The 60,948-nt window shown below is 46.8% G+C and overlaps 1 protein-coding gene across 1 annotated transcript; it reads left to right on the plus strand.

Annotated features, from left to right (window-relative positions):
* Positions 1–48,357: 48,357 nt before the first annotated feature.
* Positions 48,358–49,578, plus strand: LOC148144705 (uncharacterized). The gene is made up of 3 exons (XM_087975048.1): positions 48,358–48,476; positions 48,561–49,344; positions 49,429–49,578. Exons 1-3 carry the CDS (start codon positions 48,358–48,360, stop codon positions 49,576–49,578), a joined length of 1,053 nt encoding a protein of 350 aa, XP_087831174.1.
* The last annotated feature ends 11,370 nt before the right edge of the window (positions 49,579–60,948 follow it).

Consider the following 60,948-nt stretch of genomic DNA (forward strand, 5'->3'; position numbering starts at 1 on the left):
GAAAAGATTTAAAGGGACCTCAGGGTCAGAAAAAAAGTTTGAAAGTTAATTCCCCTCAACAAATGCCCCATCTTATGCCCTGAATAAGATAGATTGTTCACAGCCTATTAATCATGAGTAGCAATGATGTTGTGAAACTTAGAAGGGTTCAAAAACGATTTACAAATATGTTGCAAAGGTTGGAGGGGTTCAGCTGCAGGGAGAGGCTGAATAGGCTGGGGCTGTTTTTCATACAGCGTTGGATGCTGAGGGTTTATAAAACCTTATAGAGATTTATAAAATCATGAGGGGCTTTGATAGGTTAAATAAACAAGATCTTTTCGCTGGGGTGGGGGAGTCCAGAACTAGAGGGCATTCATTTTGGGTGAGAGGGGAAAGATATAAAAAGGACCTGAGGGGCAAATTTTTCACGCAAAGGGTGGTGCATGTATTGAATTAGCTGCCAGAAGAAGTGGTGGAGGCTGGTACAATTACAAAATTTAAAAGACATTTGGATGGGTATATGGGCCAAGATTAATTTAGGATACCTGGTCAGCATGGACCGACGGGTTTGTACAACTCTATGGTTCTATTTCTGCATAGTCAGAATCAATTTCACAAGACTAGGAATGGGCCATCCACAAATTACACCCTGTCCTCAACTGTGGACTAACTGGACATATTTGAATGCAAGTTTCAGAAAGATGTCTGCAGCTTTTCTATAAAGTTGAACATGCTTTCATGATATTTCTGAATATATCATTTTAGCTATTCTCAATTTTAAAGATCAGTAATTTTTCGTGCAGCCGTGTCTACCAGGTAGAGTCATCAACATCCATTCTCTTTCTCTCTTCCTAGAAGGGTTTGACACAGCGATCGAAGAGGGTTTGAGGCATCCACAATGACAGGGAGTGGGTGGAAGAGAAGGAGAGAGAATGGACGGAGGGGCAGAGTGTCAGGGGGTGAGAGAGATAATTGATAGGGGGACAGAGGGTGGGAGGATGAGAACACTGGGGGGAACAGAGGGTGATGGGAATGGAGAAGATTGTGGGGACCGATGGTGAGGGAAAGAGAAAGACTGGTGGGCAGAGGTGGGGAGGAAGAGAATGCAGGGCAGAGGGTGGGGTTTGCGAGAGAAAGGACGGGGACAGTGGGTGGGGAGAGATTGGACAGGGGGGCAGAGGGTGGGGTGGAGAGACTGCCCAAATCCCACCTTCCACAGGACCGGTGTTGATATCTCACGAACTGGAACCCACTCCTCCCACAGCAGACTTGTGTCAATCATTTCTCAATATATACGTGGCGAAAACAGTAGAATCATAATTCTGACAGGCCATTCGGCCCATCGAATTCACACTGACATTCCAAATAGCATCCCACCCAGACCCATTCACTGACCCTATAGCCCTACAGTTCCTCATGGCTAACCCACTCTAATCTGCACACTTCAGCATGGCCAATCCACCCTAAACTGCAGATCTTTGGACTGTGGAAGGAAACCAGAGCACTTGCAGGTAACCTACACAGACACAAGGAGGAGGACGTGCCAAAGTCCACACAGACAGTTGCCCAAGGATGGAATCAAACATGATCCCCGGCACTGTGAGGCAGTGGTACTAACCACTGAGCCACTGTGCCGTCCAGAGTTAGCTTCTAACTTTTCACGCCCCCTCAGCAGAGGCTCTCTCCTGACATTTGTTGACCACACCTGCTGTAACCTCCATTTCCCACATCTTCAGCCCTGAGCACATTGGTTCCCGAATCCTGGTACCAGATAGACACCGATGTCATCTGGCCTCCTGCTACCAACTGCGGAGACCGGAGACAATCCCTGTCACTATTCTGTTCCTTACCAACACCTCCCCAATGTTGTTCGTACTCCCAGCACCCAGCCAGTTCGCTCCTCCACTCCCTTGCAGCCTTCTCTCAGATCCCCTTTACCTGCCTGATCCACGCTCACACCTCCTGACCCTGTCCACTGACTCAATCAGAAGGGTCTGTCCGGAGAGGAATGACCAACTCCTGGAATAAAATGTCTGGTTATCTTTTTCATCAAAGGTCTGCAGCCTGGCTTTCAGCTCCATCTCTCTGAGCCGAATTTCCACCAGCATGTGTTTGCCCTGGATCACAGCATCCAGAGCCTCCCACCTTCTGCAAATCAAAAGACAAGTCCCACCTTACACTCTCCAATGTGTGTTGTGTAACTGCTTAATCATTTCTGGTGGCCGAGCAGAGGCTAAGTTCAACTTGGATTCCAAACTTGGGTATCAATAGCCATGAGGATGGCTTCAAATGGACCTTGGGTTGATGTCACACTATATGTGACTCCACTACACGATACAGTCTCTCTCTCTCTCTCTCACACACACACACACACACTCATATACACACACATGCATGTAAGTCAATAGGGTGAATTTGCGGAATTATGTTTGCAAATACATTGTATTTTGCTCAAAAAGTGCACAATCTGCAGGCAGTCAATGCATGTAATAATTTTATAAATTCCTACTTTGGAAATAGAACCAGTCTGACTCAAGATTGGGATACTGACAGACTTGAACCTCACACCTTCCATGCATTGTCTGAGCTGTCACTTCTTTTTATAAAATAGAGTCATGGAGTCTTAGAGATGTTCAGCATGGAAACAGACCCTTCGGTCCAATCCGTCTACGCCGACCAGACATCCCAACCCAATCTAATTCCACCTGCCAGCACCCAGCCCATATCCCTCCAAACCCTTCCTATTCATATACCCATCCAAATGCCTCTTAAATGTTACAATTGTACCAGCCTCCACGACATCCTCTGGCAGCTCATTCCATACACGTACCACCCTCTGCGTGAAAAAGTTGCCCCTTAGGTCTCTTTTATATCTTTCCCCTCTCACCCAAAAGGAATGCCTTCTAGTTCTGGACTCCCCGATCTCAGGGAAAAGACTTTGTCTATTTATCGTATCCATGCCCCTCATAATTTTGTAAACCTCTATAAGGTCACCCCTCAGCCTCCGACGCTCCAGGGAAAACAGCCCCAGCCTATTCAGCCTCTCCCTATAACTCAAATCCTCCAACCATGGCAACAACCTTGTAAATCTTTTCTGAACCCTTTCAAGTTTCACAACATCTTATGGGCGGCACGGTGGCACAGTGGTTAGCACTGCTGCCTCACAGCGCCAGAGACCCGGGTTCAATTCCCGTCTCAGGCGACTGACTGTGTGGAGTTTGCACATTCTCCCCGTGTCTGCGTGGGTTTCCTCCGGGTGCTCCGGTTTCCTCCCACAGTCCAAAGATGTGCAGGTTAGGTGAATTGGCTATGCTAAATTGCCCGTAGTGTTAGGTAAGGGGTAAATGTAGGGGTGGGTTGTGCTTCGGCGGGTCGGTTTGGATTTGTTGGGCCGAAGGGCCTGTTTCCACACTGTAATATAATCTGTAATCTTTCCAATAGGAAGGAGACCATGCAATATTCCAACAGTGGCCTAACCAATGTCCTGAACAGCTGCAGCATGATCTCCCAATTCCTGTACTCAATACTCTGACCAATAAAGGAAAGCATACCAAACGCCTTCTTCACTATCCTATCTACCTTAAGTTATCTCGAGGATATGACTTAAAAGAAGTTCTAGGATTTGCATATTAATGAACTGAAACCTGCAACCCATTCTAAAAGATGAAAGACTTAACAGCAATCTTGGTCTGTTCAATATATCATTTCAGTTGCATGACACTGATCTTTTGCTATAAATTCTGTGTCTTATGATCCTGCTCCACAGCTACTTGATGAAGGAGCAGCGCTCCGAAAGCTAGTGCTCCCAAATAAACCTGTTGGACTATATCCTGGTGTTATGTGATTTTTAACGTTGTTTCTCATGAACACAGCCACAACACTTCCTGCTGCTGCCAGTAAACATTACAATGCTGATGAAACGATGCAGTACCTGCAGAGATGAAAATCTTAACAGTTTCGAACGATACTCGCTACTGATTCACTGCTCCTTCTGATACACGACTTTGGTAACGTAGTGCTGGAAGCTGAGTGAGCAGCTTTAAAACAGAAACTGTTGGATTTTAAATCTTTCAATGTCTGAGTCCGAATTTAGGTAACCATTATTGCGACCCAACTTTGTTACAGCTTCATGATCTCCCCAGCAAAAATATTACAAAAAGTAGCTTTCCTTTTCTTCAACAGCTGAAGCTCAAAGCACACACACACACCCCTGACCTCCCCTGACACCCCAGTTGCTTTATTATTGGTAAGCACTGAGGTGTCCCTTTGTAACTGAATCCTTGATACAGTCTTAACCCGGAGGAAGTAATGCCTCACTCAACAATTTCAACCCATATACTGTATCCAAGTAAGTTTCTCCCCACTCATTTTCCGGGGGCAGGGGTGGGGACAGGGGTTTAAAGTCGACCATATTGCTGAGAGTCTGGAGTCATGTGTAGGCCAGACCGGGTAAAGGATGCATCTGGGACGACTGAGTGAATCCTTTCCCACAACAGCAGTTTCCTTCCCTAAGAAAATCATGAGTGAATCAGATGAGGATGTTTTCCCCCGGAAAATGGTTTCACCATTAGATTCTGAACTCCAGATGTCTGACCAAATTCCAATCTGCCATGGCGGGATTCAAAACCGGGAATTCCCAGAGTTGAGGTAGTAATCCAGTTGATAATACCACTTGGCCATTGCTCCTTCGATCCCAGTGATGGCACATGAACTCACTAATGCCTCTGGAAGTTGTCCACCCAACCAAATCCCTTCCTGCACTCAGGGCAGGAGAACAGCCTCTCCCAGTGTGGACCCACTGGTATGTCTGCAGGGTAGATGAACTCATGAACCTCTTCCTGCAGTGACAGTAGGTGAACGGCCTCTCCCCAGTGCGGACCCAAGGATGTTTCAGCAGGCCAGGAGAATTGACGAATGTATTCCTGTACTTGGAGCAAGTGAATGGCTTCTCCCCAGTGTGAACATGCCAGTGCATCAGCTGGTTGCACAGCCAACTGAATCCCTTCCCACACACAGAGCAGGAGAATGGCCTCTCCCCTTTGTGAATGCTTCTATGAGTCTCCAGCACTTGACGGGGAAGGGAACCCTTTCCCACAGTCCCCACATTTCCACAGTTTCCCCATGGGGAGAGCTTTCCTTGTGTCGCTCTGGGTTTGAAATTACCAACAGAATGGGTACACAGTCTCTCTCCACCGTGAGGGGTGAAACTTTGATTCCCCAAACTGAGTAACAGGTTTCAAGCACTTTTCACAGTCAGTGCACTGAATCTCCCTCACTTGGGTGTCTCCGTATTCTTCCTGCCAAAGTGTCCAAAATCTCTCAAGCAGACAAAAGCAAACATTTCTTCTCAATTGGAATGGTTGCTGATATTCAAGTCCCAATGAATCAAGTGGCTCTGTCAGAAGTTGATGTATCATTTGCTTTCAGATTTCTTTCTACATGTCTTCCTGCAAAAATAAATTCACAAAATACGTGATCACAGTCAATACTGTTAAATGAACATAACATAGGTGACAATTCCTGTAGTTTGCCAGATGCCTGATCACATATTATCCAGGACACAGAAACCTGAAAACCCTCATGCAGGCAGATAGCCTTAAGTGTGTATGGAGGAAATCTTCATTTCGGTGACAATAACCTGGAACAAGCTGCCGACAAAGGCACTGGAAATGGAGCTGAATCAAGGACAATGAAAATGAAATGTCAAGGCTACTTGAGAAAAACAAACCAGTAAAGTTGCTGAATGACTTTCTGCTGTCCTATTCAATAAAAAAGATGACAAGAAATACAGAATATAACTTCAGTGCTAGATTAGAATGTGAAAAATAATAGCCACAAGGCTTTTATAACAGCGAATAATATCAGATATACACCATATGAAGCAACATATGTCTACATTTTATATCAACGTGCCAATCCCTTAGATTCTGCTCCATCCCATGAGTAACTACCCTTTTAATTCTGAACATGAGGAAAGAAGCGATCTTTTTCCACAATGCAAATTGTATATAAATAAACGTATCAAACTGAGGGGAAAAAAATTAATATACCGTTAAGAAGGACAGAGAGCATCTGACACCTGTGCAGAGTCTGCTCCCTCCCTGGATTCACTTCAGTTGCTACAAGTGATTAGTGTTTCCTCCCTCTCTCTCTCCCTCCCAGGATGAGGAATAGAAAGGGCGAAGATATTGCTTTGCTCCCACAATTTCTCCATGATGTGGAAATCCTTGTCTCTCTCCAGCTTTGACAATCGGTTGAAAGACCACTCATGTATGGAACGTGTTCCATCTATTGCTGCTGCGAATGGGGTGTTGCTATTTCAGGCTGTGTACCCGCTTAAAGCTCTTCCCACGGTCAGTTCATTGGAACACTCTCACTCAGGTATGCATACCTCAGTCTCACTGATGTTTGAAACCTTGTGAAGCAGACAGGACAGGAGAGAAATAAAAAAATTCTACTAGATTCAAAGGCCGATGATATTCCCGTGCCAATGAATTGATTGTCTCTATCAGATCTTGTTTTGAGATTTCTGGCTGTAAATCCTCCCTTTCTCGTATCCTGTAAAAGGAGATTACAGAAGACATTGCTGTCTACACAGTATAGAAATTCAAAACAGACAATTCTGGTTTCTGTGGAACATTCTTTCTTTTCTCCTTCCCTCAAAAATGTGAATCGTAACGCTACAGTCTCCCTCCATTCTTATTCTACTGTGGCTATTATCACCCTCATTCCCGTTCTCCTAAAAATGCTGAAAAATGTTGACTGACAGATCCTGTGGAACCCTAGGTCTGAATATCATACATAAGTTGAAGCATTTTATCCATATCTCCCCTGTCAAGGTCCCACAGGATGTTTATAAGCCCTTTGGCCAAAATAATCCATTCACCCCATCGAATCTGCTCCACCATTTATTACCATAATGATTAATATTATAATCCAAAAATCCACATTCATGCCTTATTATTGATTCCCCTATTGATTAAAATTCTGCCCAACATCTGCCTTGACTATACTTAGTGATAGAACTTCAATAGCCCTGTGATTCATTACCCTCGGAGAGAAGATATCCACCTCATCTCCATCATAAATATGCAAACATTTAAGATTAGAAGCTATTCCTTCTGGTCTGAGACTCTCCCACAAATGAGCACTACCTTTTTGGCAACTAACCTTTCAGGCCCACTAAAATTCTGATATTTATTCATTCAGATCTCCTCTCATTCTTCCAAACTCGAACGAATGCTCAGCTAAGCTACGCAACATTGCAAAATTAGCAAACACGTCAATTCCCGGGATTAATTTTGTGAACGCTCTCTCACCAGCTTCCAATGTTTCTGTCATCTCCTCTACTTCGAGGGACCAGAGTGCAAAACACGCAAGTTACAGCATAATAAAAGAATGATAAATAATAGACATTTTTCTAGCAGAAATTCGAAAATGTGCAAAAATAGTCAGACGGAAAAGAGTCTAATCATGTAGTGGTAAGGAGCCTGATGGCTTGGGGGAAGAAACTGTTGCCTAGTCTGGTCGTGATAGATTGAATTGGGAGGTGGGTGTGAGGATCTAAAGTTGGAATTTAGGCAACAAAATATGTACATTTTTATTTCAACAAAATGGCTTCTCGATTTAAAAGAATACTACAAAATGGCCTGTGAACCATACTGCTGAACATACTGCTGATTCGCAGAATTAACTTGCAGTTCAAAGATAAGAGGACAATAGAATTTTCATAAGATGAATACTGACACATTATTTGACCATTTGAACTAACGTGAACTAATACATGGCATGACAATTTATGTAAATTAGATATCCTTCTTAAAGAAAATATCATTGGATTAACTTGCTGTAAATCATGTCACCTTATTATATGTGATTGGTCTTTCTCGTAATTAAGACTACTATTTCTTAAAAAAACATATAAATCATGTGCAATTTTCAAATGTAATTGCGCAACTTCATCACGGAACACAGAAGGTTCAATCTCTGTGTTGCTGGATAGAATTGCGTTAAGATACCTTAATTCAATAAACTAATGAACCTTGCTTTTCGAATACACCGCATTTGTCGATTCCTTTAACCGATCTCGAACCAAGAGGCCCCTCTTGAGGAGACGCAGATCTTCATTTTGGTGCCCTGGCACGTTTCGGCTCGGACAGATTGTGAACAGCAGTGTACGAGTTAAATGTCCTTCACTATTGAGTGTTGAGGAATTCGGCCTGCCAGACGTGATTATTTTTCGAACGTTTGGTTTTCCTGTCAGTCAAGTGGTGTCTGACGTGACCAGTCCAGCCCGAAAGGATCGGTCTTAGCAATGGATGAGTCTGGGCGACTTGTTAAATGTTTAAAAAGGGGGGAGAGATTAATTGAAGTTGAGGGTGCTTTGGTACTTACGGTCTTCGAAAATTGCTGAACTCTGAGGGGAGGGTTGAAATCTGAATTCCCAAGCTTTGTTAATTTTTGGTTTTTTAAAAAAAATTCTTTCTCCCGAGCTTCGTTGCTTTCAGAAGTAAAACAAAATCAATCTCCAGAGATTGGTTATTTTCTGGTGTTATCTTTTTAATAGAAAAAAATTCGATCGCTTAAAATTCATTTATTTTCGGTTCGGGTTGTGTTAACTTTGTTAGTTTTCGTTTAAAAAAAAACTCCGATTGCCTAAACTTCGTTTATTTTCGGGTTCGCATCATTTAAACTTCGTTACTTTTCGGGTTTTAAAAAAACTCCGATTGCCTTGATTTAGAGATGCCGCTGTCGGACTGGGGTGTACAAAGTTAAAAATCACACAACACCAGGTTGTAGTCCAACAGGTTTAATTGGAAGCACACTCGCTTTCGGAGCGACGCTCCTTCATCAGGTGGTAGTGGAGGGCTCGATCGTAACACAGAATTTATAGCAAAAATTTGCAGTGTGATGTAACTGAAATTATACATTGAAAAATTGATCTGTCTGTTAAGCCTTTCATCTGTCAGAATACAGTGATAGTTTCACTTCTTTCATGTGTAAATCACAAAACCCTTTTTTTAAAAGTTGCATTCTCGGGTTAGCTGTTAACAGTGGTGATAGCTAGATAATATTTTGAAGGAGTTAGCCCCCTGTGTTCTCTGTCTATGACCTGATGTTTAGACTGATTCTAATCTAAAAAGTGATATAACAGAGTTTTACATAAATTCATGCAGTTTTTGAGCTCAGAGTTCTCCATGAATGTATGCAGTTTTTGAGCAAAGTGCAATGTAACTCTGCAAGTACAAATTCACCACACAAAATATATGTGTGCATGTGGGTCTTTGTCTGTCTGTGTGTGTGTGTCTGTCTGGGTTGGGAGTTGTGAGTTTGAGAATGTGCGTGTAGTGAGTGCAGAGTGTCTTAAGTCTGTGAGGGGGTGCGTGTGGAAGTGTGTGTGTCTATAAGGGTGTGTGTGGGCGCCTGTGTGCACCTGTGTCCGTGTGTGTTTGTGTAGGAATATATGTGTGTGTGTAGTGCAATGGTGATCACCTGTAATGTGACATGAACCCAAGGTCCCGGTTGAGGCCCTCCTTATGGGTACCGAACTTAGCTATCAGCCTCTGCTCGGCCACTTTCCTCTGCTGCCTGTCCCGAAGTCCACCTTGGAGGATGGTCACCCGAAGGTCCGAGGCTGAATGTCCTGGACCACTGAAGTGTTCCCCAACTGGGAGGAAACCCTCCTGTCTGTTGATCATTGTGCGGTGCCCATTCATCCGTTGTCGTAGCCTTTGCTCGGTTTCCCCAATGTACCATGCCTCCGGGCATCCTTGCCTGCAACGTATCAGATAGACAACGTTTGCTGAGTCACATGAGTACCTGCCATGTACAAGGTGGGAAGTGTTCCCATGCGTAATAGTGGTATCTATGTCCACAATCTGACACGTCTTGCAGCGTCCACCGTGACAGGGTTGCACGGAGTTGTCCTGAGAGCCGGGCAGTTTGCTACGAACAATGATCTGTTTGAGGTTTAGCAGTTCTTTAAAGGCAAGCAGTGGAGGGGTGGGGAAGGTCTTGGTGAGGTGCTCATCCTCATTGATAATGTGTTGCAGGTCATGAAGAACATGGCGTAATTTTTCAGCCCCTGGGAAGTACAGAACAACGAAGGGTACCCTGTCTGTTGCAGCATGTGTCTGTCTCCTGAGGAGGTCATTACGGTTCCTTGCTGTGCCACAGACTCTCCGACCCTGGGGAAAAGACTTTAAGTACTCACCCTATCCATGCCCCTCACAAACGTCTATAAGATCACCATGCAGCCTCCGATGCTCCAGGGTAAATATTGTCAGCCTATTCAGCCTCTCCATGAGCTGAAACCCTCAAAATCTGGCAACAGCCTTGTCAATCTTTCGAAGTATCACACATATTTCCTACAGCAGGGAGACCAGAACTGAACACAGTATTCCACAACTTATCCTCTCAACTCCTGTACTCTCTGCTCTGACCAATAAAGGCCAGCATACCAAACGCCTTCTTCACTATCCTGCCTACCTGCGACTCCAATTTCAAGGAACTATGAACCTGCAGTCCAAGGTCTCTTTTCTCTACAACACTCGTCTTAACTGTCAGTCCTGGCTGGATTCACTTTTCCTTATCAACAGCTCAAGGCCAGGAGCCTGGAACATTTGAGGTCCTTTTCATGTATGGAGTTGTTTTTCTTATTCCTTGACTGTTGATATGGTAGTTTACTGGCCTTGTAAGTCTGCTGTTAGGTCGGTTTAACTTTACATTTTTTTTCTGCCTGTCTGCAAAGTCAGGCCCTTACTTCTTTGTTTCCCTGTGCTTTTATAGATTTCACAATAAATGTTAATTTTCCATTACACCAGCTGGGTACCTTTTAAATGCTGTAATTGTACCAGCCACCACCACTTCCTCTGGTAGTTCATTCCTTACACGCACCATCCTCTGAATATAGGAGTTGCCCCTTAGGTTCATTTTAAATCTCACCCTCACCCTGAAGCTATGACCCATCCAGGGAAAAGATCTTGTCTATTTACCCTATCCATGTCCCTCCTGATTTTATAAAAGTTTGTAGGGTCACCCCTCAGCCTCTGGCGCTCGAGAGAAAACAGCCCCAGCCTGTTCAGCTCAAACCCTGACAACATCCCTGTCAATCTTTTCCGAACACTTTCAAGTTTCACAACATCCTTCCTCTAGCAGAGAGACCAGAACTGCATACAATATTCCAAAAGTGGCCTAACCAATGTCTGGTGCAGCTACAACATAAATTCAACTCCTATAATCAGAGGATTGGGAAAGTTTTCAAAACCCACAAAAGACAACTGGGAAAGAACGGAGGGGCAAACCGAACTTTTGCGGGTCAGCTTGGCCATCAGGGCGGGGAGATGGGAATGAGGGAAGGAAGCTGAATGTGCTGGAGCCAAGGCGCAGGAAATACAGAGGATGCAAAACCGGCGTGAAGTTGCAATGAGGAATATTGCATGTGATGTACTTGCACCTGTTGCAGTTATTTGTGGGAATCAGCTGCATTTTAAAAATAAAAACAGAAAACCGAGCTACCCTTGACACAAAACTACGTGGAAGCCATTTTGTCACAAAGCAATGTTTGCAGTAAAATGTAGCCTGTTAACAGAATGCAGTCTGAGCCCTGGCTAAGGAATTCTGTTTTGATAGCCTGACCTTTTAGCTGCAGGTTGTCTCTGCTCCTCGGGCCATTAGACTGTGCTGCTCCATAGAATGATGGATTCGTTCTCTCTGTCCCTTATCGGTAATTCGAGCCTAGCTGAACCTGCAGTATAAGATAACATTCAGATTTGTAGACATTAAGAAATGTCGGTCTGGACAACGTATGTGAAACTTACGACTGCCCCTCAGTTGCATAATTAATGGAGATTGTGCTTGTGATTTACCATAAAACTTGTAACATTCTGTATTTTATTAGAATACGTCAGACTTTGTTTGACTCCCCATGGCAATGAATAAAGCTAGTTAATTGCTCAAGGTCGCTTATAAGATGATCAGAGGAATAGATAGAGTAGACAGTCAGAAACTTTTTCCCCGGGTATAACAGAGTGTTACAAGGGGACATAAATTTAAGGTGAAGGGTGGAAGGTATAGGGGAGATGTCAGGGGTGGGTTCTTTACCCAGAGAGTGGTGGGGGCATGGAATGCGCTGCCCGTGGGAGTGGTAGAGTCGGAATCATTGGCGACCTTTAAGCGGCATTTGGATAGGTACATGGATGGGTACTTAATCTAGGTTAGAAGTTCGGCACAACATCGTGGGCCGAAGGGCCTGTTCTGTGCTGTATTGTTCTATGTTCTATGTTCTATGTCTCCTCTCCTGACTACTTTGCTTTAAACGATTTGACACACGAGTTACTTTGCCCCAACAGTGCTAATACTTACATCGAAGGGAGAGAGAATTCCTCAAGTAGGGCACTCTCAGAATCTGGGACAGCCCTATTTCTGGTTTACTTCCTAATGAACAAACATTAAGCATTTATTTATTTCTGATTTTGTTTCATTTTTCTTGTTTGATTCCCTGCTGTGACTACACTCTGTGTCTGGATGGGTGACAGGCTGAGATTGTAGGTTTGCTTTCGATTGACTGAATGTTTACTTGTTCTGGAAGCTGTAAAAGAGGCGTGAAAGCTTCTGCAGAAGTCCAGCAAAGCTGAGGACAGACCGACATCTTACTCTGTGGGAACAGCGAGATCAGAGGACAGAGAAATCAGGCCCTGAAACCCGAGCTGACACCAGACTACCGTGTGCTCAGTGCTTTGATGAGCAGTGCCAACCCTCTGCCTTTACCTCGCTTCCCATCTGACTCCCCCCTCAATATTCAGGATCCAATCCTTGCCATCTTGAAGCCATGTCTCTGTATGGAGTCTCAGACCATAATTATTCACTTCCAATGTGTGCAGTTAATTCATTCACTTTTGTTACAATGCGGCACACATTCAGACACACCATGTATCGTTTCAGTTTTTGTGACATTAGTATCCAGTTTCGATTGTTGGTCCATTATTGACGCTGTTGCTTGGTGACGGTGAGGCTCCCCCGGCCCCGCCCATCCCCCCGTGCAGACGTCACGCGGGGGCTCAGGCGGTTGGGAGGAGAAGTCGCTCGAGCGAGGAAGCGGCGGGAGGGCGGTCGTTAGGAAAATGGCGTCGTGCGACCCGGGGCAGACACCAGTCACTAACCTTGTCCTTGTGCTTTTTACCGTCACTGATTTTTTCACCCTTGCGGACTAATCTAACTTATAGATTAAGGTGTAGGTTATGGTGGATTGGCCATGCTAAATTACCCATAGTGCCCCGGGATGGGCAGGTTGTGGTGGATTGGCCTTACTAAATTACCCATAGTGCCCCGGGATGGGCAGGTTGTGGTAGATAATTTAGCATGACCAATCCATAGTGCCCTGGGATGTGCAGGTTAGCATTGGAAATACAGGGTAAAAACAAGGACTGCAGGTGCTGGAAGCCAGATTCTTGATTAGAGTGGTGCTGGAAAAGCACAGCAGTGCAGGCAGCATCCGAGGAGCAGGAAAATGGACGTTTCAGGCAATAGCCCTTCATCAGGAATAGAGGCAGAGTGCCTGCAGGGTGGAGAGACAATTGAGAGGAGGGTGAGGGTGGGGGTGGGGGTGGGGAGAAAGTAGCATAGAGGACAAGGTGAATGGGGGTGGGGATGGAGGGGATAGGTCAGGGAGGAGGGTGGGGGGAAGGTAGCAAAGAGTATGATGGGTGAATGGGGATGGGGATGAAGGTGATAGGTGGAAAGGAAGACAGGCAGGTAGGACAAGTCATGGGGACAGTGCTGAGCTGGAAGTTTGGAGCTGGGGTGAGGTGGGGGAAGGGGAAATACAGAGTGAGGGGATGGGTGGGACACTCTTCAGAGGGCCAGTGTGGAATAGATAGGCCAAATGGCCTGCTTCCACATTGTTGGGATTCTATTGACTCTCCCCAAAAAGGAGCATTTTATCGGCATCTATCTTATCAAGCCCTTTTCAGAATTCTATTGGTTTCAATAAGATCACCTCCAGTTCATAGAGGTATACAGCACAGAAACAGACCCTTCGGTCCAACGTGTCCATGCCGACCAGGATTCCCAAACTAAACCAGTCCCACTTGCCTGCATTTGGCCCATATTCCTCTAAATGTTTCTATTCATGTACCCATCTGAATGTTGTTTAAATGTTGTAACTGTACCTGCATCTACCACTTCCTCAGCAAGTTCATTCCACACACAAACCATCCTCTGTCAAAACAGTGCCTCTCCGGATCCTTTTAAATCTCTCTCCTCTCACCTTGAAAGAATATGCCCCCTAGTTTTGAGCTCCCCTACACGAAGGGAGAGCCCTTTGCTATTCACCGAACTTCACTCCTCATGATTTTATAAATCTCGATGAGGTCACCCCTCAACCTCCTTGTGCTCAGTGAAAGATGTCCCGGCCTCTCCTTATAACTCAAACCTTCCAGTCCTGGCAATGTCCTAGTAAATCTTTACCGAACCCTTTCTAATAGTCTTCTTCGTATTACAGGGCCACCCAAACTGTACCCAGTACTCTAAACCACCCTGTCTACCAGTGATACAACTTTCAAAGAACTACGTACCTAAACCCCATCTCCCCATATCTCGGGTTTGGAGAGATACTGGCCGGCAGGTGGGACTAGATTGGGTTGGGATATCTGCTCGGCGTGGATAGGTTTGACCGAATGGTCTGTTTCCATGCTGTATATCTCTATGACTCTATGTCTCTCTCTTTTACAACATGACCAGGGTCCTACAATTAACTGTACACATCCTGCCCTTTCTTGTTTTAGTAAAACGTAAAGCACACATACTCCCACACTCTCACAGACTTATACTCCAACACACTTTCACTTTACCAAGCATGCACACACTCTTACACACACACTCATGCACAAACTCACATGCACACAATCACAGCAATCTAGGTTTGTTCAATATGTCCTATCAGTTGCATGACACGGTGATCTTTTGCTATAAAATGTAATGTCTTTGATCCTGCTTCACAGCTATCCAATGAAGGAGCAGCACTCCAAAAGCTGGTGCTTTCAAATAAACCTGGTGTTGTGTGAGTTTTTAAATTTTATCTACCCCAATCCAAAACTGGCACCTCCACATCTAGTGAACACAGTCCAAACATCCCAGTGCTGCCAGGAAACTTTACAATGCTGATGAAATGACGCAGTACCTGCACTCCTGAAAAATTTACAATTTCTAACGATACTAGCTACTCATTCACTGCTCGATCTGAAACACAACATTGGAAACTCAGTAAGTTCAGGTTACCTTTATTGCGATCCAGCTTTGTTACAGCTTCAGATCCCCCCAGCAAAAAGGCAGAGAAAAAGTAGCTACTTTTCAAACAGCTCAAGACTGAAGTGTGCACACATCGCCCCACAACCACACTTTCCTTACTATTGGTCACCACCAAGTTGTCCCTTTGTAATTGGATCCTTGGTACAGCCTTAACCTGTGGGAAGTATTGCCTCACTCAGTAATTTCAACCCGTATCCTGTATTCCAAGTAAGTTGGATGGGCAGTGTCGAGTCAACCACACTGCTGTGGGTCTGGAGTCACGTGTAGGCCTGCCTGGGTAAAGAATGCAGCTGGAAGGACTGAGTGAATCCTTTCCCACAACAGCAGTGTCCTCCCCTAAAAAGGATGTGAGTGAATCAGATGGGGGTTTTCTCCACCCACCCCACCCCCAACAAAAAATGGTTTCATCGTTAGATTCTGAACTCCAGTTTCTGACCAAATTCCAATTCCGCCATCTGCCGCGGCTGGATTCGAACCCAGCAGTCCCGAAACTGGGTTGACAGTCCAGTCGATAATGGCAATCGGCCGTCGCCACTTCAGTGCGTCCACAGTTGGGAGGAGCAGGTGAACGGCCTCTCCCTGGGAAGTGGAGACACTGGTGGGTCAGCAGCTTAATTCGAGCAGATGAACCCCGTCCTGCACTCGGGGCCCCTGAAGGGCCTCTCCCCCTAGTGGAGCCGCTAGTGCCTCTGCAGGTGGCTCACCTGACTGAACCCCTCCCCACACTCTGAGCAGTTGAAAGGCCTCTCCCCCGTGTGGATCCTCCGGTGCCTCAGCAGGGCAGAGGCCTGGGTAAAGGCCTTCCTGCACTGGAAGCAGCTGAACGGCCTCTCCCCAGTGTGGACTCGCCGGTCCGTCAGTAGGTTGGAGGAATTGCTAAAGGCCTTCCCGCACTCTGTGCAGGGGAACGGCCTCTCCCCCAAGTGGATCCGCCGGTGCCTCAGCAGGGTGGAGGCCTGGGTAAAGGCCTTCCTGCACTGGGGGCAGCTGAAGGGCCTCTCCCCGGTGTGGACTCGCCGGTGGGTCAGCAGGGCTGAGGAATCACGAAAAGCCTTCCCGCACACAGGGCAGCTGAAGGACCTCTCCCCCGTGTGGATCCGCCGGTGGGTCAGCAGGGCTGAGGAATCACGAAAAGCCTTCCCGAACACAGGCAGCTGAAGGGCCTCTCCCCCGTGGATCCGCCGGTGGGTCAGCAGGGCTGAGGAATCACGAAAAACCTTCCCGCACACAGGGCAGCTGAAGGGCCTCTCCCCCGTGTGGATCCGCCGGTGGGTCAGCAGGGCTGAGGAATCACGAAAAGCCTTCCCGCACAGAGGGCAGATGAAGGGCCTCTCCCCCGTGTGAATCCACCGGTGGGTCTGAAGGTTGGAGGAATTACTGAAGGCCTTCCCGCAATCGGGGCAGCTGAAGGGCCTCTCACCCGTGTGGACTCGCTGGTGGGTCAGCAGGTTGGAGGAATCGCTGAAGCCTTTCCCGCAGACATAGCAGAAGAACAGCTTCTCCCCGGTGTGGCTGCGCCGATGAGTCTCCAGGACAGACGGGACATGGAAACCTTTCCCACAGTTGCCACACTTCCACGGTTTCTCTACGAGGCAGGATTCCTCGGGTTTCTCCATGGCCAATGCTTCAGCCACACACAAGCACGTGTGGAGCCCCTCCCCACCGTGAATTTCTTTTTCCAGGCCGTATAACTGCTTCAGGCTCCACTCTCAGTGCACTGCAACAGTAGGGTCTCTCATCCAGTCCCACTGATGCTGAAAACGTACTCAAACCGGAACCAAAAAGCTTTGCTCCTTCTCACAGAATCATAGTTGGAAAATTGTTGTCGTCCTGATGGAGTGAGTGACTGTCAGACATTGATGTCAAAGTGAGGACTGCAGACAATGGAGAGCCCTTCATCTGTTGATTTTGAAACGTCTGTCTTCAGATCATCCAATACTCTGTTAAAAAGAGATTACAAAAGTGATCATTGTCAGTGCAGGGTAGAAATTCAGAACAAGGAATTCTACTTTCTGTGGAATATTCTTTTCTTTTGTTATTCCACAAAATTGAAAGCGCCATCCCACTCTCTCTCTCCCCGTCTGTTCTCACTCTGCTCTAACTAACTCCCCTGAAGATGCTGATTCAGGATCTTACAGGGGCAGAAAAGCAAAAATGTCAAGACTAACGTCAAGATAAATCCACCTGAAAGTGAATATCTTTCACAACACTGGGATACTGCTGAGAGCGAGCAGGTCTGCCCCTCAGGTCCCTATTAAATCATTCCCCTCTCAGCTCAAATATATGCCCTCTAGTTCTGGACTCCCATACCCAGGGGAAAAGACCTTGGATATTCACCCAATCCATGCCCCTTATGAACATCGATCAGAAAATAGACAATAGGTGCAGGAGTAGGCCATTCTGCCCTTCGAGCCAGCACCATCATGGCTGATCATCCGCAATCAGTATCCTGTTCCTGCCTTATCCCCATAACCTTGGATTCCACTATCCTTAAGAGCTCTATCCAACTCTTTCTTGAAAGTATCCAGAGACTTGGCCTCCACAGCCTTCTGGGGCAGAGCATTCCATACACCCACCACTCTCTGGGTGAAGAAGTTTCTCTTCAACTCCGTTCTAAGTGGCCTACCCCTTGTTTTTAAACTGTGTCCTCTGGTTCAGGACTCACCCATTAGCGGAAACATGCTTCCTGCCTCCAGAGTGTCCAATCCTTTAATAATCTTGTACATCTCAATCAGATCCCCTCTCAGCCTTCCAAACTCAAGCGTACACAAGCCCAGTCGCTCCAATCTTTCAGCGTAAGACAGTGCCACCATTCTTGGAATTGACCTCGTGAACCTATGCTGCATTCCCTCAATAGCCAGAATGTCTTTCCTCAAATTTGGAGACCAAAACTGCGCACAATATTCCAGGTGCAGACTCACCAGGGCCCTGGACAGATGCAGAAGGACCTCTTTGTTTCTATACTCAATTCCTCTTGTTATGAAGGCCAGCATGCTATTAGCTTCCTTCACTGCCTGCTGTACCTGCATGCTTACTTTCATTGACTGATGTACAAGAACACCTAGATCTCCTTTACCTAACTTGACTCCATTTAGGTAGTAATCTGCCTTCCTGTTCTTGCCACCAAAATGGATAACCACACATTTATCCACATTAAACAGCATCTGCCATGCATCTGTCCACCCACCTAGCCTATCCAGGTCACCCTGTATTCTCCTAACATCCTCCTCACATTTCACCCTGCCACCCAGCTTTGTGTCATCAGCAAATTTGATAATATTACTTTTAATACCTTCATCTATATCATTAATGTACATTGTAAAAAGCTGCAGTCCCAGCACTGATCCCTGCGGCACACCACTGGTCACTGCCTGCCATTATTCTTACTTTCATTATCACTATTCTTTGTTTCCTGTCAGCCAACCAATTTTCAATCCATGTCAGTATTTTGCCCTCAATACCATGTGCCCTAATTTTGCTCACTAACCTCCTATGTGGGACTTTGTCAAAGACTATCTGAAAGTCCAGGTATACTACATCCACTGGATCTCCCTTGTCCGTCTTCAGAGTTACATCCTCAAAAAATTCAAGATTAGTCAAGCATGATTTCTCCTTCATAAATCCATGCCAACTCTGACCTATCCTGTTACTGCTATCCAGATGTGTTGTAATTTCATCCTTTATAATTGACTCCAGCATTTTTCCCACCACTGAGGTCAGACTAACTGGTCTATAATTCTGTTTTCTCTCTCCCTCCCTTCTTAAAAAGTGGGACAACATTAGCCACCCTCCAATCTGCAGGGAACTGATCCTGAATTTATAGAACATTGGAAAATGATCACCAATGCATCCACAATTTCTCCCAGTCTACCTGCATGTTGAAATCCCCCATAACAACTGTACTAATATCTTTGCGACAGGCCAATTTCAGCTCCTTATTCAACTTACACACTACATCCAGGCTACTGTGTGGGGGCCTGTAGATAACTCCCATTAGGGTCTTTCTACCCTTAGAATTTCTCAGTTCTTGCCATACTGACTCTACATCCCCTGATTCTAGGTCCCTCCATGCAAGGGACTGAATATCATTCCTTACCAACAGGGCTACCCCACCCCCTCTGCCAATTAGTCTGTTCTTATGATAGCACGTATACCCTTGAATATTCATTTCCCAGGCTCTGTCCACTTGAAGCCACATCTCAGTTATCCCCACATCGTCGTAACTGCCAATTTCCAAATGAGCCTCAAGCTCATCCACTTTATTTCTAATGCTTCGTGCATTCATATTTAATATTTTTAATTTGTTACTCCCCTCACCCTTCCTATCAATCCCTATTTCACTTGACCTTACGGCATGATCCTTTTCTTTTGAGTTTTCTGCTCCATTGATTCCATTGTCTTTCTTGACTTCTCTTGTTCTAACTTTCTTCTTAAACTTACAGTTTGTCCCCTCTACCCCCCCCAGCTATTTAATTTAAACGCAGCTGTGTGCAGTGGCAAACCTACCTGCCAGAATGCTGGTTCCCCACCTATTAAGGTGCAACCCATCCCTCTTGTATAATTTATCCTAACCGCTAAACATCAGCCTTTCATGCTCCAGGGAAAATATCTCTGGCCTATTCAGCCTCCCCCTGTAGCTCAAACCCTCCAACCCTGGCAACAGCCTTGTAAATCTTTTCCAACTCCTGTCAAAGTTTCACAACATCTTTCCTCTAGCAGAGAGACCAGAACTGAATGCAGTATTCCAAAAATGGTCTCACCAATGTCCTGTACAGCTGCAACATGACCTCCCAACCCCTATACTCAATGCTCTGACCAATAAAGGAAAGCATCCCAAAAGCTTTCTTCACTATGTTCCTGAGACTCCACTCTCAAGGAACTATGAACCTGCACTCCAAGGTCTCTTCGTTCTACAACTTAACATTTGGATAAGTACATGAATAGGAAAGGTTCGGAGGGATATGGCCCAATCTAGGTGGGACTAGCTTAGTTTCTGAATATAGTCAGCATGGACTAGTTGGACTGAAGGGTCTGTGTCTGTGCTGTCTGACTAACTATTCTGGACTGGTCTTGAAACCATTTTCTTGCCTTCCCCCACAAACATCCACTTCTTCATTGTTCCAAAATCAGATGAGTTCAGCCTTGAATATATTCAATGATCCTCTAACTGCAGGGAGACATTCCCACTTCTGAACTCAATTCCTCTTGCTAATATACCACTTGCCTTGCTGATTGCTTGCTGCACCTGTCTGACAACTGGCAGTGACTGGTGTAGGAGGACGCTGAGGCCCCTTTGCACATCCACACATCATTCCTGATGAAGGGCTGGTGCCTGAAACATCAACTCTCCTGCTCCTCGGATGCTGTCTGACCTGATGTGCTTTTCCAGCACCACTTTTCGACTCTGATCTCCAGCATTGGAAATTCACCTCCTTTCTGCTTTTTTTCCCATAGCAAAGGCTGTAACTTTACATTGTGGCACTCCATTTGCCATGTGTTTGCCAACTGTAGTCTTCTCTACATCATGGAGACTGAGCATAAACTTGGGGAATGGTTCGCCGAGCATCGCAGCTGAGTTTACAGAAGCCGACTGGACCTCCCAGTTACCACTCATTTTAATTCCCCTTCCCAATATGACCATCTTTGGCCTCTTCCATTGCCACAACAAAGCAAACTGCAAATTGGAGGAACAACACCTCATCTTGTGCCTGGGCAGCCTGCATCCCTGAGGATCAACATTGAGTTCTCCAATTTCAAATCACCTCCCTTCACCACTCTGGAAAAAGGTGGTGAGAAAAGAGAGTACCGTGCTCAGAGATGTTGGACAGGGGAAGGGCATTGCAGTCTGGGGTGAAGCTCAATCTTCATTCAGAGAGAGAGAGAGGAGAGCAATAGCAGCTTCAGAAGCTCATCGTCCAACTTCTGCATTTAGACAATGGGGGGGCTCTGATAGGCAGGAGGACAATTCCAACTCTGGACTCCTCCCGTGGGTTAAAATTGTATGTCTGATGATCTTGCTCTATGGGTTATTGACTGTGTACATTATGCAACTCACGGTGGTGCCCGTTCAGTCGCCTTCTTTCTCCTGACGGCTTGGTGGCATCCCCGCCTGCAACAACGAGCTCAAAGGGTTAGCGGCCGGTGTCTTATTTGTCAGGAACATAACCCCGGAAAAGGCTTGCCTTGCACTCCGGGAAGAACTCCCTTGCCGGAGTTTCCCTTTGAGACACTTCAACTGGACTTCATTGAGTTGCAGAAATGTCAGTGCTATAAATATGTTTAGCTTATTGTTGATGTTTTTTCTAAGAAACTGAAGCCTATCCTTCCCCTAACACTGCTGCTGAGACTGTGAAGATTTTGCTCAAGGAAATTATTCCCTGCTTCGGTATACCTGCGTGCATTAGCTTGGACAATGGATCGCACTTTGTTGGTAATAGTAATGAAGAACTCTTGATAAAGTACAGATTTGAGACGGCCCAAGGAATTCCTTATGAACTCAACTTGCAAGCCTCTCTTGGTTTATCCCGGAGATCGTACCTTTGGTAGTCTGGAATTTTACAAAAACTCTTGCAGACAGTTTTAGTTTAATTTTAATCATCCCTTTCCTTTACTAATAACATCACTGTTACAACATAACCCTGATACCTATAAGCCAGGCTAACTGGATTCTAATAACCCAGGAGAGTAGGACATTGTTCTTCCTTCAAGAGCCCTGGCAGGCTACTCTGTTGTACTATCACAAACAGACTACCTTTATAGCTGAAAACGTGTTGCTGGAAAAGTGCAGCAGGTCAGGCAGCATGCAGGGTCGTATGAGAATTGCTTTAATGGAACCAGCTATGGGTGTGTATGTTCCACATACATCTCCTGTCTATTTGAGACTTGTCTCACCTACTCCTGTAAGACAAAGGGGCCATATACCTCCTGCCCGTATAGACAAACAGCTTGCGTTCCACTAGCTGGGATACAGCAGGCCTTATGCGGCATAAGTAACCATACCCATCTCCATGTACGGAATCCTTCCCTTGCGCATTTATGGGTCCTGTTTCTTTTCAGAATCTCATACTGTCATCAAGACCATTTGCAAGAGAGTTAAGGGAGAGCCTAATGGGAACAGAATTCTGAGGACCACTGTCTACCAGATGTACAGCACAGAAACAGGCCCTTCAGTCCAACTCATCCATGCTGATCAGATATCCTAAATCAATCTGGTCCCATTTACCAGCACTTGGCCCACATCCCTGTTAACCCTTCCTAGTTGTGAAGGGCACTGCTTGTCATTGGCCACTCGGGTGTTTCCTTTCTTCCTGGTGGTGGAAATTGAATAAAGATTCATACACCTTGTGTCTCTCACGGTGTCTCACACCTGCACACACACAACATGGGTTCTGGGGTAAAAATAAGCACTACCGCAGTTAGGCGGTAGCGTGGGGGTTAAAAGGAAAAAAAAAATTAAATACACAGGAAAGACAGACATCCTGTTCATTCTGAGAGCTGCCAATTAAAAAAAAATGAGCCCTTCCTATTCATTTACACATCCAGATGCCTTTTAAATGTTGTGATTGTACCAGCCTCCACCACTTTCTCTGGCAGCTCATTCCTTACATGCACTACCCTCAACATAGGCATTGCCCCAAAGGTCTCTTTTAAACCTTCCCCACACCCTCACCCTAAACCTATTATCCTGTAATTCTGGACTCCCCCAGGCCAGGGAAAACATCTTGTCTATTTATCGTATCCATGCCCCCTCATGATTTTATAGAAATCTGTAGGGTCACCCTGCAGCCTCTGGCGCTCGAAGGAAAAACAGCCCAACCCTGTTCAGCTCAAACCCTGACAACATTCTTGTCAATCTTTTCTGAATCCTTTCAGGTTTCACAACATCCTTCCTCTAGCAGAGAGACCAGAACTGCACACAACATTCCAAAAGTGCCCTAACCTCGTGCAGCTACAACATAACTTCCCAACTCATCTACTCAATTAAAGGATTGAGAAAGTTTTCAAAACCCACAAAAGACACTGGAGAAAGAATGGAGGAACTTTTGCGGGTCAGCTTGGACATCAGGACGGGGGGATGGGAATGAGGGAAGGAAGCTGATTGTGCTGGAGCCAAGGTGGAGGAAGAACAGAGGATGCATAACCGGCTTGAAGTTGCAATGAGGAATATTGCATGTGCTGTACTTGTACCTGTTGCAGTTACTGGTGGGAATCGGGTGCATTTTAAACATCAAAACAGAAAAAATGTCCACCCCTCCCCCTTTCCAATCTCTATCATTCAATCCCTCTTCACTGGGGTAATTAAGAAACCTACCTGAGTTTGCGGAGACTGCTCCCTCCCTGAATTCACTCCAGTTGCAACAAAAGAACAGACTTCCCCGCCTACCGTCTCTCCAGCCCTCCCAGGATGAGGATTTGCCCAGAGGGAGGGAGTGTCACTCAAACTGACAGGGCCACTTCTGTCTTGTGACGTCATTAAAGGGGCGGGGAACGGTGACCGTAAAGGGGCGGGGCGAGGTGGACAGCGGGCCACCTCACTGCACCTGCGGGGCCCTGCAGCAGAAGGGGAGGAGAATCCCTTCCCTTCAGGGAATCCCCACAGTGTGGAAGCAGGCTACTCTGACCCACGAGTCCCACACTGACCTTCCCAAGGGTAACCCACCCACACCCATTCCCCCACCGCTCTACATTTAACCCTGAGTAATACACCTAACCTGCACACCCCTGGATATTATGCGGAATTTGGCATAGCCAATCCACCCTAACGTGCACATCCCTGGGTACTATGGGTAATTTAGCATCACCAATCCACCCTAACCTGCACATCCCTGGGCACTATGGGTAATTTAGCATGACCAATCCACCCTAACCTGCACATCCCTGGGTACTTTGGGTAATTTAGCATAACCAATACACCCTAACCTACACATACCTGGGCACTATGGGTAATTTAGCATGACCAATCCACCCTAACCTGCACATCCCTGGGCACTATGGGTAATTTAGCATGACCAATCCACCCTAACCTGCACATCCCTGGGCACTATGGGTAATATAGCATGGCCAATCCACTCTAACCTGCACATCCCTGGGCACTATGGGTAACTTAGCATGACCAATTCACCCTAACCTGCACATCCCTGGGCACTATGGGTAATTTAGCATGGCCAACTATGAGTGATTTGGCATGACCAATCCACCCTAACTTGCAAATCCCTGGGCACTATGGGTAATTTAGCAGGGTCAACCCACCCTAATCTGGACAAAGTTAAAAACCACACAACACCACGTTTTGTCCAACAGGTTTCTTTGGAACCAGCAGCTTTCGGAGTGCTGCTCCTCCATCAGGTGGTTGTGGAGAATAATATCACAAACACAGAATTTATAGCAAAACATTCCAGTGTCCTGCCACTGAAATGATATATTGAACAAACCTGGATTGTTAAGTTTTACGTCTTTTCAAATGGGTTGCAGGTATCATTGCTGTGTAAATCCCACATCTTCCGTCTGTCACCTTCTCAAGCTAACTCAAGGTTTTATAGCAAAATGTGACATCTCAGCTCAGACAATTCATTAAAGGTGTGAGGTCAGAGTCTTCTGTGTCCCAATCTTGAGTCAGACTGATTCTATTTCCAAAACAAAATTCACAAAATATTACATGTATTGACTGCCTGCAGATTGTGCATTTTTTGAGCAAAATAGAATGTATCTGCAAATTTAATTCTGCAGATACACATTCACTGCCATGGACTTCTATGTGTGCGTATGCGCATGAGGGAGGCAGATAGATAGAGAGAAAAAGGGAGAGAGAGAGAAAGGGGGAGAGAGAGTAGTGCAGACAGACAGAGAGTGTGTTTGCTAACAATCTCCTTGCCTGGTCAGCCTTTTTCCCTGTCTACAACTTGCTTTTATAGAATCACCTCGCGTACATTGTTATGAATATTGTCTAATAAGAGTAAATGTATTTAGTAGATGAATCAAAACCATCCCAATGGCTGAAACAGCTGACACTCTAATGTTGGACAAGTGGGAAATATTTGCATCAGTTAACCAAAACTCTTCAGAGTTTACATTCATGGGTACGCCAACCCTCAGCATTAGGACCGGGACATATTGGAGCTGAGATGGAAAGACCCGTTCCTACTCCTGCTGGGTTTCCCGGTCAGAAGTCAAGGTCAAGCGGAGGCCGCATGGACACACACAACACAATGCAAACGAGCGCCACCTCCTGGAGGAACACCAGAAGACCCCGTCAGAGACACATCTTCAGCCTTCATCCGTGAATGCCTCAGCCTGATCATTCTGCCTTTCACTGCACTCTTCCTTATCTTTCTTTCACGAACTATGTTTGATTGGGCCTGATAACCTCTAGTAAACAGAAATTACAGTTTAATACTTTTCTTTATGCACAGAAGGTCAACCACTCTAGCTGCTGGCTATGTGCCCATATCCCCATCCATCCCGAACTCGTACTCGAGCCCTTATGTAATTTGAGCAACTTGAAGCTTTCTTTCCCCCTGCCTTTGGAACTGCTCGATTGGAAATCAAAGTCATCCCGCATACAATCCTGTGCTCGGCTCAGTTCACTGTTGTGGCCCTCCTCTCCAGTGATCTCCCAGTTGCCGAGATTTCCTCTTCCTGATGAAACCCCTGATGATGATTCCCAATCCCTGGAGCCTTCTGCCCCTGTCCTTACTGAACCCGAGGACTAACAGTTCGCTCTCCAAACACTACCTCCCGACAATCCCCCTGGCTCTGGGTATAATCCCCCTTTTGCTGACACCCCCAATCTCCTCTTTTTAATAAAAAACGAGGGATTGTGGGAGATTTTGATCAAAATTGACACAAAACTACGTGGAAGCCATTTTATCACAAAGCAATGTTTGGAGGAAAATGTAGACTGTTAACAGAATGCTGTCTGAGCCCTGGCTAAGGAATTCTGGTTTGATAGCCTGACCTTGCAGCTGCAGGCTGTCTCTGCTCCTCAGGCCATTAGACTGTGCTGCTTCATACAATGATGTATTGGTTCTCTCTGTCCCTTATTAGTAATTCGAGCTGAGCTGAACCTGCAGTATAAGAAAACATTCAGTTTTGCAGGCATTAGGAAGTGTAGGTCTGGACAATGTATGTGAACCTTACAACTGCCCCTCAGTTGCATAATTATTGGAGAGTGGGGCTTGTGTTTTACATAAAACTTGTAACATTCTGTATTTTATTGGAATACGTCAGACTTTGTTTTGAACTAAGAGGTATTCCCCATGGCAATGAATAAAGCTAGTTAATTGCTCAAGGTCTCCTCTCCTGACTACTTTGCTTTAAACGGTTTGACACACAAGTTACTTTGCCCCAACAATACTAATAGTTACATCTAGGGAGAGAGAATTCCTCAAGTAGGGCACTCTCAGGATCCTGGGAGACCCCTATTTCTGGTTTACTTTCTAATGAACAAACATTAAGCATTTATTTATTTCTGATTGTTTCATTTTTCTTGTTTGATTCCCTGCTCTGACTACACTCCGAGTCTGGATGGGTGACAGGCTGAGATTGTGGGTTGGCTTTCGATTGACTGAATGTTTTCTTGTTCTGGAAGCTGTAAAAGAGGCGTGAAAGCTTCTGCAGAAGTCCAGCAAAGCTGAGAACAGACCGACATCTTATTCCGTGGGAACAGGGAGATCAGAGGACAGAGAAATCAGGACCTGAAACCCAAGCTGACACCAGACTACTGTGTGCTCAGTGCTTTGATGAGCAGTGCCAACCCTCTGCCTTTACCTCGCTTCCCATCTGACTACACCTCAATATCCAGGATCCAATCCTTGCCATCCTGAAGCCATGTCTCTGTAAGGAGTCTCAGACCATAATTATTCACTTCCAATGTGTGCAGTTAATTCATTCACTTTTGTTACAATACAGCACACATTCAGACTGACCATGTATCATTTCAATTTTTGTGACATTAGTGTTCAGTCTTGATTGCTGATACATTTACTCTCCTTGTCCCTTTCTGTTGTTCTGATGTTCATTTTCCACATCACTGCATTGCTCACCGGCCATGATTTGGATTGGCCATGCTAAATTGGCCACAGTGCCAGGGATATGCAGGTTAGGTGGGTTAGCCATGGGAAATGCAGGGTTATAGTTACATAGTAATAGAAGCAGGAATAGGCCATTTGGCCCTTCCAGACTGCTCCACCATTCATTTTTTTTTTCTTATTTTTTAACCCCCACACTACCGCCTAAGTGCGGTAGTGCTTATTTTATCCCCAGCACCCATGGTGTGTGTGTGCAGGTGGGAGACACAGTGAAAGACACAAAGTGCACAAATCTTTATTCAATTTCCACCACCAGGAAGATAGGAAAACACCCGGGTGGCCAGTGACAAACACTGCCCTTCACAGCAAGGGACAGTGCTGTGTGATCAAAACAGTGAAGGGGAGGGTAGGGACCAGTCCTGTTTTTTTTTTCTTTCTTAGTGAAAGACACAAAGTGCACGAATCTTTATTCAAAGTCCACCACCAGGAAGATAGGAAAACACCCGGGTGGCCAGTGACAAGCACTGCCCTTCACATCAAGGGACAGTGCTGTGTGATCAAAACAGTGAAGGGGAGGGGAGGGACTAAATCAAAATAGAATTGGAGGGAGAAATGATGCACTCCACTCCCTGCGGCGCCCACCTCTCCCTGAACAACTCCAGGGTGTTGGTGGACACCGCGTGCTCCTTCTCCAAGGACACCCGGGCTCTAACGTAACCGCGGAAGAGGGGCAGGCAGTCGGCCCTAACGACACCCTCCACGGCCCGCTGCCTGGACCTGTTGATGGCCAGTTTGGCCAGGCCCAGGAGCAGACCCACGAGGAGGTCTTCAGACCTGCCCTCCTTCCTCCGTACCGGGTGCTCAAAGATCAGGAGCGTGGGACTGAAGTGCAGCCAAAAACAGAGGAGAAGGTTTTTAAGAAAATCAAAAAGGGAGTGCAAACGCCCACACCCCATGTACACATGGTCCACGGACTCCACAGCGCCACAGAACAAGCAGTTGGGCTGGGAGTCCGTGAACCACCGTAATCTGCGGTTGCAGGGGACTGCTGCGTGCAGCACCCTCCACCCCAGATCCCCGAGAGAAAGGGGGAGGACTCCCGCGTAGAGAGCCCTCCACTGGGGATCCCCACCGCCCGGTGGCAAATGGGCACGACAAGGCGTGTCCGGACGGTGGATGAGGGAGAAGAGGTGGACGGTGTGCAGCAGCAGTCTGTACAGGGCCTTTCTCTCCACCTCCCTAAACGAAACAAAATTAAAATTTCGGAGGCGGCTCAGGTTGTGGGGCACAGGCTCCCGCGGGAAGTACGGGACCTTGGGGCCAATGTGAAATTCCGTCCGGGCTGGGGTGAGCGCGGACGGGATCCCACCGCACACCTGAGCGTCCTCCAACTGGTGCACTACGTCGGGTCCGAGCACCGCCGTTTTAAGGCGTCGGATGGCGGTGGCCACGTACCGGACGTCTACCGCTGCCCTGCCTGCTATGTCCTGCGGCAGCGTCCAGCCCAGGCCCCCGGCACCCAGCACGTCCCCGACCCTGGTCACCCTCGCCGCCGCGGCCCTCCCCTCCGACAGCCACTCGAACCCGCGAGTACGGAGGAGCGGAATCCTGAGCAACGGCTCCCTGACGACAGCCGCTACTCCAGCCGGAGGGTAGGCGCGACGCGATTCGACCATGTTCCAGACAGTGATCAGGTCCTGGTAAAAGACAGGCAGCGTCTTGAGGGCGACCTCCAAACCGTCACGGTCGACGAACAGGAGCTGCGTGTCGTAGTTGAGGTTACGCACCTGGCGGAAAAAATACGTCGCCAGGGCGCACCACCTAGGAGGAGGCTCGACGTAAAGGTATCGCCGCAAGGTCTGAAGGCGGAACGTCGCGACCTGGGTGCGGACGCACACCAGCGACTGACCGCCCTCCTCAATAGGGAGACTCAGAACCTGCGCGGCGACCCAGTGCATCTTTTTGTCCCAGAAGAAATCGACCAACGTTCTCTGGATGTCAGCGACAAAGCCAGGAGGAGGGACCAAAGTGACCAGCCGGTACCACAGCATGGCGGCCACCAGCTGGTTTATGACCAGCATGCTCCGCCATTCATTAAGATGATGGCTGATCTATCCATTATCTGTGCTCCTCCTCCCTGCATTGTCCCAACTACCCTTAATTCCCTTGCAGCTGTACTGCTACCTGATAAACAAATTCTTTCCTTCCATGGGAATATCCTTCTCTTTGCAAGGACCTATTGCACACTTATCAGCTACTAACCAACATCGTCCAGACACTACATCGCTGGGCAAATTGACTTAGTTGCTCAATATCCTGCTATTAACAGTCTGCTAATTGTTAAATGACTGTAACCTATATAATCACATAACTCTGTTTCTCGTCGGAGTGACGTGTGACTATTAGGTCGACTTGGCTCTCCCCGTGAGCTCCCGAATAAACAGTCAATAACTCAAGGTTTGTGTGTCATAAATACTTATCCAATACTTATTGGACTACTACGAACAAGTCACCCACAGCAGAATCCATTTCCATCCCAAACATGGATCAAGAGGCCATCCTTTTTTCCCAGACAACGGAATGTATCAAGCTCAGGAAACAAAGCCTGTCAAACATCAACAGGCACAGATCGAAACCAACCTTTTCCAGAGTCTGCCCCTTTCCCTCGATTGACTTCCTTTTTCCCTCAGCTCCTACAAAGCAACAGCTTAACCCAAGGATAAGAAAAGAAATGGGAAAGGGGGCGAGAAAAGAGAGTGCGGTACTCCCAGATGTTAAACAGAGAAAGGAAGATGCAGTATGTACTGAAACTCAATCTTCATTCAGCGAGAGAAGAGCTTCAGACGCTCATGGTCGAACTTCCGCATTCAGACAATGGCGGGGGTTTTAATTGGCAGGAGGACCAGACTCCTTCCGGTCCTCCTGGGATTCCCAAATGTTGGTCGCACCGTCCATCAGAACGGCGAGGGGCGGGGCCCCATTCCGATCTCACACATGCGCACCATGAACATTGCTCACAGCTGAAAGAGCAGTATCTGGATCGCATGGGATTGTGGGTAGTACATCAGCCATGAAAGAGATGAAATCAAGAGTCCCTCATGTCTTCTTCACCGTCCTTTTTCAGCTGTTCCTGACGTACACGCCAGGAGCCAATCTTTAATCGATTTTCAATTGATCCACTGAGTGAAACACTACAGGTGTTTAACTCGAAACTCTATTTCCAATTCAGTGTTAGTATATCGCTCTTTGTCCGTCCTCAAATAAGGACCAAATCAAAACCCGACGTCTGTTCCACCTGAACGTTGATTTTTTTTTAGTTTGCAGATTCCATCCTTTTATTAAAAGTTAGTCATGGTACATGAGCATTGCTGGCTGGCCAGCATTTAGTTCCGCTTGAAAAGGTAATGGTGACCTGCCTTCTTCAACTGCTGTGGTCCACACGCTGTACTGTGACCCATAATGTCCTTACGGAGGATATTCCAGGATTTAGACCCAGCAACACTGAAGGAACAGCAATATATTTCCAAGTCAAGATGGCGAGTGGCTTGGAGGGGTACTTGCAAGAAGTTGTGTTCCCAAGTATCTTTTGCCTGATCCATCTGGACGGAAGTGGTTGTTGGTTTGGAAGGTATTTTCTAAGGATCTTTGGTGAATTTCTGTGTTGTGTCTTGTAGATCATATGCACTCCTGCTTCTGAACAGTCGGGCAGAGGGAGTGGATGTATGTGGAGATGGTGCCAATCAAGCAGGCGACTTTGTCCTGGATGGTATCAAGCTTTTTGAATGTTTTTAAAGCTGCACCCATCCAAGCTGGTGGGAGAGTATTCCATTACACAGTTGACTTGTGCCTTGTAGAAGATGGGCAGGGTTTGGGGAGTTTCTTGCCACAATATTCCTGACCTGTTGCCTGCTCTCGTTGCGATTGTGTCTGTTGTTAGTCTAGTTGAGTTTCTGGTCAATGGTAAACCCCAAGGATGTTGATAGCGGGGTGTTTAGTGACAGTAACACTGTTGAATATCACGGGGCAGCGGTCAGATTATCTCTTTTGGGGATGAGTCATTGTTTGGCATTGGCGTGGCATAAATGTTACTTGCCACTCATCAGCCCATTGGATATTGTTAAGATCTTGTTGCATTTCAAACTGAACTGCTTCAGTTTGTGAGGAATTGTGAACATTGTGCAATTATTGGTGAATATCACCACCTCTGACCTTATGATGGAAGAAGGTCATTGATAAAGATGGTTGAGCCTAAGACACTACCCTATGAATTCCTGCAGAGACGGTCCTGGAACTGAGATGACTGACCTCCAACAAACACAGCCATCTCTCTATGTGCCAGGTATACATTAACAATTAAGATACACAACAATTATTTTAAAACAAATTTAAGGAATACATACGAGACACCCCTCTTCTGGGAGACGCCAGTGCAAGTTTTTCTGTTCCAGAAACAATCTGATAAATGTTGACTGTCATCAACTTTTTTGATCTTGGCCAGCCACAGCTCCCCCTGTCCATTTCCCCCATGACCCACAGCTCCCACTGTCTATTCTCCCCCGCCATCCACAGCGCCCTTTGTCCATTCTCTTTCCATCCCCAGCTTCTTGTCCATTCTCCCTCTATACTTCAAACAGCCTGGCAATTCTATCTCACGCAACCCTGTCATTTCATTCCTCACCCTCTGCCTTCTGACCAGTCCTTCTACACACCCTCTGCCCCATCTATTCTCTCTCCACCACACCCGCTGCCCCCATCTATTCTCTCACCATACCCTCTGTCCCATTTCTATTCTTCTAGGCCTCCACCATCTCCTCTCTATCTATTCTCTCTCTCCCTCCCCCCACCATCTGCCACCCCCGCCCATTCTCTCTCTCCTGTTGTGGGGAAGAACACCAGGCTCGGATTCAGAATTGAGGTTCAATGACAGAGTTTATTGCACAAGGAAATACCGGGGCACCGAGGAGAGAAAAACACCAACAGCACAGTGTCAGCTGCGAGACTTCTCTCGACCTGGAGCACACGTCAAGAAACTTTTATACATCTTGTGATACAATCGGTCAGGGATGAGATTATTGTCTTTGTAACATGATTTGTTTATGGTAATCCTTGTAGAATCGTTGATAGTTTCGGTAGTCTTTGTCAGTTCAGGCACAGCCTTTGTTAATTTCCGCACAGTCGTTGTCAGTTTCAGTGCAGACATTGTCCATTTCAATGTCTGCATGGAAATCCATTGTTGTAGTAATGGGCGCTAATTGCTCTTCCTGAGAAGGGGGATTCCTGCAGCCCTGGCTATTAGCATTTGGTATTGAGTCTGTATCAAGCTGTTAGCACTTCTATAATGGGTGTTGGCCGGACCCAGACACTTCGGCGGGCAGTGTTCATTACTCGTGTGTATTCTCTCCCCCACCCACCTTAAACTAATCACCTGGGTTGTGAGTCCATTGTGCTGGCATTCTGGTGGCGCCAGGCAGTGTCTGCATCAGCTCTGCTGTTTCTCTCTGTATTGTCGTCCGGCGGCCATCTTGTGTGTCAAGTTGGCCAACTGATGGCTCAGTGATCATCTTGTGTATCTGTGTGCCTAGTATCACCCTGCCCTGTGCCATCTCCCACTTCTCCGCCACGCCCACTCTCTCTCCCCCGCCCAATCTCTCTATCAACCCCACTTATTCTCTCTCGGTTCCCCCCCACCAGTTTCTCTCTATCCCTTCCATTTTCTCCCTCTCTGTCCCCCATCCATTCTGTCTCTTTTCTCCCCAGCCCCCACCACACCCGTCCTTTCTCATGCCTCGAACCAGCTTTGACTGCTGTATCAAGCCCTTCAAAAGGACACACACACACCGAGAAAATGGATGGTGATGACTCTACCAGGGAGTCGGGAAGGGTGAGAAATGGAGAAAGTGAGGACTGCAGATGCTGGAGATCAGAGCTGAAAATGTGTTGCTGGAAAAGCACAGCAGGTCAGGCAGCATCCAAGGAACAGGAGAATCGACGTTTCGGGCATAAGCCCTTCTTCAGGAATTCTCCTGTTCCTTGGATGCTGATCTTCAAAATTGAGAATACCTAAAATGATATCTTCAGAAACATTGTTAAAGTCAGAAAGCACATTCAAGTTTTCCAAAGAGCTGCTGAAATCTTTCTGAAACTTTCACTGAAATAAGCATAGTCAGGCCACAGCTCAGGAGAGGCTGGGAGGTGTGAATGGGCGAAAGTGAGGACTGTAGGTGCTGGAGATTAAAGTGGTGCTGGAAAAGCACAGCAAGTCAGGCAGCATTCAAGGCTTTTGTCTGAAACGTCGATTTTCCTGCTCCCTTGGATGCTGCCTGACCTGCTGTGCATTTCCAGCACCACTCTGATCTTGACTGTAAGGGGTGAATGGCCTAATGAAGTTGTTCCAACTATCTAGAAATAGCGTCACAGAGCACAGAAACATACCCTTCGGTCTATGCCGAACAGATATCCTGAATTAATCTAGTGACCCCATTTGCCAGTATTTGGCCCCTTATCCCTCCGAATCTATCCTATTCATATCCCCATGCAGATGCATTTAAAATATCATACGTACTAGCCTCCACCACTTTCTCTGGCTGACACGCACTACCGTCTGTGCAAAAAGGTTACCCCTCAGAAACCTTTCCCCTCTCACCCTAAACCCGTGCCCTCCAGTTCTGGACTCGCCCCCCAACGTGGTGAAAAGACATACAAAAGTTGAGCAGCCAGACAGAATGCAAAAGCAATGAAGTGTCGAACCACAGCGAAAAAACAAATTGTGCCTCTACCCCTTTTTTACCCATTGGCATTTGGACTCTTAAAATCTGACAGGAACACCAGCATCCACAGTGAGTATACTGCGCATGTAATCCGGTGTCAGAAACGCAGTGCACATGCCCACCGGTATCAGCAAAACTCTGGATTCCTGAAGAAGGGCATATGCCCGAAACGTCGATTCTCCTGTTCCCTGGATGTTGCCTGACCTGCTGCGCTTTTCCAGCAACACATTTTCAGCTCAGCAAAACTCTGGCCATGCTCATCGCGTTCCGCAAAAAAAGGCCCGCGACCTTCCTTTGATGGCCCAGGAGGGAACCCTGGAGACCGGAAGGAGACTGGTCCTCCTGCCAATCAGAGCCACTGCATTGTCTGAATGCGGAAGTTGGACAATGAGTTTCTGAAGCTGTTACTCCTGCTCCTCTCTTTCTGAATCAACATTGAGCTTCACCCAGACTGCAAATTCCTTCCTCTGTCTAAGATCTGTGAGTACAGCACTCTCTTTTCTCGCCCCCTTTTCCGTTTCGTTTTCATTCTGGGATTCAATTGTTGATTTGCAGCAACTGAAAGGAAAGGGAGTGAACCCATGGAAACATGGTCGAGGTGTGTGTCTCAATTGGCAAAATAGACAGGCAGGAGGATGGAAGGACACAGCAAACCAGGAAGCATCAGGAAGTGGAGAAGTTGATGTTTCGGGTGTAACTCTTCTTCAGGACTGGGGATGGGTGCTGGGGCAGGGGGCTAAAGTGGGGATAAGTGAAGACAGGGAGAGGGTACGGCCTGATGAGTCAATGGCTGGAAGAAATCAGGTTAGTGAAAGGGAAAAGTGGAAATGAGGGGCACGGGGCTGAGAAGGGAGTAGGGGGATGGAAAGGGAGGTTATTTGAAATTGGAGAACTTGATGTTGAGTCCTACAGGCTGTAGGCTGCCTGGGCAGAAGATGGGGTGTTGTTTCCCCAATTTACGGTTTGGTTCGTTGTGGCAATAGAGGAAGCCTAAGATGTTCTTGTCAGAAAGGGAGTGGGAAGGGGAACTAAAATGAGTGGTGACTGGGAGGTCTGGTCAGCCTCTGTGGACCCAGCTGTGATGCTCGCCAAACTGTTCCCCAGTTACACTCAGTCTTCCCGATGTAGAGAAGACCACAATTTACAAACACGTGATAAATGCAGTATCTCAATGTGAAGTTATAGCCATTGCTGTGAAAAAAAAAGCAGAAAGGAGATGTATTGTTTAAATGGTGATATATTGGGATGTGGAGCAAGTGAGAACTGCAGATGCGGGAGATTAGAGTCAAAGTGTGGCTGGAAAAAGGCAGTAGGTCAGGCAGCATCCGAGGACCAGGAAAGTGGACATTTCGTTCCCGAGCACTTCATCAGGAATGATGTGTGGATGTGCAAAGGGGCCTCAGCATCCTTCTACACCAGTCACTGCCAGTTGTCAGACAGGTGCAGGTGAAGAGCTTTTCCCTGAAATGTCGATTTTTCCTGTTCCTCAGATGCTGCCTGACCGGCTGTGCTTTTCCAGCATCACTCTAATCTCGACTCTGATTTCCAGCATCTACAGTCCTCACTTTTGCCTGGACAGGTGCAGCAAGCAATCAGCAAGGCAAGGGGTATATTAACAAGAGGAATTGAGTTCAGAAGTGGGGATGTCTTCCTGCATTAGGGGGTCATTGAATATTATTCAAGGCTGAGTTCATCTGATTTTTGAACACCAAAGAAGTGGATGTTTCTGGGAGAAGGCAAGTAAATGATTTAACACCAGTATAGAACAGTTACAGAGTCAGACACCAACAGAACCAGACCCTTTAGTCAAACTAGTCTAAGGCTGACTATATTCACAAACTAAACTAATTCCACCTACCTGTGATTGGCACATATTCCTCCGAACCTTTCCTATTCATATACTTATCCAAATGTCTTTTCAAAGTTGTTACTCAACCTGCATCCACATTCATTCCACATACAAACCACTCTGTGTAAAAGGAAAAGTGCCCCCCCTGCCTTTTTAAAATCCTTTCTCCTCACACCTTCAAATTTGCTGCCTAATCTTGAAACCCCCACCTTAGGGAAAGGATACTAGCGGTCACCTCATCTCTGCCTCTCTTGATTTTATAAACCTCTGTTAGGTCACCTCTAAACCTCCTGTAATCCAGTGAACAAGTCCCAACCTATTCATCTCGATGGTTGTGAATCTGCCGATAATCTGTTGAATGTTGGTGCAGGCTTGAAAGACCAAACAGCCTACTCCTGCTTCCAATGCGCTCTGTGTGTGTCCAGGACAGCAAGAGAACATAAGGCATCGGAGCAGAAATTGGACCATTCAAGGTTTGCTCTGCCGTTCAATTATGGCTGATAGGTTCCTCAGCCACATTCTCCCACTTCATCTCCGTAACCCTCCATCACCTTGAGACTCAAAAACGTCTCCATCTCAATCTTGAATATCCTCGGTGACCTGGCCTGCACAGCCTTCTGTGGCAGTGAATTCCATAGATTCACCGTTGTCTGGCTGAAGAAGTTTCTCCGTATCTCCATGCTGAAAGGTCTTCCCTTTACTCTAAGGCTGTGCCCACTGGTTCTAATCCCTCCAACCAATGGAAACAGCTTTCCAAATTCCACTCTGTCCAGGCTGTTCAGTATTCCTTGTTTCAATTAGGTCCCCACCCCCTCTCCACCCTGAGTGAGGGCCTGTTAATCAGCATGAAGCAGACCCTTCAGGATGAGGTTCAGCAAACTGAGAATGGAGAGAGTGTGTAGGGTGGAGATTTTCAACTTCAAAGGAATAAGAGAGGAAACAGAGTTCACTATGAATGAGAATTGATCAGGTGAGCTGATGGGCCATCCAGCCGCTCCGCCATTCATTAAGATCAGGGCTGATCTATCCATTCTCTCAGCTCCTCCTCCCTGCATTAGTTTAAGAGGTGTGTCGTTTGCATTTTGGTCAAGCAATCCAGGCAGGACTGACACAGTTAAGGGGAGTGTTGCAGAACAAAGAGACCTTAGAGTGCAGGTTCATAGTTCCTTGAAAGTGGAGTCACCGGTAGACAGGATAGTGAAGAAGGCATTTGGTATGCTTTCCTTTATTGGTCAGAGCAGAGAGTACAGGAATTGGGAGGTCATGTTGCAGCTGTGTGAGTCCACATTTGGAAGACTGCATTCATTTCTGGTCTCCCTGTTATAGAAAAGATGTTGTGAAACTTTGAAAGGGGTCGGAAAAGATTTTTAAGGCTCCTGTCAGAGTTGGAGGGTTCGAGCTACAGGGAGAGACTCAAATGACTGGGGATATTTTCCCTAGAGCACTGGAGGCTGAAGGGTGACCTTATAGACGTTCGTAAGGGGCATGGATAGGGTGAATACCCAAGTTACTTTTGCCAAAGTAGAAAGGTCCAAAACTACAAAGTTTTTGTTTGAGGTGAGGGAGAATTTTAAAAGGCATTTGGATGGGTACATGAAAAGGAAGGGTTTTGAGGGATATGAGCCACATGCAGGCAAATTGGATTAGGTTGATTTAGGATATCTGTTTGGCCGGACAAGTTGGACCAAATGGGCTGTTTCCGTGCTGTATGACTCTAATCTTTGGTGAAAGCAGAAGTGTGATTGTGAAGGCTGGAGTTTCAGAGCAGCTTTCAAAGATGTTTTGCCCTTAATGGGAACAGAAGAAGTTACAATGAAATCTTGCATTTGTGAGACAGCAACTGAATGAGTTGCATCCAGGATTTTGGTGGAAAGTGGGAATTCATTGCACTGTGGGGATGATGCTCTACCTATTGAGTAATTTCTGCTGGTGAATGAAACCAGGCCTCAAGATTAGGAGGAGTAAATTTAGGACAGAGATGAGGAGGAACTGCTTTTCCTGGAGAGTAGTGAATCTTTGGAATTCTCTGCCCAAAGAAGCAGTGAAGGCAGCTTCATTAAGTATATTTAAGACACAGTTGGATGGGTTTTTGCAATGGTAGGGGAATTAAGGGTAGTTGGAATAATGCAGGGAGGAGGAGCTGAGAGAATGGATAGATCAGCCCTGATCTAAATGAATGGCGGAGCGGCTGAATGGGCCAAATGGCCTACTCCTGCTTCTATTACTCTGAAACTATAACCCTGCATTTCCCATGGCTAACCCACCTAACCTGCACGTCCCTGGACATTATGGCTAATCCAAATCAAGGCCAGTGACTAATGTAGTAATGTGGAAAATGAACATCAGAGAACAGTTGAAAGGGACAAGGAGAGTAAATGTACCAGCAATCAAAACTAGACTCTAAAGATCACAAAAATTGAAACTAAAAATGGTGTGTCTAAATGTGTGCTGCATTGTAACAAAAGTGAATGAATTGACTACATACATTGAAGTGAATAATTGCAATCTGACACTCCTACAGAGACATGGCTTCAGGATGACAAGGATTGGATCCTGAATATTGAGGGTGTCCTCAAATGGGAAGTTAGGTAAAGGTGGAGGGTTGGCACTGCTAATCAAAGCACTGATCACAGGGTAGTCTGGTGTCAGCTCAGATTTCAGGTCCTGATTTCTCTGTCCTCTGTTGATCTCCCTGTTCCCTTCTACACCTTCTGGAACAATAAAACATTCAGTCAATCAAGCCCCAACCCACAATCTCCCAGCCTGTCAACCATCCAGGCACAGTGTAGTCACAGCAGGGAATCACACAAGAAAAATGAAACCAAATTTGAAATAAGTAGGTGCTTGTGTTTAATGTTTGTTCATTAGCAAGTAACCCAGAAATAGGGCTCTCCCAGGATTCTTATACTGCCCTATTTGAGGAATTCTCTTCCCGCTTATATCTAACTATTAGTACCCAGCTATGATTTACAACAATACTTACACCAACAGAAGTAAGGCATCTGTTCTCAAATAGGTAGAGACATACAGGATGGAAATAGACATTTTCTCTCTCTCATGACCACACCGCACCGCACTACACTTCACTTGCAGAGCTGGGCTAAAATGTCACTTTTTGTTGGGGAGAAAGTGAGGACTGCAGATGCTGGAGATCAGAGCTGAAAATGTGTTGCTGGAAAAGTGCAGCAGGTCAGGCAGCATCCAGGGAACAGGAGAATCGATGTTTCGGACAGAAGCCCTTCCTGAAGAAGGGCTTATGCCCGAAACGTCGATTCTCCTGTTCCCTGGATGCTGCCTGACCTGCTGCGCTTTTCCAGCAACACATTTTCAGATCTGTCACTTTTTGTTATAAAACTTTAAGTTCTCTTGAGAAGGTGCCTTACAGGTAGTTCTGGGATTTGCATGTTAATGATGCCTGCAACCCAATCGAAAAGATGAAAGACTGAACAATCCAGGTTTGTTCAACATGTCATTTCAATGACGTGGACACTGTCATGTTTTTCCATAAATTCTATGTCTTATGACCTTATTCTCGACAACCACCGAATGAAGGAGCAGCGCTCCAAATGCTAGTGCTTTCAAACAAACGTGTTGGTCTCCAACCTGGTGTTGTGTGATTTTTAATTTTATCCATTTTAGGGGGGGATTTGCAATACAAAATTATCCATGGTGTGTATGGATGTGCAGGTTAGGGTGGATTGGCAGTTCTAAATTACCCATAGTGCCCAGGGATGTGCAGGTTAGGTGTATTCGTCAGGAGCGTTAGTATTGTTAGAAACAAGTTTAATAAAATTTAGACGAGACCACCAAAACTGGAAACAAGACAATTTATTCTACGATCTTGCAAGAAAGGGCATCAAATGCAGAAGCAAATGAGCATATTAGAACTTAGGTTAGTGTACAGTTATACCCTTTGAGCTGAGTGAGGGCATCTCTCCAGACTCCTAATTACCCAATCTCTCTTACTGTACCAGACCACTGCCCAGCTGCACTCCATCCTTATTACTTCCCCCTTCCCCAGGTTGGCAACCTTCCTTTCTGTAAATGCCGACACATACATTTATTTTGTCAAGATCTGGTTTAACATTTTGTATCAATTCTGCTGGTACATTCCATCCTCGGACATTTCATTAACTTGTATCGTTTTGTATAGCTCAAGCATTTCGGTTATCTCAGCTTTTTGCTGAAAGCATAATTTTACAAAAAGAACTTTTTGTTATAGTAATTACACACCAATGTTAGCATTTAATTAACCACAATAATACACTGAAAAGTCCCTAAATACCTGCAGGGTTAATAGTTCTCTTGCTGTACCCCTTTCCTGTATGCTTTTTCTATATCTGCAAAAACAATACTTTACCCATTTCTAACAATTCCCCCATTTCTTTTCTTAACCATTTGTTGTTTTTGCAATCTTATGTTCTGCCCTCTTTTCACCCTATGATGTCGAGGTTCACAATCTAGTCATTTCTGTCCTTCTAAGTTTGTACCATTATTGGTTGTTGTCCTCCCAAAGACATTACCAGCTTAGTCATTATCCATTTTAACACATTAAACCCTATCAGTAAACCTACAATTATTAGTAGCACATAAATGCCTAAATTCACTAACCGTTTTCCCACCCGGTCAATCTCCAGTTACCCCATCCCCATCCTTCATCTTTTTGGAGTTCATCTTCAATTTCTCTTATTGCTTATCTTTTTCTTTACTATTTCCACCTTATCTTCCACTATGGAAGAGGTGTCTGGGATGAAGGTGCAGCATTCTTTACCAATCAGAGCACAGGTTCCCCCTTTTTCGGCCAAAAGATAGTCTAAAGCCATTTGATTCTGTAAAGCTGTCAGTCTTGTGGCAATCATTTCAGTGGTTAGGCCGATATTTGGGATTGAGTTTCTCCCATTGCGCCGGTGGTATCATTAATTAAATTTTCAAGGGCAGCCGCTATTTCTGTATTTCCACCCCTGCCCTTGTAGTGCCGTATTGGGAGTAGTGTCCACAGTAGACGGTCTCCTTCTGAGACCTCTCTGGTCTTGCGTCTTATCCCCCCCTCCTTTCTCAGGTTGGGCTCATGCTTTTCTATTCGGAGGTGAGGGACTATATAAGCGAGGTAACAGCAGCCACTCCAACCTTTCTGGTTTTGGGGAAGTGTTTCGTCAACTTCATAACATGACACATTTGATTACACAAACATATTTTTCCCCGGGAATAAATGGATAGGCCTTCAGACCGCATACCCAATATGTTCCGTTTAATATTTGGGGAGTGGTCGTGGCAGTGGCTTGACTGGTGTGGACACAAGATGATTTTCCCAGTTGGAAAGGTGCAGCATCATTCTGATTACAGAAACAGGTGGTATTTACTGCTCCTTTCGGTGGGGAAATTCTAAGACTATCAATAGTGCCCTGATGTTTTGGAGCTGGCCTTGGGAGCCATCCCGCAAAGCTATATTTGCTTCTTTCAAACCTCCACTTTGTATTATTTGAACCCACATCAAATTATTGTGCATCGTATACTTCTTTTTTAGTGAGCAATATTATTGAGGTGGGATCCCAGATTTGCCATGGTGTGGGACCTCTGCACAGACCCAACAGTCGGCAAGTCCCTCTTGTTTAGCATAATTCTGGCACAGCGTAGTGAAGTGATTTTTTGCATTTCCTTGAATAGTTAGTACTACTAACATTACAATACTATACCAGTATCTACCCATCTCTGAACTCTGCCTACCGTCCTGTCTTAACATTTTAGGTGTCACACAGCCCTTTCTTTTGTCTCCGTTCATTCTTTCTTTCTTAACTTTCAGAGGGTTGTCTGTAGGATGAGCGTGCCACTCCGCCTTTGGGGCATTCACAGGACCTTTAACGCAAGTGTGATGACTCCACCCTTTCTCAGCAGTCCGAATAGCTGTTTCACTAGTCAGGAGGGTTAGGAATGGTCCCTCCCAGCACGGGTGCAGTTTGGTATCTTTCCAGGTCTTGATCAGGACCCAATCACCCGGGTGTATTCGATGTACTGCAAACTCGAGGGCAGTGTCTGTACCAACAGGCCTTTATTCCTAAGAATAGACAAAGAAGAGCCGAGCGCCACAGTATAGTTCTTTAAAAACTTATCATTGAACTCTGACCAGCCGTTAGGCAGTCTTTCAGCCTCGATAATGCTTCCCTCTATCCCGTCTACTACAGTATATTCATTGTGCTTTTTACCCTCAATCAGCCGGAAGGACCCATCAATAAACAACCGAGCTCCCGCATGCAACGGTACGTCTCTTAAGTTCATTCGCACTTAGTCTGATATTCAGTAATATCAAGACAGTCATATTCTGGATTGACAGGGGCTACCCCCCTCTTTCTGCCACAGCAATGCAGCTGGATTCAAGCAACTGTCTGTGACTAACACAAGGTCATCCTGTTCTATTAAGATTGTCTCATATTACAAGATCCTAGAGTCTGTGAGCCATTGTCCTGCATTCTGATTTAAGAATTCTTTGCCTTTTACTCCAGAAACCTTGAGACCTTTGTTAGTTAATTTAACACCGCTAGGTCTAAAGCTTAGGGATGATCGTGCTGCTCCCGTATCCACTAAGAACACTGTTTCCTCTCTTTCAGGTCCCACCTTTAAATTTATCAAGGGTTCCCGGTGGGTCACAGGAGGAGGGAACCCCTGACTCCCCTAATCTTCATCAAAAATCATCAATGATACCGCTTCTCTTTGTCGTCTTAACCTTGGACATTGTCTATCGTAATTTCTTCAACTGCTGCAACCATTATTTTAGCTTTTTGTTTTTGTTTCTCCTCTTCCCTTTTCACATACACTTTCTGTGCCTCATATAATAGATCTTCTATCTGTTTTTCACTCCAGCCTTCTAATTTCTGTAATTTCTTTTGTATGTCCGCCATGATTTAGTCACAAATTGGACCTTTAAAAGTCCCTGTGCTACCGGATCATCGGGATTCATTCCCGAATATTTTCTAGTGGCGTCTTTTAATCTCTGTAAAAAGGATGACAGGGCTTCCTCCTTTTCCTGTCTTACTTCAAAAGCTTTAAAAGAATTCTGAGATTTAGGTGCTGCTTCTTTAATACCCAAAATGACCATTTCTCGTAAGTCCCTCATTTTTCCTCTATCATGTTCATCCATACCCTTCCCATGTGGGTCCACATTGGGGAATTTGTTTTTGGCTGGTATCACTCCCTCACCCACCGGATGTCTCTTTTCCATTCCCTCAGAGCAGCTCTTCTAATCATGCCCCTTTCTTCTCCTGACCGTACCTGATGTGGGGTGCTAACTACTAAGGCTCCCCTAAAAGTAAGTTTCTGACTCTCCTCTACCAATAAGGCTATTGCTACCACTGCCTGCACACACACTGGCCAGTCATGTAGTTTTCCATTCTTTAATTAACAATGAATTAATGCAGTCATGTTTTAAATTAACCATGAATCAATATGACAGGTCACTGAGAATGTATGAAGGAATCCTGCCAATTAATATTGATTCAGGCTAACACAATTGAATTATTATAAATATTAATTATTAATTATATATTTTTGCTCAAGCGCATTCATTTATAAGAACCTCAACAGATTCAATAGCACCTTTTTCAGTTAATTAAATCCCCAATTTGGTAGCAATATCTCATCATGAACGCAAAACTGATTCTTCGTGCCTCTCATCACAAACCTGTTGCCATAATCCAATTAACTTTTGTTTTGGTTCCCACTCCCTTGGGCTTAAAATTTAAGGATGACCTTGCTGTCCCCATATTGACTAGGAAAACTACGTCCTCTTTGTAAGGTACCATTTTAAATTTATCAAGAGTTCCTGGTGGGTCCCCGGGGGCAGGAACTCCTGACACCCCTATTTTTCATCAAAGTTCATAAACGACACTGCCTTTACTTCCTTTTTCGGATCTGGACACTCTCTCTTAAAGTGACCTGTCTTTCCACAGTAATAACATCCCGCCTGTGGGGATTTCCACTTTGTTCCTTGTTCCTGTCTACCAGACCCCTTAACATCTCCTCCCCGATCCTTTCTCCTCCCTTTTGTAACATCTCCTCACCCAATGTTTTGTTTAAACCTTGATTCTTTCAAGGAAATATTGCAATTTTTCTTGCTCCCTGTAATCTCAAATACAATTTATCAATTGATGCTTGCTTTTCTTTAAAGCCTGTTCCTAACTATACATTTTGGAATCTTACTTGTAAATATATATTTATATATTATAAATTCTTTTATTCAGTGTTTAATATTCAAAATGCAAAATGCACACAGTTCCCAACTCTGAAATCCACCACAATCACCCGGTAACAGTCCCCTGATTCAAATCCAAAACTCGTCCTCCCAAGTAGTCCTGATCAGTCATTGCTCAATTACAATGCTATAGGTCGTGAAATAACCAGAGCTGCCTTAAAAGGATTTGTCTATTCAAGTTAAAACTTCAACTGTCTTCCATAAATCGCTTTTATGTAAGGATAAAAGGGATTAGTTAGAAACTGATAGTAAGGCAGTCATGACCTGTAAAAAGAACATTTTATTTCGTAATCTTGCAAAATCCTTTACCTTAAAATAAATCATGTTAAAATTTCCATAATAGAAATCAGACTCAAAACAGTCCTGGGTCTCAAGCTCCAGGGAACATTCAATCACCAACAAACAAATGTGCATTCACACTGAATCACAAAGGGTTAAACTTTCTACTAGCTGTACAGCTCTTTTCTCTCTCTCTCTCTCTCACACACACACACAGACACCATGTCTCACAGACACTTTGAGTTTCCCGCAACGACTCCTCTAGCTTTTGAATATTTTTCTGGGCGTCTGCCATAAGTTAGTTACGAAGTGCACCCTCAGTAGCCCTTCAGCTACTAGCCCTTCTGATACGAAGCATGATCTGATTCCTCCTGACTGGAAGGCTGTTTTTCATTGACATTTAATCTTTTTGTTTTTTTATCCTTTCCTCGCGTCCGAGGATTGTACTTCCAATCTCTTAACATTTTTCCTAAAGGACTGTCCATTGGGATGTGGTCCTCGAACGTCCCTCTCATGTCCCCTTCTACATCTAAATTGCTATTCTTATTTCCCATTTTAATACTCGGCCGTTTTCTTTATATAATTTTTTTAACCTCTCTGAAGTTCGGTGTTACCTTCTTCCACACCCACTTCAGGGTCCTAATCTCCGCGTGGGGGTTTCCCTTCTTAATAACCGGTCTAAGGCTGGGTGATCGAATCAGTTAGACACCTTACTTGTTAGATTAACCTAGCCGATTAAAGACTTTTATTCTCTATTTCTTTAAGTTGCCAATTCCCCCGTACTTCTCGTACGGAACCAACCACCAAGGTAGAACTTAAAGGTCAATTTTCATACCTTGGTCTGTGCACATATGTTACTTGGTCGAATGCGCACCCCATCCCGCGGCAATACCAGACAGCAAAATACGTTGTCAATCGAGGTCGCCCGAAATTTACCTTTATCCGCGTCTTATGTACACAAGAGTAACCTGACTGAACCACCACGTCTTAGTGCCCTTCGCACCGCGGCAAAACAGCAAGTAAAGCTGCAAATCCTGGTCGCCCGCGAATGTGGGTCTTAAGTCCAGAAGAGTTACCCGACCAACCCACCGTGTCTTAGTGCGCCTCGCTCGTGGCAAAGACTGACAAAACAAAACCCGCTGCCTACCCCAGTCACCCAGATAATACTTATTTAAGACCTTTTTCTTACCCGGGTATTGTGCGCAAGAGTTACCCGACCGACTCCGCTGCATCGTGTCTGCCCGTCCTGTCTCCAGGGTCTCCCAGTCCGGATCGCACTCGCCCAGAGATGTCTCGGCAACAAGGGGAAACTAGAGATCGCCGAAATCAGCGAGATGCACCTTCTCCGTTTCTCCAAGAATGCCGAGCGACCGAAGCTTGGGATCCCGGAATCTTTTAGAAACAAGTTTAATAAAATTTAGACGAGATCACCAAAACTGGAAACAAGACAATTTATTCTACGATCTTGCACGAAAGATCATCAAATGCAGAAGCAAATGAGCAAATTAGAACTCAGGTTAGTGTACAGTTATACCCTTTGAGCTGAGTGAGGGCGTCTCTCCAGACTCCTAATTACCCAATCTCTCTTACTGTGCCAGACCACTGCCCAGCTGCACTCCACCCTTATTACTTCCCCCTTCCCCAGGTTGGCAACCATCCTTTCTGTAAATGCTGACACATTCATTTATTTTGTCAAGGTCTGGTTTCACATTTTGTATCAATTCTGCTGGTACATTCCATCCTCGGACATTTCATTAACTTGTATCGTTTTGTGTAGCTCAAGCATTTCAGTTATCTCAGCTTTTTGCTGAAAGCATAATTTTACAAAAAGAACTTTTTGTTATCGTAATTACACACCAATGTTAGCATTTAATTAACCACAATTATACACTGAAAAGTCCCTAAATACCTGCAGGGTTAATAGTTCTCTTGCTGTACCCCTTTTCTGTATGCTTTTTCTACATCTGCAAAAACAACACTTTACCCCATTTCGAACAGTTTTGTGCAAAAAGGCTAGGGGAATGGTTGAGGGTGAGTTACCCTTTGGAGGGTCGGTGCGGACTCGTTGCGCCGAGTGGCCTGCTTCTACACTGGCGTTTCTCTGAAGGGAAGGAATTTCTGCAAACTGTGCAGGGCAGCGCAGGCGGAGTGCGGGGTCCCGCTTCCGGCCGAGCCCCGCATCTCGTCCCACCCCTTTCTCTTGCCCCGTCTCCCATACCCTCCCCCACCCCCGACCCATTGATGGCGTCACAATGTGCGGAAGTGGCCCTGTCAGTTTCAGAGTGAAACTCCCTCCCTCTGGAGGAACTGTTCATCCTGGGAAGGCGAGAGAGGGGAGGGGTGGAAATCTGTTCACTTGCAGCAGCTGGAGTGAATCCAGGGAGGGAGCAGATTCTGCAAACTCAGGTATGTGTCTTAATTACCTGGACGAGGAGGGATGGAAGGATGGGGTGGGGCTGTTTTCCCCAAAGTCTGAAGGGTGACATTACAGACATTTTATAGAATCCTGAGGGGCATGGATAGGGTCAATACTCAAGGTCTTTTCTTTCGGATGGGGGAGTCCAGAACGAGAGGGTAAGAGGTTTCCGGTAAGGCCGGGGTGGAGAGATGTAAAAGAGATCTTAGGGGAAACTTTTTTGATGGAGAGGGTGGTGCAGTTATGGAATGAGCTGCCAGACGAGGTGGTGGGTTCTGGTACAATTCCAGCAGTTAAAAGGCACTTGGTTGGGTGTATGAATACGAAGGGTTCAGTGGATCGGGGCCAAGTGATGGCAAATGCGACTGGAGTCATAGAGATGTGCAGCACGGAAACAGATCCTTTGGTCCAACTCATTCTTGCCGAACAGATAGCCAACCCAATTTAGTCCCAGCTGCCAGCACCCAGCCCATATAGGGGCCAGGTGATGGCAAATGTGGCGAGATTAATGTAGGATATCTGGTCAGCTCGGACAAGTTGGGCCAAAGGGTCTGTTTCCGTGCTGTATGACTCTAATTATCTTTGGTGAAAGCAGAAGTGTGGTTGTGAAGACTGGGCTTTCAGAGCAGCTTTCAAAGATGTTTTGCCCTGACTGGGAGCAGAAGAGTTTCACTGACGTGTGTCGGTGTTAATGTCTTGATGTCTCAATTTGCTCCCACCTTCCTGGGGACGTTAACCATTTTGTTCCACAAATAGCTGCATTGCAGGTTACCCCATGAATTGACACACTTATGTTTGCTTCCCAGAATCAGACCTGCTCACTGTCAACTGTATCCCAGTGTTGTGGAGTTATCCAAAATGCAGAGAGATGTCAGTCTTGACGTTTTTGCTTTTCTGCCCCTTTAAGATTCTGAATCAGCACCTTCAGAGAATTAGTTAGAGTGGAGTGAGAACAGAGGGGGAGAGAGAGTGGGATGGTGCTTTCAATTTTGTGGAATAACAAAAGAAAAGAATATTCCACAGAAAGTAGAATTCCTTGTTCAGAATTTCTACCCTGCACTGACAGTGATGGCTTTTGTAATCTCTTTTTACAGAGCATTTGAAGATCTGAAGATGGAAGTTTCAAAATCAACAGATGAAGGCCTTGTGCCCAAAATGTTGACTCTCCTGCTCCTCAGATGCTGCCTGACCTGCTGTGCTTTTCCAGCACTGCACTTTTCAAATCTGACTCTCCAGCGTCTGCAGTCCTCACTTTGACAGTCACTCAATCCATCGGGACCGCAACGGTTTTCAACTATGATTCTGGCAGAAGGAGCAAAGCGTTTTGGTTCCTGTTTGAGGACGTTTTCAGCATCAGTGGGACTGGATGAGAGACCCTACCATTGCAGTGCACTGAGTGTGGAGCCTCAAGCAGTTATATGGCCTGGAAAGAGGAATTCACAGTGGGGAATAGGCTCTGCACATGTTTGTGTGTGGCTGAAGCTCCGGCCATGGAGAAACCAGAAGAATCCCACCCCGTGGAGAAACCGTGGAAGTGTGCCGACTGCAAAAAAGGAGTCAGTTTCCCGTCTGCTTTGGAGACTCATCGGCACAGCCACACTGGAGAGAGGTGATTCCCCTGCCCTGTCTGTGGGAAGGGCTTCAGCGATTCCACCAACCTCCACACCCACCATCGGGTCCACATGGGGGAGAGGCCTTTCAGCTGCCACAAGTGTGGGAAGGCCTTTTCCCAGGCCTCCAACCTCCAGACCCACCAGCGAGTCCACACAGGGGAAAGGCCCTTTAGCTGCCCTGAGTGTGGGAAGGCCTTTACCCATGCCTCCAACCTCCAGACCCACTGGCGAGTCCACACGGGGGAGAGGCCCTTCAGCTGCCTCGAGTGTGGGAAGGCCTTCAGCAATTCCTCCCGCCTGCTGACCCACCGGCGGGTCCACACAGGGGAGAGGCCCTTCAGCTGCCTCGAGTGCGGGAAGGCCTTCAGGAATTCCTCCCACTTGCTGACCCACCAGCGGGTCCACACGGGGGAGAGGCCCTTCAGCTGCCCTGAATGTGGGAAGGCCTTCAGCAATTCCTCCCACCTGCGGAGCCACCAGTGGGTCCACACAGGGGAGAGACCCTTCAGCTGCCCCGAGTGTGGGAAGGCCTTCAGTAATTCTTCCCACCTGCTGAGGCACCAGCAGGTCCACACCGGGGAGAGGCCCTTCAGATGCCCTGAATGCGGGAAGGCCTTCAGTAATTCCTCCACCCTGCTGAGGCTCCAGCAGGTCCACACGGGGGAAAGGCCCCTCAGCTGCCCTGAGTGCTGGAAGGCCTTCACCAATTCTTCTAACCTGCTAGGCCACCAGCAGGTCCACACTGGGAAGAGGCTGTTCCCTTGCACAGAGTGTGGGAAGGCCTTCAGGTATTCTTCTCACTTGTTGACCCACTGGCGGGTCCACACCGGAGAGAGGCCCTTCAGCTGCCCCGAGTGTGGGAAGGCCTTCAGGCATTCCACTAACCTGCTGACCCACCGGCGGGTCCACACAGGGGAGAGGCCGTTCCCATGCCACGAGTGCGGGAAGGCCTTCAGCAATTCCTCTAACCTGCTGAGGCACCAGCGGGTCCACACGGGGAAGAGGCCCTTTCGCTGCCCCGAGTGCGGGAAGGCCTTCACCCGCTCCTCCTACCTGCGGAGCCACCAGCGAGTCCATGTGCCATCGCAGGGGGATTGAAGGAATGACGGCCAAGTGCCATTATCGACTGGACTATCAACCTGTTTCCGGGGACTCCCGGGTTCGATTCCCACCGCAGCAGATGGTGGAATTGGAATTTAGTCAGAAGGAAAATCTACTTTTTTCGGGCAATGTTGATTTTCCTGCTCCTCAGATGCTGCCTGACCTGTTGTGCTCATTTCTGACAGTCTCCTGTACTATGTTTCCAATGTTGTGTATTGGTTGCAGCAGTGAATGAGTAGCCAGTATTGTTAGAAATTATGAATTTTTCAGGAGTGCGGGAACTACATCATCCCATTGTCATTGGACAGTTTCCTGGCATCACTGGGAGGTGTGGGCTGTGTCGACTGGAAATGATGTGGAAGAGCCGATGTTGGACTGGTGGGGTGGATAAAGTTAAAAATCACACAACACCTGATTATCTTCCTTCTGGTTTATTTGGAAGCACTGGCTTTTGGAGCGCTGCTCCTTCATCAGGTAGCTGTGGAGCAGAATCATAAGACACAGAATTTATAGCAAAAGCTGACGGTGTCATGCAACTGATAAGATATTGAACAAATCTAGATTGCGGATTAGTCTTTCATCTTTTACCATGGGTTGCAGGTTTCAGTTCATTTATATGTAAACCCCAGAACTACTTTTAATTCACCTTCTCGAGATGGTTTAAGGTTTTATAAAAATAGGTGACGTCTCAGCTCAGATACTGCGTAAAAGGTGTGAGGTTCGAGTCTGTATCCCAATCTTGAATCAGATTGGTTCTATTAACCAAAGTAGGAATTTATAAAATATTACATGCAGTTTGTGTGCTTTTTGATCAAAATTGAATATATCTGCAAATATAATTCTGCAAATGCAAATTCACCCCATAGACTTATGTGTGACTGTGTGTGCATGAGAGTGTGTGTGCGCGCATGCGAGTTTGTGCATATATGCTAATGAAGTGTGTGTGGGAGATGGAGTATAAGCCTGTGATATGGTGTAAGTGTTAGGGTGTGTGGTGTCTGAGCCAGTGCCAGACAAAGGCAAGGGGTTGCATTTTGCTAAAACAAGGAAGGGCAGGACTTGTACAGTTAATGGTAGGGCCCTGCATCGTGTTCTAGAACAGATTCATGGGGGGCGGGGCGGCGTGGAGGGGTTCTGGTACATAAAGTTAAAAATCTCTCAATGACACGGGAAGCACAAGCTTTCGGAGCGCTGCTCCTTCATGGGGTGTTTGTGGAGCAGGATCATAAGACACAACCACCTGATGAAGGAGCAGTGCTCCAAAAGCTAATGCTTGCAAATGAGCCTGTTGCAGTATCACCTGGTGTGGTGTGAATTTTAACTTCATACACCCCAGTCCAACACCGGCATCTCCAAATCGCGGACATAGTTCTTTGGAAGTTGCATCATTGGTAGACAGGGTTGTGAAAGAGGCGTTTAGCACACTTTCCTTCATTGTTCACACCGTTCAGTGCAGGAGTTGGGATATCACGTTGAGATTGTACAGGATATTGGTGAGACGACGTGGAGAGGACTGAGTACACTTCTGTTCGCCCTATCGACGACCACAAGTTGTCGGGTGACCTTATTTCGATTTATAAAGTCATGGGGCTTGCAGGAAAGGTAAATATCACAGCGGGAAAAAAATTATGCAGCTCCCCTTTTTTACTTCTCTTGGCATTTGGACACTTAAATTCTGTCAGTAACAGCCTCATCGCCAGAGAGCAGACTGCGCGTGCTCGCCGTCTGAATGAAACTGCGCATGCCCCTCACTGCACGCAAGTGCCTCTCGACTTTCTTTTGGTGGGCCAATCAGGAGTGCTGGAGGACCGGAATGTGACTGGTCCTCCTGCCAATCAGAGCCTTCCTATTGTCTGAATGCAGAAGCTGGAACACGAGCTTCGGAAGTTGCTGCTCTCTCTCTGAATGAAGATTGAGTTTGTTCCAGACTCCCTTCTTACTTCTGCTAATCTAATCGTTTTTCCACATCTGTCTGTGGCGTGCAACCCCGCCCCCCCCCCCCCTCCCCAACCGATAGCTGGGTCTTATTACTTTTGCTGATGCAACACAGGGTCTTATTTGGTATGCGTGATCATTGCTACGGTCATGTTAATACATCTGCTTCTACCAGTCGACCACTTCCTTTAGTCAGGTAAAAACAAGTCCTGCAGATGCAGGAAACCAGAGGGCTCCTTGGATGCTTCCTGAACTGCTGTGTTCTTCCAGCACCACTAATCCACCTCCTTTAGTTAGTTATTTCTTGGAATATATCCTCACAATTCTGCCTTGTGATTTTTGCAGAAGCAAGATGCAGCTACTTGTAACTGCTTGCAAGCATATCTAACTTAACATATCCCCCCGCCGTGACTCAGTCTTGTGATTTTTGCAGAAACAACACTTCGCAAGGGCCTCTCACAGCTACTGTACCTGCATCCAATACATAAACTACTCTCAACAAAAAAAAACCCACTTCATCTACACAACATAAAAATCCGCACTCTGTTGTTCAAAAAACAGATGAACTCAACCTTGAAAATATTCAATGGGCCCCAAAATGCAGGAAGACATCCCCACTTCTAATCCCAGTTCATCTTCCATATATATGCCTTGCTGATTGCTAACTGCATCTGTCTGATGACTGGTGTAGAAGAACACTGAGGCCCCTTTGTACATCCATGCATCATTCCTGATGAAGGGCTCGGGCCTAGAATGTCAAACTCTCCTCGTCTTCAGATGCTGCCTGTCCTACTGTGCTTTTTCAGCCCCACACTTTTAGACTTTGATTCCAGCATCTGCAGGTCTCACTTTCTGTACATCGGATGCTGAGCGTTAACCTTGATAAGGGGCAGGGAGAGTCAATACCCAAGGTCTTTTGCCCAGGGTAGGTGAGTGGGGAAAGGGACATGAGGGGCAACCTTTTCACACACACGGTGGTGCATCTATGGAACGAACTGCCAGAGGAAGTGGTGGAGGCGAGAACAGGTACAACATTTAAAACCCATTTTGATGGGTACATGAATAGGAAGCGTTTAGAGGGATATGGGCCATATGTGGGCAAATGAGACAAGGTTAATTTAGGATATTTGGTCAGCACGGACAAGTTGGGCCAGACGGTCTGTTTCCGAGCTGTAACACTCGAATTGTGTTCGGTGAATGCAGAAGTGTGGTTGGACTTTCAGAGCAGCTTTCCAAGATGTTGTGCCCTTACTGGGAGCAAAATAAGTTACAATGAAGTCTTTGGTTTGTGAGACAGCAACCGAGTGAGTGAGCACATCTGAGAGTTTGGTGGAAAGTGGGAATTCATTGCACTGTGGGGATGAAGCCCTACCCTATCCAGTGATTTCTGCTGGTGGATGAGACCAGGCCTCAAGTTGAGGGGAGTAGATTTAGGACGGAGATGAGGCGGAACTGCTTTTCCTGGAGAGTAGTCAATCTATGGAATTCTCTGCCCAAGGAAGCAATAGAGACATCTTTATTAAGTATATTCAAAACATAGTTGGATGGGTATTTGCATGGTATGGAAATGAAGGGTAGTTGGGACAATGCAGGGAGGAGGATCTCAGACGACGGATATATCAGCCATGATCATAATGAATGGTGGAGCAGGTTTGATGGGCCAAATGGCCCACTCCTACTTCTTTTACTATGAAACTATAACCCTGCATTTCCCATGGCTAACCCACCTAACCTTCACATGCCTGGACATTATGGGCAATTTAGCATGGCCAATCCAAATCAAGGCCGGTGAGCAATGTAGTGATGAGGAAAATGACCATCAAAGGACGATAGAAAGGGACAAGGTGAGTAAATGTACCAACAATCAAAACTGGATTCCGAAGATCACAAAACTTGAAACTAAAAACGATGTTTCTGAATGTGTGGTGCATTGTAAAAAAAATTGACTGCACACATTGAAGAGAATAATTATGATCTGAGACTCCTTACAGAGGCATGGCTTCAGGATGACAAGGATTGGATCCTGAATATCGAGGTGATAGTCAAATGGGAAGCTCAGTGAAGGTGGAGGGTTGATGCTGCTCATCAAAGCACTAATCACAGGGAAGTCTGGTGTCAGCTTGGATTTCAGGTCCTGATTTCTCTGTCCTCTGATGTCCCTGTACCCACAGAGTAAGATATTGGTCTGTTCTGCTCTGCTGGATTTCTGCTGAAGCTTTGACCCCCCCACCCCTACACCTTCTGGAACAATAAAACATTCAATCAAGACCCAAGCCACAATCCCCCAACCTGTCAACCATCCAGACACAGAATGTAATCCTAGCCGGGAATCAAACAAGAAAAACAGAACAAAATTAGAAATAAATAAATGCTCGTGCTTAACGTTTGTTCATGTGGAAGTAAACCAAAATAGGGCTCTCCCACGATTCTTACAGTGCCCAACTTGAGGCATTCTCTCACCCTAACATCTAACTATTCATACCCAACTATGATTTACAACAATATTTACACCAGCAGAATTAAAGCATCTGTTATCAAGTAGACATCGGGATATACAGCACGAAATAGACTTTCCTCTGTCTCATTCACACACATATACATCCATGGGGGTGAATTTGTATTTGCAGGATTATTTTTGCAGAAACATTCTATTTTTCTCAAAATATACACAACCTGCAGGCTGTTCAATCCATGTAATATTTTGTAAATTTCACTTTGGAAATAGAACCAGTCTGACTCAAGATTGTGATACAGACAGACCCTGATTTCACACCTTTAATGCATTATCAGAGCTGAGATGTCACCTTTCCTTATAAAACCTTGAGTTATCTCAAGAAAATGTGTTTCAGGAAATTCTGGGATTTACAAATGAATGATATGAGCAGCCCATACTAAAAGATAAAATACTTAACAATCCAGGGTTTTTCAATATATCATTTCAGTGCACTGTAATGTTTTTCCATCCATTCTGTGCCTTATGATTTTATTCTCCAAAATCACCTGATGAAGGAACCACACTCCGAGTGCTAGTCATAGAGATATACAGCATGGAAATAAATCCTTAGGTCCAACCGCCCATGCTGACCAGATATCCCAACCTAATCTAATCCCACCTGCCAGCAACCAGCCCATATCCCTTCAAACCCTTCCTATTCATATACCCATTCAAATGCCTCTTAAACGTTGCAATTGTACCCACCTCCACCACTTCCTCTGGCAGTTCATTCCATACATGCATAACATTCTGCATGAAAAGTTGTCCCTTAGGCCCCTTTTAAATCTTTCCCTTCTCACGTTAAACCTATGCCTTCTAATTTTTGACTCCCAACCCTGGGGAAAAAGACCTAGGCTATTTGCCATATTTATGCCCCTCATGATTTTATAAACCTCTCTAAGGTCACCCCACAGGCTCTGATGTTCCAGGGTAAAATAAATGCCCCAGCCCCCTCTCAGTCTGTGTAACTGGTTAAAGCTCCTTCCCATACTCAGCTCAATGGGACACACACACTCATTCTGTGTAACCAGTTAAAGCTCAGTTCACTGGTGTGTTCCTCTCTGAGTGCTCCTCTGCTCACACTGATGTCCAGTACCTTTTGAAGCAGGTCGAATGGATTTCTCTTTCCAGACTCAACCGCCTCCCCCCACCGCCCCCCACCCCCACCCCCTCCACACGATATTGAGTGACTCAGTCAGATCTTGTTATGGAATTTCTTCCAAGATTTCTGTCTGCAGATCCTCCCCTTCTGATACCCTGTTAGCAAAGTTGAAACAAGTCATCACTGTCTGTACCGAATAGAAATTCTGATTATATTGTATGTGTCTGTGTACTAACTCAGTAACATACAACTGGTATTATTGATTTAAAATGCACAGGAGACGTGAGGAAGGAGGTAAAAACAATGACTGCAGATGCTGGAAACCAGATTCTGGATCAGTGGTGCTGGAAGAGCACAGCAATTCAGGCAGCATCCGAAAAGCTTCGAAATCGACGTTTCGGGCAAAAGCCCTCCATCAGGAATAAAGGCAGAGAGCCTGAAGCGTGGAGAGATAAGCTAGAGGAGGGTGGGGGTGGGGATAGAGTACCATAGAGTACAATAGGTCAGTGGGGGAGGAGATGAAGGTGATAGGTCAGGGAGGAGAGGGTGGAGTGGATAGGTGGAAAAGGAGCTGGGCAGGTCGGACAAGTCCGGACAAGTCAAGGGGATCGTGTTGTTGGAGGTTAGAAACTAGGTTGAGGTGGGGGAAGGGGAAATGAGGAAGCTGTTCAAATTCACATTGATGCCCTGGGGTTGAAGTGTTCCGAGGCGGAAGATGAGGCGTTCTTCTTCCATGCGTCTGGTGGTGTGGGAGCGGCGGTGGAGGAGGCCCAGCACCTCCATATCCTTGGCAGAGTGGGAGGGGGAGTTGAAATGTTGAGCCACGGGGCGGTTTGGTTGATTGGTGCGGGTGTCTCGGAGATGTTCCCTAAAGCGCTCTGCTAGGAGGCGCCCAGTCTCCCCAATGTAGAGGAGACCGCATCGGGAGCAACGGATACAATAAATGATATGAGTGGATGTGCAGGTAAAACATTGATGGATGTGGAAGGCTCCTTTAGGGCCTTGGATGGAGGTGAGAGAGGAGGTGTGGGCACAGATTTTACAGTTCCTGCGGTGGCAGGGGAAAGTGCCAGGATGGGAGGGTGGGTCGTAGTGGGGCGTGGACCTGACCACGCCCCACGGACGGAACGGTCTTTGCAGAAGGCGGAGAGGGGTGTGGAGGAAAATATATCCCTGGTGGTGGGCTCTGTTTGGAGGTGGCGGAAATGTCGGCGGATGATTTGGTTTATGCGAAGGTTGGTAGGGTGGAAGGTGAGCACCAGGGGCGTTCTGTCCTTGTTGCGGTTGGAGGGGTTGGGTCTGAGGGCGGAGGTGCGGGATGTGGACGAGATGCGTTGGAGGGCATCTTTAACCACGTGGGAAGGGAAATTGCGGTCTCTAAAGAAGGAGGCCATCTGGTGTGTTCTATGGTGGAAGTGCTCCTCCTGGGAGCAGATACGGCAGAGGCGGAGGAATTGGGAATACGGGATGGCATTTTTGCAAGAGGTAGGGTGGGAAGAGGTGTAATCCAGGTAGCTGTGGGAGTCGGTGGGTTTGTAGAAAATGTCAGTGTCAAGTCGGTCGTCACTGATGGAGATGGAGAAGTCCAGGAAGGGGAGGGAGGTGTCAGAGATGGTCCAGGTAAATTTAAGGTCAGGGTGGAATGTGTTGGTGAAGTTGATGAATTGCTCAACCTCCTCGCGGGAGCACGAGGTGGCGCCAATGCAGTCGTCAATGTAGCGGAGGAAGAGGTGGAGAGTGGTGCCGGTGTAATTACGGAAGATCAACTGCTCTACGTAGCCAACAAAGAGACAGGCATAGCTGGGGCCCATACGTGTGCCCATGGCTACCCCATTGGTCTGGAGGAAGTGGGAGGATTCAAAGGAGAAATTGTTAAGGGTGAGGACAGTTCGGCCAAACGAATGAGAGTGTCGGTGGAGGGGTACTGTTGGGAACGTCTGGAGAGGAAAAAACGGAGGGCTTGGAGGCCCTGGTCATGGCGGATGGAGGTGTAGAGGGATTGGATATCCATGGTGAAGACGAGGCGTTGGGGGCCAGGGAAACGGAAGTCTTGGAGGAGGTGGAGGGCGTGGGTGGTGTCTCGAACGTATGTGGGGAGTTCCTAGACTAGGGGGGATAGGTCAGTGTCGAGGTAGGTAGAGATGAGTTCAGTGGGGCAGGAGCATGCTGAGGCAATGGGTCGGCCAGGGTGGTCAGGCTTGTGGATCTTTGGAAGGAGGTAGAACCGGGTAGTGCGGGGTTCCCGGACTATGAGGTTGGAAGCTGTGGGCGGGAGATCTCCTGATGTGATGAGGTTCTGTATGGTCTGGGAGATGATGGTTTAGTGATGGGGGGTGGGGTCATGGTCAAGGGGGCGGTAGGAAGAGATATCCTCGAGTTGGCGTTTGGGTTCAGCGATGTAGAGGTCAGTGCGCCAGACTACCACTGCGCCCCCTTTGTCTGCTGGCTTGATGATGAGGTCAGGATTGGAGCAGAGGGATTGGAGGGCTGCGCGTTGTGAGAGTGAGAGGTTGGAGTGGGGTCGACAGGTTGAGGTGGTTAATGTCCCGGCGGCAGTTGGAAATGAAGAGGTCGAGGGCAGGTAATAGGCCAGCACGGGGTGTCCAGGTGAATGCAGTGTGTTGGAGGTGGGCAAAGGGGTCCTCGGAAGATGGGCGGGAATCTTGATTGTGGAAGTAAGCTCGGAGGCGGAGGCGACGGAAGAATTGTTCGATGTCACGGCGTGTATTAAATTCATTGATGCGTGGACGGAGGGGGACGAAGGCGAGTCCTTTGCTGAGGACTGATCGTTCATCCTCAGTGAGGGGGAGGTCTGGAGGGATGGTGAAAACTCGGCAGGGCTGGGAGCTGGGAGCTGGTGTGGGTGTAGAGCTGGGAGTGGGGTCGGAGCCAGTACCTGGAGTGGGTGTGATGGTGGGGGGAATGGGGGTCGAGTCATGAGCAGGGGTAGTGTTCCCCTCGGGGTTCTGGGGGGTGTGGGGATAGTGACAGTGGGGTCTGTGGGGGGCGTGTCAGCAGAATGCAGGTGAGTGGCGCTGGTGGGGGCGGAAGTGGTGGCAGACACGGCAGTAGGGGTGGCGGAAGTCACTGAGCGTGTGGCATCGGCGATGATGTGAGGGCCGGAAGTGGCTGTGGGAGTGGCCATGATGGGGGCAGAAGTGACATCATCAATCAGTGTGGGGGTGGTAGCTGCATCAGCCGCATGACTAATGGTGTTCCGAGGCCAGGGGAATCTTCTGGAATGTTTGAGGAGCGCTGGTTATGGAGGTGGGTAGATAAAAGTTTGTTGTACTTACAGTTTTTGATGTTTGAGATGGAATTGAAATACTCTTTGCTGAGAGTATGGAATCTCCTGAGGATGTAGTATAGAGTGGGTCCTTTGCAATTCTGAGAGAGTGTGGCCCTCAGCTGAGGCAGGGCTGACTGTAGAGAAGTTAGGTGCTGGCGCATTGCTGCAAGTGTGGAGCGGAGGATCTTGAAGGAGAACTGTTGCTGGTGTTTTTGAATCTGTAGTCTGTACTGTTTGTCGTGTTCGGGTCCGAACTCTGCTGGTTTAAAGGTGGTCCCGAGTCCGTGTGGGATGAGGTGGTTACGGAGACAGGCATTGAGGAAGCAAACGTGGCTGTGGTAGTGGGTTTGTTTCAGGACATGGTTGAAGAGCTTCAGGGCAGAGGAAATGACCTGGGAGTTGCAGTGAGAGAGAGACTCCCTGAGATTCTTGTAGAGAGAGGAGGTAAACTTCTTCAAGGCAGGCATCCTTGCAAGAGGATTCGCAGTAGGGTTAAAATCAACGAGGTAAAAACAATGACTGCAGATGCTGGAAACCAGATTCTGGATCAGTGGTGCTGGAAGAGCACAGCAATTCAGGCAGCATCCGAAAAGCTTCGAAATCGACGTTTCGGGCAAAAGCCCTTCATCAGGACTAAAAAGGGCACTGGCACTACTCCCCACCTCTTCCTCCGCTACATTGATGACTGCATTGGCGCCACCTCGTGCTCCCGCGAGGAGGTTGAGCAATTCATCAACTTCACCAACACATTCCACCCTGACCTTAAATTTACCTGGACCATCTCTGACACCTCCCTCCCCTTCCTGGACCTCTCCATCTCCATCAGTGACGATCGACTTGACACTGACATTTTCTACAAACCCACCGATTCCCACAGCTACCTGGATTACACCTCTTCCCACCCTACCTCTTGCAAAAATGCCATCCCGTAATCCCAATTCCTCCGCCTCTGCCGTATCTGCTCCCAGGAGGAGCACTTCCACCACAGAACACACCAGATGGCCTCCTTCTTTAGAGACCGCAATTTCCCTTCCCACGTGGTTAAAGACGCCCTCCAACGCATCTCGTCCACATCCCGCACCTCCGCCCTCAGACCCAACCCCTCCAACCGCAACAAGGACAGAACGCCCCTGGTGCTCACCTTCCACCCTACCAACCTTCGCATAAACCAAATCATCCGCCGACATTTCCGCCACCTCCAAACAGACCCCACCACCAGGGATATATTTCCCTCCCCACCCCTCTCCGCCTTCCGCAAAGACCGTTCCCTCCATGACTACCTGGTCAGGTCCACGCCCCCTTACGACCCACCCTCCCATCCTGGCACTTTACCCTGCCACCGCAGGAACTGTAAAACCTGTGCCCACACTTCCACCCTCACCACCATCCAAGGCCCTAAAGGAGCCTTCCACATCCATCAATGTTTTACATGCACATCCACTCATATCATTTATTGTATCCGTTCCTTCCGATGCAGTCTCCTCTACATTGGGGAGACTGGGCGCCTCCTAGCAGAGCGCTTTAGGGAACACCTCCGAGACACCCGCACCAATCAACCAAACCGCCCCGTGGCTCAACATTTCAACTCCCCCTCCCACTCTGCCGAGGATATGGAGGTGCTGGGCCTCCTCCACCGCCGCTCCCTCACCACCAGACGCATGGAAGAAGAACGCCTCATCTTCTGCCTCGGAACACTTCAACCCCAGTGCATCAATGTGGATTTCAACAGCTTCCTCATTTCCCCTTCCTCCACCTCATCCTAGTTTCTAACCTCCAACAACACGATCCCCTTGACTTGTCCGGACTTGTCCGACCTGCCCAGCTCCTTTTCCACCTATCCACTCCACCCTCTCCTCCCTGACCTATCACCTTCATCTCCTCCCCCACTGACCTATTGTACTCTATGGTACTCTATCCCCACCCCCACCCCCACCCTCCTCTAGCTTATCTCTCCACGCTTCAGGCTCTCTGCCTTTATTCCTGATGAAGGGCTTTCGCCCGAAACGTCGATTTCGATACTTTTCGGATGCTGTCTGAATTGCTGTGCTCTTCCAGCACCACTGATCCAGAGTGAGGAAGGAAGTGTCAGGACCTGGCACACTCTGAACCCGAACAGGTTGTTCCAAGTGGTCGTGAAAACATTTCAAAATGAAGTGGATGGCCATAGAGCTGTACAGCACAGAAACAGTCCATCTCATCCATGCTCACTAGATATCCGAAATTAATCTATCCTATTTACCAGCACTTGGCCCATATCCCTCTAAACCCTACCCATTCACATACCCATCCAGCTGCCTTTTAAAAATTATATTTGTGTCAGCCTCCACCACTTCCTCTCGCAGTTCATTGCACACACGCACCACCCTCTGTGTGAAAAAGTACAAATCTATGCCTTCCTCATCCCCTGTTTTACCTGTACTGATACCTTCGGGGATCTCTGAACTTGGACAGCAAGGACCCTTTGTTCCTCAGCATTCTGTAGGGATCTACTATTTATTACTTCCTTCCTTCCCTTAATAAATTTCCCAAACTGCCTGGAGATTAAAT

The sequence above is a fragment of the Chiloscyllium plagiosum genome, unplaced genomic scaffold (genome assembly GCF_037043375.1).
Source record: "Chiloscyllium plagiosum isolate Xiang-an unplaced genomic scaffold, Cpla_swu_hap1 HiC_scaffold_27, whole genome shotgun sequence".
Classification (NCBI taxonomy): domain Eukaryota; kingdom Metazoa; phylum Chordata; class Chondrichthyes; order Orectolobiformes; family Hemiscylliidae; genus Chiloscyllium; species Chiloscyllium plagiosum.

Bases quoted from the DNA above. Each gene is read 5' to 3' on its own strand.
- LOC148144705 (XM_087975048.1), top strand. From the start codon at position 48,358: ATGGAGAAACCAGAAGAATCCCACCCCGTGGAGAAACCGTGGAAGTGT. The intron at 48,477-48,560 runs GTGATTCCCCTG...CATGGGGGAGAG, and splicing joins CACAGCCACACTGGAGAGAG to GCCTTTCAGCTGCCACAAGT. The intron at 49,345-49,428 runs GCCTTCAGGCAT...GAGTGCGGGAAG, and splicing joins GCTGCCCCGAGTGTGGGAAG to GCCTTCAGCAATTCCTCTAA.